The 72,089-nt window shown below is 37.7% G+C and overlaps 1 protein-coding gene and 3 pseudogenes across 1 annotated transcript; 2 read left to right on the top strand and 2 right to left on the bottom strand.

The window, feature by feature from the left end:
* Nucleotides 1-13,210: 13,210 nt before the first annotated feature.
* Nucleotides 13,211-14,817, top strand: LOC129070148 (disks large-associated protein 4-like; annotated as a pseudogene).
* A 14,050-nt stretch (nt 14,818-28,867) lies between these two features.
* Nucleotides 28,868-29,295, bottom strand: LOC129070149 (39S ribosomal protein L42, mitochondrial-like; annotated as a pseudogene).
* Nucleotides 29,296-36,147: 6,852 nt separating this feature from the next.
* Nucleotides 36,148-36,957, bottom strand: LOC129070147 (40S ribosomal protein S3a-like; annotated as a pseudogene).
* Nucleotides 36,958-45,098: 8,141 nt separating this feature from the next.
* NUFIP2 (nuclear FMR1 interacting protein 2) lies at nt 45,099-66,889 on the top strand. Its single transcript, XM_054573240.1, has 4 exons — nt 45,099-45,462; nt 50,164-51,891; nt 63,095-63,127; nt 65,077-66,889. The coding sequence occupies exons 1-4, from the start codon at nt 45,183-45,185 to the stop codon at nt 65,127-65,129; spliced, it is 2,094 nt and encodes a 697-aa protein (XP_054429215.1). The 5' UTR covers nt 45,099-45,182; the 3' UTR covers nt 65,130-66,889.
* The last annotated feature ends 5,200 nt before the right edge of the window (nt 66,890-72,089 follow it).

Below are 72,089 nucleotides of genomic sequence, written 5' to 3'. Positions count from 1 at the left end.
CTGTTTTATATCAGTCTTAGCAAATATCTAGCAAATATTTTTAATGCACCACTCAATACATCTGTTTGTATATATAAATATTTTAAAGATTTTATTTATTTATTTTTAGAGAGAGGGGAAGAAGGGGGAAAGGGAGGGAGAGAAACATCGACATTAGAGATACATAGACTGGTTGCCCCTCACACTCCCCCAACTCAGGACCTGGCCCACAACCCAGGTGTCCTGACCTGGAATCAAACCCGCAACCTTTTGGTTTGTAGTCCAGCACTCAATGCACTGAGCCACACCAGCCAGGGCTATGTTTATACTTAAATTAAATTTGGATGAAAGCAAAAATACAGAAATGGAAAAAATCCGTTACTCTCTGCAACTGTTTAATTGATTTTGAAATAATTTAGTTTGATTTAAGACAAAATGATCTGTATATATGACATGGAAATTTTTAGGGATAGTTTTCCAATTAGTATGGAGTGATGAGATATCAAAAGATTATCAAGCATTCTACGAATTACAAATTGTCTTTCTTTACCTAGATGCAGTACAGACTTTTGTATTAAGAAACATGGTAACTGAAGTTTTGTATTAGAACTTACCTGTATCAGTTAGGATTCTATGTTGCAAATGGTAGAAAATCCAATTAGAACTCGCTAAATAAAAATAACCCTCCCTCCTGCCAGTTTATTGGCTCACATACCAGTTAAACAGTTTCTTCCTTTTGATGGAGCTTGATCCAGGACTCAAAGGATGTCTACTTCCTTGGTAATGACTCCATTTTTAGTCAGACTCTCCTTTTTTGGTGCCAAGCTGCCTGCTGACTAGTCCTGTGGTTACATGCTTCCAACTAGAAAAGGTTTATATGCTTCCAAATAGAAAAATAAAAGCTTTATAAAAAGTTATATGCTTCCAAATAGAAAAGATTTCCCTGATAGCTGGAACAAAGGTCCTAAAACTTGGTCTTACTAACCTTGAGTAACCTTGAGTATCCTTGAGTCATATACCCATTCTTGAACCAATCAAGGTCAGAGGAAGTTAAAGGGGTATAAGAGACAGTAATTGATTTGAGTTGTTATCTAAGAGTTGCATATGCAGAGAAGGAAGAAAGTGAAAGTAAAAGGAAGAAATACTGAATCAGCCATTTTTGTAAAAATATGCTTTCCAAAGTAAAAATGCCATAATCAACTACAGTTTTTATGGAGTTCCTAATTTTAGAAACAGCTTGAAGGTCATTAGACTGATTTTTATTGCCTCTGCTTGCTTACTACAAGGAAATTTATTAAGAAAAGAAGACAATAATTGTCTCGATGTTTCCTGGTAAAGTATAAATTTATTTTGCTTAAAAATTTTTAAATGTTTATGTTTTCCTTCAGTGTTTAAGTTTTCCATTGTTTGGAACCTTCATTTCTACAAGCAGGAATCTTATCTCACACAGGTGGAATACTGGGAGCGCTGTGAGTAGATTTCAGGGCAGCATCTTGAGCTTGGTCAGATTGTAAACTAAAGGTGGCTTCATTAACCTTGGCATGGAGAAACTCAGGATATTTGAGCGTATAAAGAATCTCAGTGTCATCCATCACCAAAAGCATGCCAGAAATTTCTCCAGTCAGATGTGGAACCAGAGGAACCAGTTTTTTAGCCATGATCCTTTCCGAGTAGTAGCTGATACCAACACACATACATTTGACATACCATGCATGATCTTGCATATAAACAGGGACAGGCTTCTGGGTGGTGCTGGTCTTCCTACCTTAAACTTTAGAAGGCTGTGACACCTGCAACACCTGCCACTTTTTTCAATTTTTCATTTGGACATGGTCCTGAGGCAGAAGTTTGAGCGTAAATAGCCAAGGTCTGGGCTGTTGTACTGGTGATTTGATAGGCTGACTTGACTCCTGGAACTTGAAGTGGTTTGTAGGTGCTAAATTATGGCTTAGGTATTGCTACTGTTGAGTGGATAGCACAATGTATATTCTGAGATAGATGAGGCTGGCACTGACCACAGGCTTGTCAAGATGTGCACTTCCATGTTGAAGCTGAGGAAGGACTGGTATAAAGTTACTTACTGATGTTGCTGCCTCTTTTTGAGAGTGGAGTATAGGATTGCCTCCAACTCTCATAGTTGCCATTCTCAACATATAATTCTTGGTGAGAAGAGCCTGACGCTCCACCTTGCTTTATGCAATAACCGCATATGGTGGTTTGCTGACACAATTCTTCCATTAAATGCCATGACCGCTTTATTAGCTTCCTCAGGAGATGTAAGGCAAACAAAGGCAAAGCCTTTGCCATGACCAGCCTGACACTAGTGATTGTGCCAAAGAAGTAGAATTTTCTCCTCAGTCATTTATAATCAATACCATTTTCAAGATGTTTTTACATTAAAATTAGCACCCTTACAGTTTACTCTGTTTTATTTGCTCAAACTTGTGTTTTAATTCAGATTGTCTGTCTACCGTGTTCTGTGCTGTACCAACATAAACTTAATTTCCATTAAGTACTTCCCCATTTATTTCTTCAATAGCTTTCTGGGTATTTTAAAAATTTTCAAAACTCATAAATCCAAAGACTTTGGATTTTCTATTTTCATCAGTTATTTGGTATCAAATTATACCTCAATAGGTCTGTCCAGAAGGTATCCACCCACGTAATATGAAAAAAAATAGAGACATTAATTGAAGGAGATACAAGATATAAGGAACATTGTACATAGGACAATGACACCTCAGTCCCCTTCAAAGTAGGCACCTTGGGACCTCACGCAGTTCTCCCAATCATCATCAGCTGCCCTATTGTATTTTCCTGAATCTCATCGATGGTCTGAAATCTCTTTCCTTTCAAAGGTGATTTTAGTTTTGGGAAAAGCCAGAAGTCGCAGGGCACCAAATCTGGTCTGCAAGGGTGCTTAGTTACCTGGGTGGTTTGATGTTTCACCAAAATACTCTGTATGAGACATGATGCACGAGCAGGTGTATTGTCGTGATGAAGCTACCAATCACCAGCTACCCATAGCTGCAGCCTTCTGAATCATCTGAATAGTTTCTGCCGAGGAATGTTCAAGTTTAAAGAAAATTTGATGCAGATTTGTTGCTCTACTTGCTCAGTCATTTTGAATGCGATGGCTACACAGTACACATGCTCACTCAACAGCGTCTACTGCCCCCTACTGACTAGTACAGTGAAGTCATCATTGTTCAAGGATGTGCATTCCAGTCCACTCTCCTTGGCTGCCTGGTTGCACGGATGTGGCACAAACTGTTCTCATTATATTTACAATGGCTGGACTTTTTCTGGAAAGACCTCTTGTATTATATATAGAAAATCCTAAAGATGCCACCAAAAAATTGTTAGAATGAATAAACCAATTCAGGAAAGTTGCAGAAAACAAAATCAATATATAAAAATCAGTTGCATTTCTATACACTAATAACAGACTATCAAAAAGAGAAATTAAGGAAACAACCCCACTTACAACTTCATCAAAAAGAATGAAATACCTATGAATAAATTTAACCAAGGAGGTTAAAAACCTCTACACTGAAAACTATAAGACATTGTGTAAAACGCAAATAAATGGAAAGATATTCTATGTTCATGGATTAAAAGTTTTAATATCATTAAAATGTCCATACTACCCAAAGCAATCTACAGATTCAATGCAATCTCTATCAAAATAGAAATGGCATTTTTTTCACAGAACTACAACAAATAATCCTAAAATATGTATGGGATCATAAATAGCCAAAGCAATCTTGAAGAAAAAAAAAGGACAAAAGTGGAGACATCACACTTCCTAATTTTAAAACTGTATTTACAGATTTAGTAACAAAAATTGCATGCCACTGGCATAAAAATAGACATATAAATCAATGGAACAGTATAAAGAGCCCAGAAATAAATCCCTGCATATATGGTTAATTAATTAATGACAAAGGAGCCAAGAATACACAATGGGAAAAGGACACTCTGTTCAACAAATGGTGCTTGGAAAACTGGACAACCACATTCAAAAGAATAAAACGGGACCACTATCTCAAACCATGTAAAAAAATTAACTCAAAATAGATTAAAGATTTGTATGTAATACCTAAACCATAAAACTGCTAGAATAAAACTTAGGTGACAAGCCTCTTGACACCAGTCTTGGCAATGAGTTTTGAATTTGACACCAAAAGTAAAGGCAATAAAAGCAAAAATAAATAAGTAGAACTACATCAAACTTAAACCTCTGCACAGCAAAGGCAACCATCAACAGAATCAAAAGGCTACCTAAGGAATAGGAGAGAATAATTGCAAATCATGTATCTGATGAAGTGTTAATATCCAAAATATATAAAGAACTCATATAACTCTTTAGCAAAAAACCAAACAACTTAATTTTAAAATGGGTGGAGGATCTAAACAGGCATTTTCCAAAGAAGATGTACAGATGGCCAACAGGTACATGAAAAAGTTCTCAGCATTACTAATCATCAAGGAAATGAAAATAAAAACAACCATGAGATACCACCTCACTCCTGTTAGAATGGCTATTATCAAAAAGAAAATAAATAATTAACCAATTAATTAATGTTGGTGAGAATATGGAGGAAAGGGAGCCCTTGTGCACTGTTGGTAGGAATTTAAACTGGTGCAGCGACTATGGAAAACAGTATGGAGGATCATTAAAAAAATCAAAAAACAGAACCATATGATCCAGCAACTCCACTTCTGAGTATTTATCAGAAGAAAACAAAAACACTAAATTGAAATATATCTGTACTCTCATGTTTATTACTGCATTATTTACAATGATCAAGACATGGAAGCAAACTAAATATTCATTGATGGATGAATGGATAAAGAAAATGGGGTTATGTACATACGGGGTGGGGCAAAATTAAGTTTACAGTTGTTTGTATGAAAAAATAATACAATTATTAATAAATAATACAAGAATAAACTCTTGTTTCATTTACTCACAACTGTAAATCTACTTTTGCTCCACCCTGTATTACATGTATACAGGGTCCAGCAGAAGTAAGGCTTACTTGAGTGTGGTTGGTAGGGTAAGTGAATATCTCACACAAGATGGACAGCAATTTGAACATTTTACCTAAAATGTCATATGGTGTGCTTGAGTGTGATATTGTTATGTTATAGAATTACATGCTTATGATTTTGTAATAAAAAAGGGGCATTATTTGTGCTGGACCCTGTGTGTTTGTGTGTGCGTGTGTGTGTGTACACATATATACACAAAATAAAATATTATTCAGCTATAAAAAGGAAGGAAATCTTGCCATTTGAAACAACATGAATAGAACTGGGGTGATAAGTGAAATAAGTAAGATAGAGAAAGACAAATACTGTATATCTCACTTACATGTGGACATTTAAAACAAAAACAAAAACAAATTTAAAAAAAAAACCAAGAAGCAACTCATAATTACAAAATGAGTAAGTCCTGGGCATAAAATATGAAACATGGTGACTATAGTTAATAATACTGTTTTGTATATTTGGAAATAGCTACAAGAATAAATTTTAAAAGTTCTCATCACGAGAAAAAAGTGTAACCATGTAGTAATGGATGTTAATTAGACTTATTGTGCTGATTATTTTGCAATATATACAAATATTGAATCATTATGGTGTACACCTGAAACTAATATAATGTTATATGTCAAATATAGCTCAATAAAAAGCAGACAAAATCCTATTCCAAAAATACAACTAAGACCTTCATCATGAATTTAGAAGTCAAAATTCTTTGCCCATTTCCCCTTCTTTCCACTTAGCGGTTACTCCAAGTATTTTATGATTTATGGTCCCATGCTCTAAACTGAACTAACTTCTACTCCTTCTTCTCTTCAAACTTATTTCTAGTTAAAATATGGTTATCAATAGTCTTAATATCCTTCTGGAAATTATCTTTTTACCAATTCTAATAGTTTCTTTAAGATGACTTTAGTTCTCATTTTTTCTGTTTAAATTATTTGCTTGGCTCAGATATCTAAGTCACTGAGACTTTTCTCTCCCTCTGATCTTTTGAAGGACTCCAAACTTCCTTACTAGTGACAGGCTTGTGGCAGCTGGGATTTTCTACCCCCTTACCTAAAAGAAAATATATCAGGAGCCAGGAATTTTGGGGGGGGGCATGTTAGAATTCTGCCTCAATTTTTTTAATAAGCTATGTAGCATAACTACATTTTGAGAAATTATTTTAAACTTTATAATTTCATCTTTCCTGTAATACATAGTTAGTGAAATGTTTTAAAATTTTTATTTGACATCAAGTACTCAGTAATGCAATATGTTATTGTTGTTATGAGAAAATTTAGATTGCTTCATAATAATCTACTAAAAAATAAGAACTGCTAATCAGCCAATAAGCCAATTAACAATTTATTGAGCATTTACTATGTAAAGACTAATGTGCTAGATGCTGAAGAGAATATTGGTTTTAAAGGTATATAGCAGCCTTGGCTGGTATGGTTTAGTGGATTGAGCATCGACCTGCATACTGAAAAGTCGCCAGTTTAATTCCTGGTCCAGCACATGCCTGGGTTGCAGGCCAGGTTCCTGGTTGGGGGCATGCAAGAGGCAACCAGTCAATATTTCTCTCCCTTTCTCTAAAAATAAATAACTAAAATCTTTAAAAAATCGGCAGTGGACTTGAATAGAAAAAAATGTAGATAGCAGTACCTGCCACCAAGAAACTTGCAGACAAATTGACAAAATAATCAGAATAACCCAGTGTAGCCTGTGTTAATAATATGACAGTCTTTTATTTCTAGTCTTACCTTGACTCTCTCATTTATGGCTTCCTGTGCCTTGGTTCCCTGATTCTCAAAGGAGGAAAAGAAAATATCTGGGGTAAATCTGAAACACAGTCAGCTTCTCAGGGAGTTCTCTGGACTAGATATGAACTTGTTCTAGGCCATTCTCACCTTGACCCAGACCACTAGATCAAGCTAGTATAAGACTAGAGCTGATTTGTATGCATTTATTCTATAGCAGTTGCCTTAGCAGGCACTAAATTTAAAAAATTGTTATCTTATCCACAGAATAAGGTATTTGCAAATCATATATCTGATAAGGGAGTAAGTTCTTGAATATATAAAGAACTCCTACAAGTCAACAACAACAAAACCCCAACAACCCAATTAAAAAATGGGCCAAGGATTTATTTTGAAGAAATGTCTATTTCTCCAAAAAAGATGCACCAATATCCCATTTCACACCCAGAATGGCCATGAAAGAAAGAAAGAAAGAAAGAAAGAAAGAAAGAAAGAAAGAAAGAAAGAAAGAAAGAAAGAAAAAACAAGAATTATTGGTGCATTATTTGTGAGAATAAAAGATAGTACAACCACTGTGGAAAACAATTTGGCAGTTCCTCAAAAAGTTAAACTTCAAATTATCATATGATGCAGCAATTCCACTTTTAGGCATGTACCCAAAAGAATTGAAAGCAAGGACTCCAACAGGTATTTGTACATCCATGTTCATAGCAGCATTATTCAAAATAGCCAAAAGTAAAAATAATCCAAACTCAACTAAAAGATTAATGGATAAATAAAATGTAATATGATATACTATGGAACATTTAGCTTTAAAAAAGAATGAAATTCTGATACATGCTACAACGCGAATGAACTTAAGGACATTATATTAAATGAAATAAACCAGACACTAGAGAACAGATATAATGTATGGTTCTATTTATATGAGAAAACTAGGATATGTAATTTCAATGAGACAGAAGGTATAATAAAGGTTACTAGGAGCTGGGGAAAGGGAAGAAAGAGAAATTATCATTTAATGGGTACAGAATTTCACTTTGGGATGATGAAAAAGTTCTGGAAAAGGATATCAGGGATGGTTGTGTGACATTGTGAATATGCTTAATTACAAAGAATTTCATACCTAAAAATGGTTAAATGGCAAACTTTGTGTTATATGTATTCTACCACAATTTAAAAATATCTTTAAAAATTAGCACAGATTTTTTAAAAAACCCTGCCATCTCCAGTAGACGTGTCAATCATTGTCTTCTCATTCGTATTCCTCTTTTAGTGAACTTGTTCTTTCCTTGTCCCCTAGAAAAGAGGGCAACGTGACGCAAACTAGACCAGTGAGATTCCTTCTCCCAGCAATTTGGACTTGAGAAGCTGAGAGAATGAGTAAAAGGTGGGTGCTTGAACAGAAAGGTACCACAGAGGCGAGGACACGGTAAATCAAAACCGTGAGCAAGCTGAAGTTTGGTGGCTGTACAGAAACTCATTTGCATAGAAAATGGAGACAATAGACCGTGCAGATCTATGAGAGGGAGAGAAAGGAGCTTAGTTTACCACTTCATAGGTTGTTCTGTTCTGAGCTGGTAGTGTTTATTTTTGTGTGGTAGCATCTGTCTTATACTTCTTTGGTATCATGAATCTGTTCTCTTATCTCCGTTACCATTGCTATTACCCCAGACTAAAGCCTCATCATCTTTCACCCGGATTGTTCCAACAGCCTGCTCATTGGTCCTCTTGCTTCTAATCTTGTACAAGCTATTTGCCACATTATAGTCAGAGTGATCTTTAGAAACATGAATCAGCACGTTACACCTATGCTTAAAATCTTTAATGGCCTCAATTGCTTTAAAATGAAATCTAAAGCTTCCTTATATGACAACTATGTATTGAGCCCTTGACTTCCTCTCTAATCACATTATATATCATTCCCCTCCTCACTCATTATCTTCAACTACTATAGTTTTGTGGGTTTTGAGGGGTTTTTTTTGTCTGTATTTTTTGTGTGGGTTTTTGTGTTTCTTTTTGGTGCTGTAGTCTACTTTCCCACCTGGAATACACTTCATTAGTTTTGAAGGTTTCTTTCTGTATTGTCTTTCAGGTCTCAGTTCATGTCATAATTCAGAGATGTTGGTTACTTTTACATGGTGGTTCTCAATTGGTAGTACTTTTGCCATGCCCCCCCCCGCAGAGAGTTAATAATGTCTAAAAACATCTTTGATTATCACAACAGGAGGTGTTATATGTAACTGGCATCTAGTGGATAGAGGCCACAGGTGCTACTAAACATCCTACAAGGCACAGGGCCACCTCCTGCAAGAAAAATTATCTAACCCAAAGTGACAATAGTGTAGAGATTGAGAAATCCTACTGATAACACTTTAAATAACACCTACGAGGGGGGACCCAAAAAACCAGAATTATCTTCTGGAGGGTGAGCCCCTTGTAGAACAGGCTTCACCCCCTAGGTGAGTATTCTAGGAACCCGTCTGTATCAGTGTACCAGATGGTGTTGTTGAGAGGCTGCATTTGGCTTCAGTAAATTTTGTTTGGAAGACTCAATGCATTTTCCCATTTCATGATCGGTGATTTACAAGAGCACCTGCCCACACCACGCTGAGTGTTGAGCAGTTTTTGACCAAAAAACAGCATGAATCCTGTGCCCCACCTTCCTCATTCACCTGATCTGGCCCAGAATGACTTTTTTGCTTGTTTGTTTCTCCGACAAAAAAAGTCCTTGAAGGAAAGTGTTTTGCCAATGTGGAAAAGGTGAAACAAAAAGTGGCAGAAGCACTAAAAGGCATCAAAATCGACGACTTCAAAAACTGTTTTGAACAGTGGAAAAAAAGTCTCAATAGGTGTATGCATCAAATGGAGAGTACTTTAAAGGTGACTAAAATTTGAGCATGTAAGAATAGATACACAATATTTTATAAATAAATTCTGGGTTTTTTGGATCCCTCCCCCCTTGTATTTTAAATGGTTCTATTTTTATTGCCTTATTTATGTCCTTTACAACACTTTTCTCAATCTGATTTATTTGTTTGTTAATTCTCTGCATGTCCTACTGAAACATAAGCTCTATGAAGTCAAGATTCCAATTTGCCTGGTTCACTACTGATAAATGAATGAATGAATTCCATGCACCTGTAACTACTCAATACTATACTTTTCCCACTATTTCAAAGTTTCATAATACTAATTAATCTATTTAATTCCCAACAAAGCATCTACTTGTATTCATTACTTCAACCAATGTTTCTTGAGCACTAACTATGTGCCAAGCAATGAGCTAGGTGCTAGGTGTGTAACAGGGACAAGACATGTCCCATGGTATCAAAAAGCTTTTAAGTCATGGATTGGTTGAGGAGGGATATATGTAAGTAAAAAGGCCGCTTATAGTTTGGAATGTTATGGGGATAAAGGAGACTATACAAAGGGCTTAATTTCTTCCATGAGGGTATGGGGGAATGAAAGATGCACACAAAATCTCCAAACACCAGCACACAAATAAGAAAAGCAAGGTCTCTACTAGCTGTGGAAATCAGAGAAGGCTTTCTGGAAGGAGTGCTATTTGATTTGAGGCATATAAGAAGAGAGATGAGAGTTTGATAATATAGGAAGACATGGAGAGAAGGGGAAAGGACATTTTAGGCAGAGAGAATGGTAAGAGCCAAGGCACCAAAGTGTGTGTGCCAGGAACAAGTAGACGTGTTTGGCTATAGCACAGGAGACCAGTGAGAGCGTAGGCTGGAAAGGGACACTGGGTCCAAACTGGGTCAGTTGAATATGAATACAAATGACCCAAATCTTGCCCACACTCCCTATAATTTAGAGCAGCATTTCCGTCATGCACACTAGGAAAAGGAAGCTTAGAGAAATCTAGTGATTCATGAGAACTTTATTGTTTGACTGTCAGGATTTTAGAGTGGTTCCTGGCTTACCATACCTCTCAGGAGCATGGTATGATGATTCACATGAAGGGACAGAGCTCCTGATATATAATAGAGACACTTCCTGTCTCAGTGTACGTACAAACAATGCATTGCTAGATTTTATTTTATTTGGTGGGGTAGATAATATGGCTCAAAGAGGAGTACTTTTCCTTTCCTTCCAGAGTTTGATAGGAATGGGTGTATACTAATGAGGACAAGGAAGAAGAGAGACCAAATAATAGAAAGAATAGGTCAGTTTGTTTGAGAAAAAAGCTATGTTGAAGTATTTATTTGCAAAATTCCAGTTGCCATAGCAATTGGATGCTGCTCTTTCCACTGTCCCCCCTTTTATCCTTTGCATGGTCTTTAAAGAAGTTATTTCCTAGGCAGATGTAGTTCTTGCAGTTTATCTTGAAGATTTTCGAGTATTTCTTCTCACCTGTTTTTCCTTTTCCCTTTTGCAGTCCAAATCCAGCCTCTCATCCTGGAAGTACTGGAGGTACTAGCTATTTCAGGAGCAGGTTCTTATGATCAGAGGATCATTAAGAAGCCAGATCCAAGTTGAAATGCTCAGCTATTGCCTTCTGTAGCATCCTAGCATATAAATAAGTAATAAATATAGGCATTAAGTACAATGTAGAATGGCTTAAAAAGCTGAAGGTTACAGGATAGTCAAAATTCTCTGAAACCCAAGGTGAGACTTACCCCCTAATTGGAGGGAACAAAAATGATCATAAGTATCTCTCTATTTTATTCCATTAGATCCTCACAACAACCTTATGAGCCAATCATAGCTAATATTTACTGAGCACTCACTTTGTGCCAGAGACTTTTTGAACCTTACGTTATCTCATCTAAGCTCTCACAACAACCCTTACTGCAAATAATTTTCTTTATTTCAAAATTGAGACAAGGACATTGAGTTGACAATTATTAAACACATATTATGTGCCAAGGCATTGTGTTAAGTACTTGACATACATTTCCCCACAGTAAGCCTCTTAAGTAGGCCTGTATTTCATTGAGTGTCAAAAGTTAAATAGCTTGCCCAAGTCTATTAGCTAAGAAGAGGAAGAAGCAAAATTCAAACTTAAGCATTCTTATTCCAAAGCTCATGAGCTTAAGCACTCCAGAAATTGAAGTGGAAATTTAGAGAGTTTAAGAGATTTCCCCAAGTTTACACAGCCAGCAAATCATAGACTGATACCTTAATCAAGGTCTCCCTGATTTAAGAACTGACATGTTGACAGTTGGCAGTAAGAAAAATAATGGGAAATTAATTTAGTTCTCTCCTTTGAAGCTAATTCTCAAAGCACAGGAATCTAACTGGGTTTTGCTTCAGTGTACTCTCTAAATATAGTTCTCTCAGAAGTTAGTTTGTAAATCACTAGCCAGACTTTTTAGTACCTGGCAACTAAACTAAACTTACAGGGCAAATAGTTCCTATTCTAAAGGTGTTTACCACCTACTTTAGGAAACTAGATGTTTAAAAATGAAAGGAGACAGGGAGGAGGGGAGAGAGGCAGATAAGAAGGGAAGAAGGAAGTGAATGAATATTAATAATATTATATGAGGTAAGACAGAGGTAGTATTTACTTTTATCTCCAACTTCTGGGGCTAGATAGAGGAAGTGGACTTTTATTACCTACATTTCATAGTATAGACCAAGATGAATTTTGCTACTAATTGATGATGTAGGAACTCAGTGCTTTTCAAACATTAAAGTGCAGATGAATCACCTGGGGGATCTTGTTAAATGCAGGTTTTGATTCTGTTTGGCTACGGTGGGGGTTGAGACTCTGTATTTCTGTTGTTATCCCAGAAGATGCTGGTGGATCACACCTTGAATAGCAAGGCTCTAGTTTAAGTAGTATGATTTACTTTAATTTAAAAATTATGGACACAAATATTTAGAAGGAAAATACCTAACACATTAAACTATAAGTATTTCTATTTTCCTTATTATTTAAAAATTGTCATGAGGCTTTGCTTCCTCCAAACCATAATCTCCCGTGGCTTGTCATAGCAGCCAACATTTTTCATTCTTATAGTTCTCTTTTGGGTTAAAATACCCTTACCTGAAAGTTTTATTCAAAGGTAAACATGTGGGCCTGCCTGACTACCTGGCTGCCTCCTTGCTTCCCTCTCTGTCCTCCTGACTCCCTCTTTTCCTGAATAATTCAGTCCAAAAACCATTAGGTGGGACTGAGAGAGGTAGGTATGCACAGGGAAGGGGTGGTGAAGAGCAGTGTCAACTGGGTGTAGGTTGTCGCACTGTGAGTGGGGCGAGGAGAGTGTTTGCCTGGGGTCTGGTCTATAGCATGGATACAGGCAATTAGTCACTTTGGAGAATATGGAGGAATTGATTCAATAAGTAAATATTGAGGATATTTTCACTGTGGGAGTTACAAATAGGGAAAAGGAGAAAACTAGAATGGCCCTTTAATATTATACTAAAATTGGAATTATCAGTGTGAACTCATGGTTTAAAATATATAACTCTTCCCACCACCCAGCACCAGTAGCCTCAGCAGCAGTCACATGTGTCCACAGTCATCGTGCCCAATGGCGTATAAGGATGCCTCACCACCATCCCCTCCAAACATCTCATCTCAGTCACCATCCAGAACAGTACCAGGTGTGCCCAGCACACCTCCTTGGACAGCCAGGACCACAAGAGCAAGGTGGTAAGCCAGATGGGCCTGAGCTACTTGTGGAACACCCTGGACAGCACTACCTGACCACTCACTGTGACATGGAGCAGAGTTACCCCAGCCTTCAAGGCCACAGAATCACCCCCAAAACCTGTAGCTCTGAAGAGTGGACAAGGGATGCTCACCAGCTCTGAAGTCCACCCTGAGGCCATTCCCAAAAGGATACTGTCATCTATAGTAGTGATTTTCAACCTTTTTCATCTCGCGGCTCATGTAAACTAATTACTAAAATTCTGCAGCCCACCAAAAAATATAATTTTTGCCAATCTGACAAAAAATAGGTATAATTTTGATTCATTCACGCCAGATAGCTATTGTTGTGTTGGTTTTTGTTAATTTTTTATTTGACAATCAAAGGGAAAAGAGGTCAGTGCCCTTGACTAAATAGTCAGGTATTGCATGTTTTAAAAATTCTTGCCACACACCCGTTGAAAATCACTGATCTCGAGGGATACAAGTTGACTGCATTCAGCCAGTGCCAAAAGAGGAGCCCAGACCTGCTATCAAATTCCAGTCCATTGGGGTTCAGGTAGAGAAACACTGGTGAAATAGCACTCCCTCTCACATCTTGTCCTCCCGACAGGACGGCACCTCAGATACCCAGGATGACTATGAGCTGAGTTGTAAGTCATCCAAGAGGAGCCTCTCAGACAGCACCCTTTACCCCAACTCCATCAGCATGGTTGCCCCCAGGATTGCTCAGATCAAGTACTACCTCTCCTATGGAGACAACAGCAATCATGGAATAGAGGCATTGTTGCTGTCCCCACCTGACCCCTGGCTCAAGACCTTCTCCAGCTTCCTAGAGAGCCAGCACAGCCTGGGGCCTGCGGGGAGATGGCTGCTTGTTCTTGGAGCTACTGCAGGCAGAAACAGAGTGGCTGGAAGACTGGTCCTGCCAGGTGGACAAGGAGACCAAAGAGAACGCCCTCTCTGGAGAAGTCTTAGGAAAGGTCCTTAGCACTGTGGGCAGTGTCCCAGAAATTACAGCAGTTCCAGAACCTCTGTGAGCAAAATTTGAACCCTGATGCCAACCCATGTCCAACAACGTAGGACCTGGCAGGGTTCTGGAACTTGCTATAGCTGTCCCATCAAGGACATCAGCATGAAGTTTGATGAACTCTACCACCTCAAGCCCAAAACCTGGCAGCTGGTGGAGACTGCTGAGAAGAGGAAGGAAGAAAAGAAACCACCCCTTCTGGTCCTAAAGAAACCAACCAAATCCAAGCCATCAGTGAGACACTCTACCATCCTCTGACACCAGGGACAAGCAGCGTCAGGAAGTCTGCAAGACACTCCTTGCAGCCAGGCAGGCAGCTTCTTGTGAGACAGAATTCAGTCACACGGAGTGTGGACAGCATTGAGGTTTATGTCCCCCAGTCCCAAACCCAGCTCTGAGACCAGGAAGCAGGAAGCAAACTATTTGAAGTCATCAAACACACACACACACACACACACACACACACACACACACACACACACACACACAATTCAAAAGGAACAAAAACTTTCTCAGCCTTTAGTATGGTTATTCTATCTATAGACCCTGAACCAACTTTCAAATTAACAACATACAAGGGCTCACAGTTTGGCTTTTAGGGGGTCCCTGCCAGTTTTAGGTTATGTAGACTTCACACAAAAAAGTCAACAATAATGCAAAACTATAAAACTTGCTGGCCATGGTGGACCTGATAGACAGACTTTGGCAACTCCCTGGCCCAATCCCCAAACTGCAGTCTTCTACTTGTTCTATCAAATGAGAACTTAAACTAGGCTGTTTACGAGACGATGACAGTGCAAGGGCCTATCAGGGGACCTTGGGCACCTGCCATGTCCTCTCTTCTTTTCCCAGCTAGTCCCCCTCTGACCTCAGAGTTTTTATTCTTCCATTTCTCTTTTCCCTCCAGAGCTTACAGAGGGGTCACCATCCTGTTTAGCAGTTGTCTGGTTCCCAGCTGCCTTTGTAGTTGAGAGCTCAGAGAACAGAGAGATGGACACACATCCCTACCCTGGCAAGTGCTCAAACACAGTCACACAGGTGCACACACAGATGTAGGTTCCTCTCAGCAGAAGCAGCTCTCACCCTGTGATCCGCCAGCGCTAGGCACCATCGCAGGAGACGCACCTCCCTGAGAAGATGGGGAGGGTTTAAGTTTCTGGGGACAAAATGAGATAAAAGCCACAAGACTCCTGCCTTTTTCTTTTCTCCAGCCCCTTCTTTCTTCAGCAAAAAGTATGACTCAGAGTGTCTTGGAGGGGACACTCTAGGAAGGGTTCTCTCTAAGGAGGGACTCCTTTTGCCAGTTCCTGTCTGAGCCTGTGTACAGTACCTGAGGGGGGTGTTGTGTCTGTAGTATGTGTAGATATGCACATAGACCTTAGAATGCATATTTAACAAAGTCCCATCTGCTCACTCATGCCCACCAGTGCCACTGCTGGCTCTTGAGGCAGTTGGCAGGAGGTGGGTGTATGAAAAGCGTATATTTTTATATGTATTAATACCACATCTAGGTGTGCGTACAAGTATGTAAGCTTCTCTCTCTTTTTTTTTTTTTTTTGCCTCCCATCCCCTGCTGTGCCCCCCTGCAACCCTGGCCATGGACCTATCTGCCCAGCCTCTGAGTTTTCTGTTCTGTTCTATTTTTTAAATTATTATTTTTAATTCTCACCCCAGGATATGTTTATTGATTTTAGAGAGAGAGAAAGGGAAAGAAAGAGAGGTGGGGGGGGAGAGAGAAACATTCATGTGAGAGAGAAACATCAATTCATTGCCTCCTGGATGCGCCCAACCAGGGACTGAGCTGGAAACCTAGGTATGTGCCCTGATGAGGAATCGAATCCACAACCTTTTGGGGTAATGGACGATCTTCCAACTGAGCCAACCTGTTTTATTTTTTTACCTCAACTATTCTTCTCTCTCCCTTGCCCCGCCCCCCAGCCCACTCTCAGGGTGTCAGGAGCCCTGAACTGCCATGTCCCAGGCCTACAGGGCAAGGTGAGGAGGCAGCAGGAGGGCACGGCCCAGCCTACAGCGAGCTCAGTGCAGGATGGCTGCTCTCTACTGTGTATAAACTACAGCACTGGGGGCATCCTGGTGTCTGAAACTTACTGCAGGGGGCCCTGGGTGAACCAAGGGCCAGCTGTGGGGTCTCATTTCAGCTTGGCCGCTGTCTGTGACCTTGGGCCAATCACTCGACCACTGCATGCCTCAACTTCCTCCTCAGTAGGACAGGGAGAGTCCCTGCCCTTCCCTAACTCACAGATATGTTGTAAGAATAAATGAGGTAATGCATAAAATAAATAAACAAATAAATAAAATAGAGATAGAAATATAAATGTAAATGTATATGTAAATATAAATGTAAATGTAAATGCACACACACATATACACAATATTATATATTGTACACAACATACTCATATATATGTATAGAATTTATATGTATGTATATATAAAAAATATATAAATTAGCTCTCTTGGCTCTTGGTCTCTTGGTCTCTTGTCCTCTTGGCTGCTTGGCCTTTTGGCTTCTTGGGCTCTCTTGCTTTGCCTCTCATGGGTGGGAGTGGCAGATGCCGGACCACTTGGGGCTTAGGCCTGGCATGGTGGGAAGCCAGCTCCCCGGAGGCAGGGTCCCACACTGGGATGCATGCCAGGCTCCAACCCTCTGGATACTGCGACTTAGGGCAGCCTGGCACATGAGTACTGGACTGCTTCCACTCTCTTGTACTGAGAGCAGTACATGGAGGCATGAGCTGGGAAGTTCCTCACAGATGGAGTTTCCTCTGCGTGACTGCCTGGAGTGATCTGGCAACGCACCTCAGATCCTGAGAGAGCGCTGCTGTGAGGTGATCGCGGCTCTGGAACCACCAGAGAGAGAGCCTGCAGCTGGAGAGACAAAGGCCTGTTCGAGTAACAACATTGGACTACAAGTCAACATACTTTTAACACCACATAAAATAAAGAGCTCTGTGAAATTAAAAAAAAACACACAAAACTTTCCCAGTCTTCCAGTCAAGATGGTGGCATAGGTAAGCATGGTTCACCTCCTTGCACAACAACCTCAAAATTACAACTAAAATATAGAACAACCACCACTCAGAACCACAGGAAATCAAGTTGAATGGAAGTCTGACAACTATGGAATTAAAGAAACCACATACATTCCGACTGGTAGGAGGGGCACAGATGTGGAATGGGTTGGTCCTACAATCACATGTGCTGGATAAAAATTCAGGAGGGATATCTTGGGAGCAAGGAGTCCCAGATCACACCAGGCCCCCAGCCCAGGGTTCCAGTGTCAGGAAGATAAGTCCCCATAACTTCTGGCTGCCGAAACCAACAGGGATTGAGTTGGTGGAAGAAACTTTTTGGAGTCCCAAGCAGTTCCTCTTAAAGAACCCTCTGAGCTCCAGCACTGAGGTAGCGACTTGAAAGGCACCAGCAGCAAACAGGGATAAACTGAAGTATCTGGCATCAAGATGAGAGCTAGGGGACAGAAAGGCAGATATACAGATACACACACACACACCCCCCCCACGCACACGTATCCTTTATATGTAAATATATATTCTTTATATATCTCCTTCACCTTTAGCCTGGAAACAGTACCCAGGTGCCCATATCTTGGTTTCTGAATTTTACTTTCTGTCATAAGGTATCAGGGATGCTAGGAAAAATAGCTTATTCCAAGGCTGGGCTATGGATAGTACAAAATAAGCTTGAAATGTATTTTTAAATTAAATTTATTGAGATAGAAAATTAATAAATTATATAATTTCAGGTGTTTAAATTAATAATATAATATCTGTATACTCCATTATATGCTTACCACCCAAAGTCTAGTCTTCTTCGGTCACCATATATTTCACCTCTTTTGCCCTTTTTTATGTTCTTTTTCCTTTTTTTAATTTTTATTTATATATATTTTATTGATAATGTTATTATAGTTGTCCCATTTTTTTCTCCCCTTTATTCTCCTCTGCCCTGCATCCCCCACCACCAGCACTTCCCCACCCCCACCTTAGTTCATGTCCATGGGTCGTACATATAAGTTCTTTGGCTTCTCCATTTCCTACGTTGTTCTTAACCGCCCCCTGTCTGTTTTGTACCTCCTGCTTATGCTTCTTATACACTGTACCTTTCCCCCATTCTTCCCCCTCCCCATGCCCTCTGATCTCCATTTCTGCAATTCTGTTTCTGTTCTAATTGTTTGATCAGTTTGTTTTTGTTTTTGTTCTTTTAAAGTTCAGTTATTATAATTGTTTGTTGTCATTTTACTGTTCATAGTTTTTGATCTTCTTCTTGTTCTTAGATAAGTCCCTTTAACTTTTCATATAATAAGGGGCTTGGTGATGATAAACTCCTTTAACTTTACCTTATCTGGGAAGCACGTTGTCTGCCCTTCCATTCTAAATAATAGCTTTGCTGGATCTAGAGTAATCTTGGGTGTAGGTCCTTGTCGTCCATGACTTTGAATACTTCTCGCCAGCCTCCTCTTGCCTGCAAGGTTTCTTTGGAGAAATCAGCTGACAGTCTTCTGGGAGCTCCTTTGTAGGTAACTGTCTCCTTTCCTCTTGCTGCTTTTAAGATTCTCTCCTTATCTTTAATCTTGGGTAGTGAAATTATGATGTGCCTTGGTGTGTGTTTCCGTGGGTCCAGCTTCTTTGGGACTCTCTGAGCTTCCTGAATCTCCTGAAAGCCTATTTCCTTGGCCTCGTTGGGGAAGCTCTCCTGCATTATTTGTTCAAATAAGTTTTCAATTTCTTGCTCTTCCTCTTTTCCTTCTGGCACCCATACGATTTGGATGTTGGAACGTTTAAAGTTGTCCCAGGTGTTCCTAAGCCTCTCCTCACTTTTTTGAATTCTTGTTTCTTCATTCTGTTCTGGCTGAACGTTTATCTCTTCCTTCTGCTCCGAATGATTGATTTGAATCCCGGTTTCCTTCCCTTCACTGCTGGTTCCCTCTATCTTTTTCTTTATTTCACTTTGCATAGCCTTCACGTTTTCCTGTATTTTGTGACCATACTCAACCATTTCTGTGAGCATCCAGATTACCAGTGTTTTGGACTGCGCATCTCATAGCTTGGCTATCTCTTCATCACTTAGTTCTATTTTGGAGCTTTGATTTGTCCTTTCATTTGGGCCATATTTCTTTGTCTCAGCATGCCTGCTCCATTGGAAAGGACGGAGGCTTAGGTATTTGCCAGGGCAGGGCAACCCAGGTCACTGCGTTGTGACGCTGTGTGTGTGGGAGGGGTCAGAGAGGGAACAATGACATTTGCTCCACTCTCACCGGCTTTCAGTCACTTCCCCTGCTACTCACAAGCAAATCAGGCCCTTCTGGTGCTGATTCCTGGGTGGGTGGGTTTGTGTACATTGGTCTCTATGGTCTCTCCAATGGACTCTCCTGTGAGGCTGGAAATTTCTCCAACTCCCACTACCCCCACAGTTTTTTACAGTCAGAGATTTTGAGGCTTTCTTTTCCCACCCTGGAACCCTAGATTGTGTGGTCTGGCTCACTCCCCAGCTGTTTCTCCTGGTTTATCTGCATGCAAATATGGGACTGCCAGGCCCTCTAGCTGCCACCTTGCCACACATCCTCTCCCCTGGCTGCCTGTCTCCTCCTCTCCTACCAGTCTGGATGAATATTTCTTCTGTAACTCCATGGTTATCAGTCTTCCATACAGTTTGACTTTTCTGGAAGTTCTTGTTATTTTTTGTTTTTGTATTTGTTGTTGAGGAAAACCAAGATGGTGGAGAAGTAAATGGAAGTCACACTGACCACCCCCCCAGGACCAATCTGGAATTAAAACTAAATTGTGGAGAAATCACTTGGAACAAACAACTGAAGAATAGTGAGAGAGGAGCCTTATAACATCAGACAGACAGAAGAATCAGCCTTAGGACAACCTAACTGGTAGGAATGTAGTAGAGACTCAAGAAGGCAGGTGGGCTCCTCACAGGTGGCAGCACCAGAAGTATATTGAAATCGCCAGTTGGATCCCCCTGAAAAGAGTGGGATCTAAACTTTAAGTGGGGATCTCCAGCCTAGAGCCCCAAAAGTGCACAGATAACAGCCAGCTGAGAAAACTGCAGGGTTGTTCTCTGCTAGAGACAGGCAGCTGGAGATGCAAAGAGCCTTTTAAATAGCCAATGCATAAATTTTTATTTGCAGCCACTTACCCTGGGCTCTGGTGAGGGAGGGGCAGAGTGGGCTAGAGAAGCCAAATGAGAGATTGGGGAAGGAGGCTTTGAGGAGAGAATGGAAAGAGTAGCTGGCGGGATCCCAGTGCTGACTCCTTCCCTATACAGCAGCAGCCATCTGGCTCAGGCAGACACTCCACTGAGTGGCAGCAGCTGAGAGAGGACCCAAAACCCCACCCTTAGGAGGGACTCTGCCCCGCCTTGTGGTGTCTAAGCCTGACTGCTCAGTGCACAGTGACTAGATTAATAGCTGATGGAGACAGCCGCAGACAGTAGATTCCTGGAAGTCTTGAACAGACTGCCTAAAGTCAGACAGGGTCAACATCTGACATCATCAGAGGCACATTCAGAAAGAATAAAACAGTGGTATCCTACCATAGAAGTTCACACCACAAAGTCAGGATATCAAGACAGATCAATTTGAGAAGCAGAAGACAAAAAGAAGAGTCTCACAAATAATGGGAAGACAAAGAATCACCTCCCAGTCAAAGGGAAAGGAGGAATCCCCAGAAAGAGAAATAAAGGAAATAGAGACAAGAAAACTATCAGATACTGAGTTCAAAACAACAGTTCTAAGGAAGCTCAATGAGGTCAGTGAGCTCAGAGAGAATTACAAAAAACTATAAGGAAACTACGAGGAACTTACTGCAAATGATATCAGCATGAAAAAGGACATAGAAACTATCAATAAGAGACAAGAGGAAATGAAGAATACAATTTCTGAATTGAAGAACACAGTAGAAGGAATCAAAAGCAGGCTAGATGAAGCTGAGGATCAAATCAGCGAGCTGGATAATAAGGTAGGAAAAAGCTCCCAGAAAGAGGAAGGAAATGAAAAAAGACTAAAAAAGAATGACGAGGCATTTAGGGAAGTGGAGGACAACCTGAAATGGAATACTATCTGTATAATAGGGATCCCAGAAGGAGAAGAAGAGGAGGAAGGGATAGAGAACCTGTTTGAAAAAGTAACGATGGAAAACTTCCCTAATTTGAAGAGGGAAAAAGCCACACAAATCCAGGAAGCACAGAGGGTCCCATTCAAGGGGAACTCAATGAGGCCTACTCCAAGACAAGTCATCATTAAAATGGCAAATATCAAAGACAAACAGAGAATTCTAAAGGAAGCAAGGGGGAAAGAGGTAGTAACATATAAGGGAGCCCCAATACGGCTAACAGCCGACTTCTCAACAGAAACACTACAAGCCAGAAGGGAATGGCAAGAAATATTCCAAATTATGAAAAGCAAAGGCCTGCAATGAAGACTGCTCTACCCAGCAAGCCTCTCAATTAGAATGGAATGCAAAATAAGGACCTTCTCAAACAAAAGAAGGCTAAAAGAATACACCTCCACTAAACCAGCATTGCAAGATATGCTAAAGGGACTGCTTTAAGAAGATGGAGAAAAAGAGTTTATGAATACCCAGTTTCTTTCACAGTCACCAATACTTGATAATACCAATATTTTTAATACTTATTCATCTGATTGCAACAATGATGTGTTATTTTAATTGTTACTTTATTATTTGTTGAAACAAAACCTGTTTTTGTACATTTTTTGCCTATTTCTTTTTTAAAAAAGCTTTAAATGACTTTTGGTATTCTTTATCCATTTTTTGATTAAATGTTTGTAGAATTTTTTCCATAAAAAAACCCTATTAACCCTTTTATAGATGTGTTGCAAATACTTTCCTATTCCATTACTTGTCCTTTCACATTTTTTACATGAATATTACTGTATAATCTTAAATGTTTAATATGGTCATATTGTCAATATTTTACTTTATAGCTTCTGGGTTTTAATATGTTACTTCAGGGTAAGAAAAATATTAGTTTGTATTTTCTACTAAAACTCCTTAGATTCTACATATTGATTTTTAACTCACCTGAATATTTTTTGTATAATGTGTGAAGTAGGGCTCTATATTTCAACTATTAGTGGTCCATGCACCTTATACGTTTAATAAGCCTTATTTTCCCCATTGATTTAAAATATCAATTTAATCATATATTACATTGTTAGACAGGTATATACATTTGTTTCTAGAGTACTCATTTTATTTCATTGATCTACTTGATTATTTCTGTGCTGGTGTCATGTTGTTTTAATTGCTGAGACTTTATAATGGGTTTAAATTTTTAATATTTTATAATGGATCCTAACATTTAAAAAAATAAATAAATAAAATCAATCTGCATTTTAAAAAGAAAAGAAAGAAAGAAAAAACTCCTACCTTTTGCAACAACACGAATGGAACTGGAGAATACTATGCTAAGTGAAATAAGCCAGCCAGTGAAAGACAAATGCTATATGATCTAACCTATACGTGGAATCTATTCAACAAAATAAACTAACGAACAAAATAAACCACAGGCATGGAAACATGGAGCAGACTGAAAGTGACCAGAGGGGATGGGGAAGGCAGACAATGGTGGAAAGAAGGGGAAGGGACTAGACAAAGAACATGTATGAATGACCCATGGACATGGACAACAGAGTGGGAATTGACTGTGGGAGTGGGGGGCAGGGTGGGATGGGTGGAGGAGGACAAAAGGGGGAAAATTGAGACAACTGTAATAGAATAAACATGATTTAAACATAAAAAAAGTTAAAAAATTTGTTGCTGCCCTCCTTTTGGTTGTGTGAGGAGACAATGTGTACCTACCTATGCCTCCATTTTGGCCGGAAGTCCCCTTTTACCTTTTCGTCTCCTCCCCCACAACCCTTCTTCCCCTCTTTGAACATCTTATTGTGCCAAAAATAAAAGTTAAAATTAAAATTAGGTAGTACTAAAAAAATGATAAGGAGTTGCCAAAAAGACAGAGAAGCCACCTCAAAGAAGCTAAGTCTGAGATAATTTTAGAGCTCAATATAAATAACAGTAATAAAGGATTATATAACATAGGAATCCATGAGTCCATATTGATATTAATAAATTAATTAATAAACAAAAGAGAAGACTAGAAAGATTTCCTTTATACTTGAATGCTAACTAATAAATGCAGAAAGAATACTGGATAGAAAATCACCATTTGGCAACCATTGCAGTAATAGTTAATTCAGCCATGAAACATCATGGATACTAAAATTAGTGGGTGAAAATTTGATGAGGAACAGGATATTTACATAGTCTCAAAATATGTCCCCACAAAATATTTAATTACAAAGTGAAAAAGAGTAACTTTTAAGTGGAAAAATCTGGCAAATACCACATTATTCAATAGAAGTTACCAGCTAGTAATGGAAAAATTTAAATTGTTTAGCACTTGATAGGATGCAATAAGAAAAAAACAGCATCACTTCTGTGATATCTCTGCCAAAAATGCATTACCTGAATCTAGCCTGAAGATGACAGAGCAAAAACAATAGAAAGAAAAAAAAAAACACCCTACATCCCTGACAACATCATCTGCTGCTAAATTAATCAACTAGTAATCACCCTATTGCCTGCCTTTTACCTAATAAAATACATTTTCCTTTTATAAATAATTTAAGCTGGAGTTTTCTGTTACTTGCACCCAAAGGAGCCTAATTGAGAGAAAAAAAACTATAAGAAATTTTTAGTCCACAGATTTTTCTAAGATAGATCTAATTCCCCTAAGAGAAATAGTCCTCTGACTAGACACATTGACATATATCCTATTTTCAAGAATTCAGATGGATTTTTGCCCTCATAGAAGAAGACAGTGAGCTGGACACTTATTTAGCTAACATGTGAAGCCTGACATGATATTTCTAAAAACTCGATGGTGTTGAGCTGGCTGGGATATAAGCCTTTGACATGATACTTCCCACAATCTGGACTGCTCTATTTGATAGATTACAGAATTTTCCTCAAGGATTTATATAGTACATCTCATTCTTTAGCATAGTATCAGTCATATATGTCATTGTTGTCTATTTTTTCTCATACTTTTGTTTAGTAGCAAAATTTAACCTAAGGGTCAGAGATAAAAATTTTGTGAAAATCTCTGTTAACCGCATACTAAACAGATTCTCATTGAATAAACACGTCACTTCCTTACCCTCCCTTTTTAGTCATGTATTAGAAGTGCTTCAAAAGAATTAGTATTCTGCCTTATTTTGAATAATCTTCCCATGTTTTATCATATTTCCCCAATGTTCAGTTTCTGTCTTTTGCTCCTCTTTTGGTCACATACCCATTTTTGGATTTAGGATAATGTGGTGGTTAAAAGCTGGAGATCAGGATTTTCTTACAAACAAGTTACATAACTTCTGTGAGCCTCAATTTTCTGATCAATCACATGGGGTTTTGGACAGCACCTTCCTCATTGGGTAATTGTGAGAATTAAATGAGAAAATGAATAGAAGGATCTTTGAATAGCACCCAAGACCTCATTTGGTAGCTCTTGTTAAATAATAGGAATGTAATACAATACTAAAGTATCACTTTTTGGAACTTTCTTTAGAATTTCACTATTTTAACTCATTTAACTAGTTTCCTGTTAATGAACATCAGGAGATAATAGTGATTAGTGTATTTGACTGTGGAGTTGAGCAGAACAGTGTCTGATCCCACCTCTACCACTTTTTATGAGAATGGCCTTGGGGAAGTGACTTAACCTCTCTGATCTTCAATTTCTTCATCTAAATAATGAAAACCATAAAAATCATAAACCAACAATTGATCTTCATTATTTACAGATTCTGTTTTAATGAATTTGCTTACTTGCTAATTTTACTTGCTAAAATTTCTTTGTAATCCCTGATACTCATGGTGTTTTTGTGCTTGTTCACAGACACGCGCAGAGCAGTGAAAAGTTTGAATTACCCAGCTTGTACTTTCAGTTGAGGTTGAATAAAGCGACACTTAGCCTTTTTGTTTCAGTTCTGGTACTATAAACATGACTTCTTTTTGTGGTCTATTTAGAACCACTTTGTTGGGGGAGTGTGTGTGTGTGTGTGTGTGCGTGCGTGCGTGTGTGTGTGTGTGCGCGCGCGCGCGCGCGCTTTCTGTTGGTGATTTCACTATTTAAAATAGCTCCCAAGCATATTGCTAAAATTCTGTCTACTGTTCCTGAGTGCAAGAAGGCTGCCATGGAGAAAAGAGGGAGAAAACACATATGTTAAATAAGCTTCATTCAGGCACGAGTTAGTGTTGTCGACCATGAGTTCAATGTTAAGGAATCAGCGATATATATTATATCTTTAAACAGGAAACAAAAAAATACACCCTGGCTGGTGTGGCTCAGTGGATTGAGTGCCAGCCTGTGAACTTTAAGGTTGCTGGTTTGATTCCCAGTTAGGGGACATGCCTGGGTTGTGGGCTGGGTCCCCACTTGCAGGCTTGCAAGAGGCAACCCATCAATGTATCTCTCACACATTAATGTTTCTTTCCCTTTCTTTCTCCCTCCCTTCCCCTCTCTCTAAAAATAAATAGTCTTCTTAAAAAAACATAAAAGAAAGTTATGTATTGGTCAGTTGATTGAAGTATCATGACCAGAAGTTTTCAGGAACTTAACCCTGTATTTTGCTTAGGAACACTGGTTTGTGATTCACTAATTCAGTGTTTGGTGCCACGTTATGGAATACCACTATGTAAACAATGAGATTGACTGTATTTCATAAGGTTGTTATAGTGGGGCTTAAATGGACTGTTGAATGCAAGTGTTCAGCATTGTGCTTTGCACCTGGTGGTTAGGGCAGTGCAGGGTGGGGCTGGGGGTGAGACTCTAGATATAGTCTAGTCTGTTTGATACTGACACTTAACTAAGTACCATATGGTTCAAAGCAGGAGTATATTTTAGTGAAAACTATGAAGATCTAGAAACCTCACAAAAAAAATTCTCAGGCTAAGCCACAGGATTCTCCTTGAGAAAGCTTCAAATAGACGATTTTCTTGCAAATAACCGTTTACTTTCACAAAAAAAGATGACCTAGCTCATAATCATAATTAACCTTCTGGAACAAAATGACAAATGCAGATGAGTGATATAGTTTTCTTCTGTCACTTTCCTAAACTGGGGGGGAACTCCTACTCCTGCTCCTCCGGATGGGCATTTTAATAGTAAAAATGTCACAGTTTTTATTATTACAGTACACATATTTCCTTATGTAACATCATAAAAAGGGCAAGTATTTTACAGATTAAATATAATGAATTTTCTCAAGAAGTTAAAAAATCCATAGTTTTCATTTAAAAGAGGCTGAAACAAGGCCCAGGAATAATATTAAACAGCTAAGGCAGCGGTCTCCAACATCTTTGGCACCCCCCAACCACAACCCTCACTATTTTTGGCACCAGAGACTGGTTTCATGGAAGACAATTTTCCATGGATGTGATCAGGGCGGGGGTGGTGGAGGCCAGGAATGGTTTTGGGATGGCTCAAGCACTTTACATTCAAGCTCAGCTCCTGCTGTGTGGCTGGGTTCTTAACAGGTGATGATGGGTACTAGTCCATACCCTGGAGACTGGGGACCTCTGTGCTAAGGGATAGACCTGTGACTGCTACCACCTGTGCATTGTATCATTGCACTGTTCTCTGTTCTGACTGGAATGAGAAACAGTGGAGCCTAGACATACTTTTCCATAAAAGATTGCACTGGTCTTCTTTTAGTTACCCCAAGGCTCCACGTTTTTTCTCTCTTCCTGGAATACTCTTCTACATCCCTGCCCTAATTCTTACTCATCTTTTGGGTCCTAGCTAAAATGTCACCTATTCAGAGCCCTGACAGGTGTGGCTCAGTTGGTTGGGCATTGCCCTGCAGAGTAAAAGGTCACCGGTTCTATTCCCACGCCAGGGTACATGCCTGGGTTACAGATCCCTTCCCTGGTCACAGTGAGTGCAGGAGACAACCAATCGATGTTCTTCTCTCACATTGATTTTTCTCTCCCTCTCTTCTTATTTTCTCTCTCTAAAAATAAATAAATATAAAATAAAATAAAATATCACTCAGAGATGTCATGTCTGACCACTCCATTCTCCTTCCCTAAAACACCCCCTCCCCCAATTCTTTCCTAACTTTCTTTACTTCCTCCACAGCACTCATCACAATTTGGAATTAAATGTCTCTTTGTATATGTACCTGTCTTCGTCATTAGGCTCTCAGCCCTGTGCAGGCAGGGACCCCACCTGTTTTGTTCTCTACTATAAATCCAGTGCCTAGCACAGTGCTGTTCAGTGGGCCCTTAAATAAATGTCACTTGCAAGAATAAATTAATGAATGATATGTTATCACACACTACTCTGGTGAAGGATAGCTTAGGATGAAAATGGATGTTACTGACAATATTTTAATGATTGGTGTTTGGTTTCATCATCCTGTTCTCCCCCCAGCCACAGCCCTCACTATCAAGCAGCATTTGTCTAGTACATTGAATCTCCTAGTGCCAGACCTAGTCTCTATGAATTTGGAGACGGGTTTTTTGGAATTGATACACCTACCAGGACTCATTCAATTTTGTAGGATTTTAGGCTTAAAAGTTCTTACTGAAATAAACTTTGATTTTGTATCATATTGGAATAACTCCAGCCATTCACCATTCAATGTGAATAATTGAATATTATTCTGGAATAAGTCCAAGGCATTCACCATTCAGAGGAAAAGACATTGGTCTTGCTAAAACTGAACTCCAGTTTTATGAAAGACACTGCTGTATTTATAGATCATTTTGTGCATTTTAGGTATCTGAGAATGGATATTGCTTTTGTATGGTTATAATGTATTTTTTCTATTTGTATCAATATCTTAAAAAATTTTACTATATATTTTAACTTTAATTAATAACTTTTTTCCTAATTGTAAAAACAAGAATATTCTTTGTAAAAATTTTAGGAAATAAAGGAAAACATAAAAGAGAAGCAAAAAGTATAGAGAAAACAAACAAAAAAATCACTCAAACTATCACTTTTTGGATATAACCATTGTTAACACTTTGGCATAATTTCTCTTGGCCCTATTTCTGTGTGTATGTGTACAGAGGCACACGCACTCATGTAAATATTACATATATAATACATATATTTATATGTATACAATATATGTACATACATGTATAATATACACATACAATATGTAAATAATACACATATATATATAATAGTTATTTACTAGGTATGCCAGATACCTTGATTTTCTTTTTTTCTTTTTTTAACAGATGAGAAAACATTTTATTATTATTTTACTATATAGCATAGTAGTGAATATACTTGATTGCATTTTCTCAAATGGCAAATGAGACACAGGAAAACATTCTTCTTTGATTACCGAAAATCTCAGCATCATCTGTCTTTTGTAGGATTCAATTTCTTATGACGTCTATGATACTGTCCATGAGGATACCACCGGTGCTTGGTAGTAAAGAACATTTTGCTAAGTTGTTCTATCATAGGTCCTTGCTCCAAGTACTCATCTTTTTCTTCTAATCTGAGTTTCAGTACTTGATCCAGTGTTTCTTCATGATTATGCACAGGATCGGGCCCAGGGATAGTTTTGTGTGTTCATACGGAATGTCCACAGAAGGATGGTAGCAAACTATCGTCCTGCCATCAGATGTCAAAGCAAGCTCTACTTTGCAATTATAGTCATCTGGAAGAGCAGAATACGTGGATTTATGACAAACACAATATCAAGGTCCATTTTGAAATGGAAATAAATGTTTCAAGATAGTTCTGTTTGATATCACCCATTTCATTGCTGCTACTGCCATGGTGAATCAAGATGCTTATCAGGTGGTATGGAAAAAGATGACTTGAAGAGAAAAAGCTTTTAAAATTTGCTTCTTAAACATACCTATTTTCATCCTTTGACAGCTGCTCACCACGATCCCGCCATCTTGCCTCCTTGACTTTCTTTTTATATGTGTACTGTCTCTTACAATCTCTCAAAAGTTTTGTGAGAAAATATTATCATTCTCATTTTACAGGTGAGTGAATGAGGCCTGGGGTATTATTTTGTTTGCCTCGGGTCATTAGTAAATGGTAGATGTGAGATACAAATCTAGATCCAATTCTAAAATCTACAATCTCAACCATTATGCTACAGGACTGCCTGTTCATTTCTATGTCTGAAATCAAATTGGAATTACCATAAAAGTAATTTTGATCTAGCTTTTTATTATATTTTCTATAACAGTCTATATCTTTACTGACATAATTTAAATGGCTTAATGATATTTCTTAAGATTATTGAAATAATAAATGAATGAATAAAATATTATTTATCACATACCTCTCTGGTAGAGGATAGACTTAGAAGAAGCTCTGATGTTATGACTCTTTCTGTCATTTTATTTTCTTAATCTTTTTTTTCATGTTCTGTATAATTTTCTCTTTTTCTTGTCTCTTATTATATGAACTATGTATTCTTTGCTTTTCAAATCCTGCTTAATGCTTTAGAAGTTATATATTTTGTTTTTATTCTGAAAGTGCTTACTTTAAATAATAACATTTCATTTGCAATATCACAATAAAAGAATAGCTCTTGATTTCTCCTGCGCAAGATAGGGTATTTAGCACAATTTTATTTCCTCTCATTCTTTATCTCCCATTCCCCATCCCTCCCAGCTTGGTTTTTCTTTATGCAGTCTGGCCTTTTTAGCCTTGATTATTCCTCTTGGGGAAAAAAATTCTTTCTTTTTTTCATGTTATATATTTTCTCTTAGAAGAGTTATTTTTGATATTTAAATAAAGTTCTTTTATGCATAAGTCTTTTTATGTCATGGCTTTCTTCTTTCTTATTCTTGAGTTCTTATTAGCAATTCAGGTATGAGCATTTATTTCAGAACAGGTAACCTGGGTGGTGTTATTTTTGCCTCCTTTACATCTGAGTACTTATTTCTGAGGCTTTCACACTGCATGACAACTTGGCTGAGTGCAGAATTCCTAAGCTATAAACATCCTCAGAATTTTGTAGGATATGCTTTATTGACGAGTGTTTTATAGGGTAGCAAAATTCTGAGGCCAGCTTGAGTTTAGTTCCTTTGGAGAAATCTGTTTTGTCTTCATTTAGTTACTTTTCTGTCTGAATCTTTGAAGGCTTTTTTCTTTATCCTTGAAGTATTAAAAAATGTCTCCTGGCTAGTCTAGATGGTAGTTTCTTTTCATTTGTTTTGCCAGCAGGCTTAAGTCTTGGGAGAATTATTTAATAATTGTTTCTATTCCTACTTTGTTTCCTCCTTCTGAAAGTCTACTGTATTCAGTCAATTAATTCAACAGATATTTATTGAGCAACTATTGTGTGCTAGGCACTATTTTTGATATCAGGGATATTTTATTAGAGAACATAATCAGGGGTGTCCAAACTTTTGGTGTATCTAGGCCACACTGGAGGAAGAAAAGTTGTCTTGGGACATATATTAAATATATTGCAATATGTAATCACACACAAAAAAATCTCATAATGTTTTAAGTAAATTTACAATTTTGTGTTGGGCTGCATTCATAGCCATCCTGGGATGCATGTGGCCTGTGGGCCACAGGTTGGACACCCCTGGAGCCTTATGTTTTTGTTACTTGGATCTTCTAAATCTGCTCTATATATCATCCATTTCTATTCTGATTTTTCAAGGGGACCTCATCTTTTGAGCTGCAGCATCTTTTCATAGTTCCATTGCTTTTCTTCCTTTGTTCATCATAACATGGAGAGATATATGTGTGTCTCACTTTCATACTTAAGTACGAATTGCAGTTGGTTCTATTGGAGATTGAAAAGGATAAAAGTGTATGTCCCGACTATCTCTCCATCTGCCCTAGCTTAGCCTTCAACCTCAAGTGAGGAGATGTTTATGGAATTCCCTCAGGGTGATAATACATTTCCTAGAAGTGTAATCTTGAACTGGCCTTTCCTTCTAACTGGATCTCTCTACATTCTAACCAGCAGAAACTCCTCAGAGTTTCTGGCATGTGGAAAGTTTTTCTCTTTGTTTATTCCTCTGATCTCTTTTATGTGAATTTAGAATAAGGTGATTTAGAAGCCTGTTCTCACAAAGCTATTTTATTTAAAAACCACAAAATAATATATTTTTCTCTATGTTAGGGGGATTAGAAAATGCTCAAGACTTGTAATTATGTGTAGTTTTGAAATTTTTCATAAAGGGTCTCAAATCCCTTGAGAATCTACATGGTCTGGTGGGAGCCAGGAGAATGAAGATTGATTTTGATACGTAATTTCACTGAGGCTTTGAGCAAACTATTTGAACTTCAGGCTCTCTAATCTCAGATCTTCTTGCATCATAGCATGACAAGGAAGACACCAGAAAAAAAAATGTGGAAGCTCTTTGAACTGTTCAAAGACAGACACTAAGGAAATCTGAAGACGTTTTGTTATTGTTTGAATGCTGTTATAGCTATGAGACCTTTCAAGCCAGCCCAAACTACGCCTGCTTGAGGCACATAGCTAATGAGGCCTGGTTGCTGGGAAGCCCAGATATGCAAAGCAGACCTGAAGTGTAGCTATGAAAGGACATGGTTTTGGACTGTGCCATAAGGTCCAAGAGAGTGACTGGTAATATGGACTGACTTTTCTGTTAGGTCAAATTACTAAGCCAGGCTTATCTGGAATTGGTTGGCCTCTCTTCTTCATACAAGTGAAAGCCTCTGGGTGGGCAAATCATGCATTAATAAATAATTTTTGTACTTTTGGTCAGCATAGGCAACAGATGTCATCTAAGTTTGTGAGCTGTTTTTAAAGTGTGCAAAAAGAAAAAAAATCTGCGTGCTTATCTTGGAAGCTTATAGAAAATATCTTGCTACTCCAGGGAAAACTTTCCAGGTCCTACCCCTTCATACTATTCATCTGTCCTATATTTTACAATTCAATTTCTTTATGAAATTCCTGTAAGATTCATTATAAAATTTTTCTAATAATGGGGAAAACTATTGTCTTTACTAAGATCCATGACACTGCAGCTGTTTCTGTGCTGTGGAGATAAATAGCTCTCTCTGTCATTAGTCTCATACAAGTGACTTTTTAAAATCATGGGCATGAAATGGAGGAATAAGAATTCCTTTCTTCTGCACAATGTTGTGCAAATGCATCACACTTGTAACACATAAGCCAAAACAGAATAGGGCACCTTAATTTGTTCTACAACTAGTTAATCACCTGCTGTGCACCAGACATTGCTTTAGGAGCTAGGCATATATCAGTAAACAAGACACAATTCCTGCTTTCAAGTAGCTTCAGATCTAATGGGGAAGAGCAATCAAATATATGAATTGGGATAAGGTCTTATGAAGGAAACATATAGGATATAATAAATGCAAATAAGAGTAGAAGAGGAGAGATATATAGAGCAGGGAGGAAAAATATTCTTTGAAGTGACATTTACCTTAAGTTTTAGGATGAGAAGGAACCAGCTATGGGAAGAGCCAGAGGAGAATAATTACAGCAGAAGCAGCAAAATGTGCTAAGGAACTAGCCAGGTGAATAGCTGTGCTACTAAAAGAAATGCTGAAGAAAATTAAGAGGATCATGTATGTGGTTTGAAGAGGAACTTGTTAAGTTTGGGGTACTGACTAGATTCTTGTCATTTCTAGTGGTGGCTGGGCAGAATGTGTAGGTCCCCCTTCATAATGTTAATGCCCTATTTCTATTTTATTGTATGACTCAGTTTTATATTTTTGAATTTTCAGAATAAAACATTCCTAATCATGCCTGAGTTGGAGTTTGGGAGTTTGGAATAAAAGAAAACTCTACTAAAATCCATGACACTGCAGCTGTTTCTGAATTATGGAGATAAATGGTTCTCTGTGTTGCCAGTCTTATACACGTGGCTATCTCTTTTTGTAATGGACATGAGATGAAGAAAGAAGAATTTGTCCAATGTTGAGCAAACATTATTTTTAATTAATTAACGTATTTATTTATTTAAAGAGAGGGTAAGGGAAGGAAAAAGAGGGGGATCAGGTGCCTCTCATAGGCATCCTCTCTGGGGACCAAACCCACAACCTAGGCATATGCCCTGACCAGGGATCAAAACGTGACCTTTCACTTTGTAGAGAATGCTCAACCAACTGAGCCAAACTGGTCAGGGCAAGCAAGGAATCTTACTGGTAGCACTCAAGCTAGGAGTATGCCAGTATCTACCATGTACTGAGTATCTACCATGTGGCAGGCACTGTGCTAAGCCCTGGGAATAATTAGAGAAGAAGACAGAGTTAGACTAAAAAGGGAGGTGGAAAGATTTAACCTACAAATAAAGTAACTGCAAAGTGTGGCAAGTGCTATGAAAGAAACAAATGAAATACAGAATATAAATTGGGGGTGACACTTTGTCTAGTTAAGGTATTTAGGGAAATCTTCCTTGAGGAGGTGACATTTACTTAAGCTGATTCGTGAAGGATGAGGAGTCAGTCATACTGCGACTAGGGGGTGTGGCTGATCATTGATGAACCACCAAATTGTTTTATGCAGTATTCGTACCTGGAAAGTTAAGGCAGGCTGAATAGCTCATGTTGGAATGTTCAGAAGTCGCACACTGAGGGGAGGGGAGGTGTTGGGAGTGGTCTGCTCCATGGGGAGTTTTTTTTTTAATCACTGGTATTGCTTAAAATTGGTGGCACATGGTGATAATAAAAAGTACAGTGACATTTAGTCAGTTTTACTATATCTTTAAACTTCTTTACAGACAATACCCCATCATGGACTAAATGGTACCCTCCCCCAAATATATGTCCCTATCCTAATCCCAGAAACCTCATATGGTAAAAGAGTAGACATTACCTTATGTGAAAAGATGTGATTAAGGATTTTGAGAGTATGTATCAGATTATCTTTAAGTAAGCTGAATGCAGATATTAGACTGATAAAATACTAGTTGTTAAGGTAAGTATGTATATATTTTAATAGAATTATTACTGTAGAATTTGATGTTGTGTTGGGAAAGTTTGCTGACAAGTTACCTGTCTGGCCCATGTAGGCATTTTATAGAGCCATTCCTATTGTGCACGGAGGCCTCCTGGCAGCTCAGGTGGGCCCTTTTAAGATGAGACTACAGCCCTGGACCTGGTCACAAGTTTAGGTTCAGTCACTGAGCAGCATTACAGACATTGAATCTCACTAACCAAACTCACAAGTTTGGCAAATGACAAAATTCAAGTGTTTAAAAATACTTAACAATTTAATAAATGATGAGAAACTTGTGTGTGCTGATTAGTGTACTTTCCTTATAAATAAGTCATATATAATGTGAAATTATATTCAGAATATAGCCAGGTGATGACATCAGAGCAAGCAGAATAAGTCTGATGACTATTTTTATACTAGGCAGCCTCTGAGATGACCTTTAACAATCCCTTCCGTGAGTGTATAGTATTCATACTCTGCTGTGATCCCCTCCCATTGTTTGTAGGTCAGACTTACTTCTAACAAATAGAACGTAGCAGAAGTGGTTGGGCGTCACTTCTGAGATTAGGTTACAAAAGGACTGTGGCTTCATCTCAAGTGTTCCCTTAATGTTCTGTTGCTCACACTGAGGAAAGGTAACTGCTATGTTGTGGACTGCTCTGTGGAGAGGCCTCTAGTGAACAGCCAGTGAGGAACTGAGGTCCTCAGCCCAACACCTCACAAGGAACTGAATCCTACCCACAACCATGAGTAAGCTTGAAAACAGATGCCCCCAGAAACCTCCTGAGATACCATGAGCCAGAGGCAACCAGTTATGCAGCACCCAGAACACCCAGATTCCTGACCCTCAGAAACTGTGAAATAATGTTTGTTTTTGTACACTTGAAACTAATATAAAATAATATTTAATGTCAACTGCAATTAAAATAAAAAAGATTGTTGTTTTAAGGCACTAAGTTTTGGACGTAAAATGTTACACAGCAATCATTAACACAATGCCAATCACATAACTTTTGAAATACTGTACTAATTTAAAAACAAAAGAGAATAGGAAGGGAAATATAATATTAATATGTTGTAGTTTTTATGGTTACACTATTTATTTTCCTATCATGTCTTAGATATTCTAATTATACTAACTAGATTTTCTCTTAGTGGTTAATTTTATCCCACTTATGTTGAGTTTTACCAGTTTGATTCTCAGGGAGTAATCTTTTATCCAACTTCTGAATGCATCTAACTATGGACTCCAACAAACTGCATGTATATACTGAAAACTAAATATTTGTTGATTCATTCATACACAAATTCGTTTTGTCTACTGAAGACTCAGAAATGAATCCAGCCCTGGCCTGGTAGCTCAGTTGATACCTATGTCCTGATAATCAAGCAGGTTCCATCTCTGGTCACAGCACATTCAAGAAGCAACCAATTAATGCACAAATCAGCGGAACAACAGATCGATGTTTTCCTCTCCCCCTTTCCTTCTCTCTCTAAAAATCAATAAAATTTTTAAAGGAATAAATGTTCAATGTACAACATTTAGAAAAAATAGAGAAGTAAAAAAGAAGAAAGTGAAAGTCAGTTTTGAACTTGCTACTCAGAGAGGACTGCTATTGAGAGAATGTACTATTGATTTTAGTTGACAGCATTTGCCTATTGTTTTTATTTTTTAAACATTACAAATAAGACTTTTTATTTGAAAATCTGAATTTTAAACAGATTCTTGAACTCATGGCTCATATTTATCAGCTCATTCAAATTTAGTGCCTGTCTCATCCCCAGTAGCTTTTCCAGAATTACTACCTTCACTGTAAAGCTCCTTCTCAGTGTTCCCAATGCAAACTTAGCCTTTCTCAGCATTTTTTTCCGAACAAAGACACAGGGGAGTAGATAAATAGAGTGGCAAGCTTTTTCTATGTATTTTCAAATGCTTCCTGCAATCAATTTATTTGCAATCAACTTAATGACAACTTTTTTCAAGTCATTTTTCTGTACCTCTCAGGTCATGATTTCTATTATTTCTTCAGAATTTGGTGGACCTGTTGGTGCTTAGCATTAGAGGTCTTCCAAATCAGATTATTGTGGGGGGTTTTTTTTTTTTGGTAAAACCAACACAGAGAAAGCAAATAGCCAACGCTAGTCTTTACAACATCATGAGCTTCAATGATGGTCTGCCATTTTTTTGACCATGGAGCATATTTTGTCATGGGTAAGATCCATGCTGTGAAAGTTAGTCAGGCAGTTTTTGCACTGAACATTCTCAGTAATTAACATGAATTTTCTAAATGCAACTTTATTCTGTAGGTCAACCAGGCTTACTTCAAAAACAAATCTTGAGGTCATCATATGCAATTTTGATTTCTTGAGTTCTAGTGACTAGTGTTTTTCCGGTATTTCTTATATTGAACATAGCTGATGTTTTCACATTATGTCAATCTTTCATAGAAAATAGATTGACCACTTTCTTGTTGGCAACCTTTTTGCTGCCTTTCATAAGGTGCTTGTTTTTGCCCACTGCCATGGTGCTGCTCAGAGAGCCAAAGGCTATTTGCCTATCCTTTTAAAAATTGGGAAAACACTCTATTCTTGGTTAACTTGATAACTGGTTTCTCTAAAACTCAGCTTTTTTAAATGAAATATCATATCTTAAAGTTTGATTTTATATATCTAATATTTAATAATTTAGTATCACTAATATTTAATATTTAGTACCACTCACTGACTTATAAACACTATAGTCAACAACTTTATTATCTTATTTAAATTTCACTATACCTGTGAGTTAGGCACTAATATTACTTCCCTTTTTCAGATGAGTAAACTAAGGCTTAGAGAGATTAAATAATTTGCCCAAATAAGGTCATGCAGCTAAGAAGTTTCAGAATAGATTCCACCCCAGTTCTGACTGAAACTTATACCACTCAGCTATAGTTTCTGCCTTAAATTTTTCCCATAATACTTTTCATAAAGCAAAATGTTATCTTTGAAAACTTTTACATTTAGAAAATCATAATATTCCAGTTATTAAAAGACTAACCAAAGTACCCATACTTCTATTCAATTCCTTTGAAAGTTTTTTTGAAGTTAGTGTCTCTAGGCAAAAATATTAAGTTCTAAAGGAAATATACACAAATAAACTTCTTTCCCTGCTGAAATGAAACAGTGGATGTTACCAGTGATTTGCCTCACTTTCAAACTGAAATTGTCATCAGAGAGCCAATTTCTACCTATATAAAACTACATAATGCTGTTTCTGATTATAATTTCTGTAAAGTTATAGTTAATTGCTATAGTTAAAAAGCAAGACTTTTAGCCATATTTCTTGGGATTGTATAGTTTTATTGTAATAAAATAAATGAGTGCTCTGGGAATAAAGAGCAGAAATATGTTCATGGAATGTTAGAGTAGGAAGTCACATGTAGGTGACTTCCAGCCAAGATGGAGGCATAGGTAGATACATTTTGCCTCCTCACACAACCAAAAGATGGAGAACAAATTTAAAAACAAAAAATGACCAGAACTGCCTGAAAATCAAACTGTATGGAAGTCCAACAACCAAGGACCTAAAGAAGAAACATTCATCCAAACCAGTAGGTGGGGCAGAGGCAGGCAGCTGGGGCAGAGAGGACGTGTGGCAAGGCAGCAGCTAGAGGACCGGGCTGGTGAGGTGGCGGCGGGCGGACCAGGCAGTCCCACATTCACTCGTGGTTACGCTGGGAAGAACAGGTAGGGAGCAAGACAGACTGCAGAATCCATGGTTCCAGTGTGGGAAAAGAAAGCCTCAGAACCCCTAGCTGTAAAAACCCGTGGCAGTTGCGGCAGTGGGAGAAACTCCCAGCCTCACAGGAGAGTCCATTGGAGAGACCCACAGGGTCCTAGAACATACACAAACCCACCCGCCTGGGAATCAGCACAGAAGGATCCAATTTGCCTACTGAGAGCCAAACTAACAGCATTGTTCCCTCTTGGACCCCTCCCACACACACAGCGTCACAACGCAGTGACCTGGGTTGCCCTGCCCTGGCAAATACCTAAGGCTCCATCCTTTCCAACGGAGCAGGCATGCTGAGACAAAGAAATATGGCCCAAATGAAAGGACAAATCAAAGCTCCAAAATAGAACTAAGTGATGAAGAGATAGCCAAGCTATGAGATGCGCAGTCCAAAACACTGGTAATCTGGATGCTCACAGAAATGGTTGAGTATGGTCACAAAATACAGGAAAACGTGAAGGCTATGCAAAGTGAAATAAAGAAAAAGATAGAGGGAACCAGCAGTGAAGGGAAGGAAACCGGGATTCAAATCAATCATTCGGAGCAGAAGGAAGAGATAAACGTTCAGCCAGAACAGAATGAAGAAACAAGAATTCAAAAAAGTGAGGAGAGGCTTAGGAACACCTGGGACAACTTTAAACGTTCCAACATCCAAATCGTATGGGTGCCAGAAGGAAAAGAGGAAGAGCAAGAAATTGAAAACTTATTTGAACAAATAATGCAGGAGAGCTTCCCCAACGAGGCCAAGGAAATAGGCTTTCAGGAGATTCAGGAAGCTCAGAGAGTCCCAAAGAAGCTGGACCCACGGAAACACACACCAAGGCACATCATAATTTCACTACCCAAGATTAAAGATGAGGAGAGAATCTTAAAAGCAGCAAGAGGAAAGGAGACAGTTACCTACAAAGGAGCTCCCAGAAGACTGTCAGCTGATTTCTCCAAAGAAACCTTGCAGGCAAGAGGAGGCTGGCGAGAAGTATTCAAAGTCATGGACGACAAGGACCTACACCCAAGATTACTCTAGATCCAGCAAAGCTATTATTTAGAATGGAAGGGCAGACAACGTGCTTCCCAGATAAGGTAAAGTTAAAGGAGTTTATCATTACCAAGCCCTTATTATATGAAAAGTTAAAGGGACTTATCTAAGAACAAGAAGAAGATCAAAAACTATGAACAGTAAAATGACGACAAACAATTATAATAACTGAACTTTAAAAGAACAAAAACAAAAACAAACTGATCAAACAATTAGAACAGAAACAGAATTGCAGAAATGGAGATCAGAGGGCATGGGGAGGGGGGAAGAATGGGGGAAAGGTACAGTGTATAAGAAGCATAAGCAGGAGGTACAAAATAGACAGGGGGCGGTTAAGAAAAATGTAGGAAATGGAGAAGCCAAAGAACTTATATGTATGACCCATGGACATGAACTAAGGGGGGTGGGTTGCTGGGGGGAGGGTCAGTGCAGGGTAGAGGGGAATAAAAGGGGAAAAAAATGGGACAAATGTAATAACATATCAATAAAATATATATTTAAAAAAAGAATATTAGAGTAGGAAGAGATTTGGAGGTCGTTTTGCCCATTCTCTGTATTTTGGAGAAGAGAAAACTGAGGTCCAAGCAGTTAAATATTTCCGTATCTCTTAACATGTCATAGTACACAAGTATAAGATTAAAAGTGTGTGGAAAGTGATTTTCATTTGATAATTAAGATAGTCTTGAAGATACACATATTTAACCAAGTTCTAAAACTATATCAATAAAAGAAATGAATTTTTAAAACTCGAGTAAAAATTAGTATGTACTACATAAAAAGTGCCTGATAAATATTTGTGAATGAACAAATTAATAAAGATATTTTATTGCTTTCATTCTTCAAGTTCTCTCACAGTCCTTGAATTCATATTTTATAAGCAATCATAACATATACATTATGATTTACTTTTGGCACTTGAGTTGTGGTGACAACATTTTTCCATGTTATACCCTGGCTGATGTGGCTCAGTGGATTGAGCACTGACCTGTGAACCAAAGGTCACCAGTTCAATTGCCTGTCAGGGCACATGCCTGGGTTGCGGGTTTGGTCTCTGCCCCAAATGATTGATGTTTCTCTCTCACATCGATGTTTCTCTCCCTCTCTTTCTCCCTCCCTTCTCTCTCTGAAAATAAATAAAATCTTTTTAAAAATAAAAAACCCAACTATAACCTTGTAAAGTACCCATTGAAGTTAACACTTCTGAGTCGGATTCCAAATGACTGTCAATAGGAGTAAATCTAGGTTTCGAGGGACCCTCATTGAAGAAAAAATTACAAAAATGTTACTTTAAAACATTTTACACAATAATGATAAAATATCTGGGTCTTTTAAATGACCATTTCCAGGGACCCTCAGGGCCTTGAAGGAACCTGTGCACTTAGGAGCCCTGAATCTTCAATAGTTTCACAGTACATCTGCTTCTGTTAATAACCAGATACCATATTCATGGTGGTTATCATATAGTTTGAATGGTTTTTAGAGGTTTACTGGAATTTTTAAAAAGTACATCACTCTTGAACAGTGTTACAAATTCTTTCTATCCAGCTAACCTGGAGTCTTTTTCAGGCTCCACTATTATAAACTTGGGGCTTTTAAATTATAAGCAAGCCTCTTAACTTCTCCAGTCCTCAAATTCCTCATCTGCGGAATGGGCTTAATATCCATCTCAGAGAATTACAAATGAAGACAAATATAAAATGCTTGGTACAGTTCTGGACAAATAGTAAATGCTCAATAAATATTAGCTAGTATGGTTACAGCAACAGTTAAAACATTAACCTACCATATATGGGAACCTTCTATTTCTCCATTATACAGTTAATTTCCCACATTGACTGTAGATAAAATGTGGTGTAAAATGATTTTCAAAGGGTTGTACAGATTCAATTTTTTATTTTAAATTTTAAAAATATTATGAAGAGTAATAGCTAACAACAGAACATTTGGAAAACAGAGAAAATTTTAAAAAGCACCCATAATTTCACCAGACTTATTTTATTTATTTTTTTCCTTTATGCAGTTGGTTGGAGTGTCGTCCCTTAACTGAAAGGTTGTGGGTTCGATTCCTGGTTAGAGCACATACCTAGGTTACAGCTTCAACCGGGGCATGTATTGCTCCCCTATATGAGAGGCAGTCAATCAATGCTTCTTTCTTGCATCAATGTTTCTCTCTCCCTCTTCCTCTCTGAAAGTAATGAAAGAAAAAAATTTCTTCCTCGGAGAATACAAATGTATATCTATTGAGATGGCCAAAAAGTTCATTTGGTTTTTTCCATAGGATGGCTCTAGTAGGGCTTGTTGTCTTGAACTTCATTCGAAACAATTTTGTTAGATTGTATTGTGACAGCTGTTATATCAGTTGCATTTTTAAAAAAGCTTGTCAAAATTGGTGAATTTTTGTGTAGCCATTTTAATACTGAAGATGGAAGAAAATAAGCAGCATGTTCAGCATATTATGCTTTATTACTTCAAGAAAGGTAAAAATGCCCTGGCTGGTGTAGTTCAGTGGATTGAGCAACCAGCCTGCGAACAGAGATGGGGCAGGGGAAGTGAGAGTAGGGGATGGAAGGATGGTGTTGCCCATTTGGTTCCAGTCAGGGCACATGCTGGGGTTTCAGCGGGCCAGGTCCCTGGCTGGGGACAGGCGGGAGGCAACTGGTCAATGTATCTCACACATCTATGTTTCTCTCCCTCTCTCCCTCCTTTCCCATCTCTCTAAAAATAAATAAAATCTGTAAAAAAAAGAAAGGTAAATACCCAACAGAAATGCAAAAAAAAAATTTTGTGCAGTATATGGAAGGTTCTGTGACTGATTGAAGTGTCAAAAGTGGTTTGTGAAGTTTCATGCTGGAGATTTCTTGTTGGACAATGCTCCATGGTTGGGTAGACCCACGGAAGTTGACAGCAATCAAATTGAGACATTAATTGAGGATAGTCTACGTTATACCGCGTGGGAGATTGCCTACATACTCAAAATATCCAAATCAATAAAGCTATTGGTGAAAATGAAAAATGTGTCTTTTATTTTATAGAGAAAACCATATGGACTTTTTGGTCAACCCAGTACATACGCTTAAAATTAGCAGACCCAATTATTCTCTTTTCACAGAGTTTTGATATTATAGCATTATTTTCAAATGCATGACAAATCTCAAATGTTTATGTTTTACATAAAATTATTTTTAAAAAATTAGGTGAAATAAAGGTACAAATTCTACTGTCGTATTTCCATACTTATTAAAAATTTATATTTTTACAATGTTATGATCCTAGTGTACAAAGAATTTAGTAGCATTTTTTTCTTACATCATATCAAAAGCCTTTCTCCATACTACTACATATACAACATTTATACTATCTAGAGCATCAGAGAGCAAGGCTTAGTTTCCTAAACCTCATACAACTGTATGTGAAAAAACTAAGGCAGGCTACGGTGTGACAAGTCAGAAACTCAGAACGAGTGCTTTCATTTTGCCTAAATCCATAATGTAGAAAATGTAGAAGAGAAGTTAGAACTCAGGAATTCTTGACTTCCGATTAAATGTCTAAATCAGCAAAAGAATATAAAGCATTATCAGTATAATACTAAATGCTGTATACACTTCTATTTCTTCTTTAATAAACGGAAAGTGGTGGGATACTATTCAAGGGCAAGGACTTATTTGTTGCAATATATTATTATTGGGGTTTCAGCTCTCAAAATTGGGTAAAACATACTCTCACCACAAAGGGATGTTTCTTTAAAAATTAGCAAGGCAATACAAAACGTCAACATACAGAAAAGGTCACAATCTGGTCATTGTTCTCTGGATTCAGTGACATTCGCTGTTGGAAATAAGCTTTTACCTTTTAATTATGCTATTGTGTTTACCTCCATTGATTTCAGAATGCAGACTCTTCCTTTTAAGTGTCTTTGTTTCTTTAACGTCCTGTTTTAAGAATTCAAGCCGCACTTAAAAAATTATAAAATATACATTGAGGAAAAAATCCATATGTCCATTCCAAATGCATGAACAAAATGTGGCTTATACCTGCGATGAAATATTATTCAGCCTTAAAAAGAAGGAAATTCTGATACAACATGGATGAACCATGAAGACATTATGCTATGTGAAATAAGTCAGACACAAAAGAACAAATAATGTGTGATTCTACAATAGGGAGTATCACAGAGACAGAAAAGAGAATAGAGGATACTGAGGGACCATGGGGAGGTGGGCAAGGGGAGTTAATATTTAATGGGCACAGAGCTTCCGTTTGAATGATGAGAAGCTTCTGGAGATGGACAGTGGTGATGGTAGCACAACAATATGAATGTATTTACAGCTACTGAGCTGTACAGTTAAATATGGTTAAAATGGTACATTTTACATATTTTTCATAAATTAAAGAAAATCCCCCAAATAAAACATGTACTAAGAAAAGGTATCATACATACATACTTAGACAGTTTAAGAAATAATTATAAAGCACCCTGGCTGGTGTTGCTCAGTGGGTTGAGGGCTGGCCTGCGAACGAAGGGGTCACCAGTTTGACTCCTAGTAGGGACACATGCCTGGGCTGTGGGTCAGGTCCTGGGTAGGGGGTGGGTGGGGGAGAGGCAACCACACATTGATGTTTCTTTCCCTCTTTCTCCCTTCCTTCTCCTCTCTCTTTAAAAAAATAAATAAGTAAAAAAATTTTTCTTAAAAAAGAAATAATTATAAAGCAAATATATACAGGGGTGGGTAAAAGTAGATTAATAATGAATAAATAATATAAAAATAAACTCAACCATACCCACAACTGTAAAGCTGCTTTTGCTCACCCCTGTATAACTACCATCTAGATCAAAAAATAAACTATTATCAGAGGGTACCCCCATGTCCCTCCCCACCACAATTCTTTCTGTCCTTACTAAGTAACTACTATCCTGACTCTAACATTTGCTTTTTAAAATAAGGCTGTGATGTGATAATACAGGATAAGTTAAATCGACACTACAAAATGCAAGAGTATTTAAATTCCACTATTTTCCATAAGTGCAATTTTTTCCAAAATTTAGTAACTTTTAAAGTGCTCTTTTCCTTCTTCTTTCACTCTTGAAACTCTTCATATTCTAAAATCTATCTTGGTTCCACATTTGACCTCACCTGCAGAATTAAAAAAACACAATATTTTGTGTAGCCTTTAGATTTTCATTCCTCCCTCTCTTACTGCCTCCAACTACAAAGAAACAGTGATTTAAACCCTTTGTGCCCTTTTAGAAAATTACACAGATACCCCATTGTGGAACCTTATAATCCCTTCGTGGAAGAGATTAGCATATGAATACAAAGCAAAATTAATCCAGAATACAAAACGATCTACTGATTGTGAAACCCTTGTAATCTTAAAAATGTATTTATTTCCTCTTTTTGTGTTGCCCCTTTAGTGGTCCCAGGGTAAAGGGAACTGATCTTCCCCTATGGTTACCCGGAAAAGGACTTAAAAAAAAAAAAAAGCCAAAAGATTCTAGGAGGTGCAAAACCAACAGATGGCTCCCAGAGCCAGTGGAATCGCCCGTGGAATCTGCTACATTCGACACGAGCCTGCTCGCCGGCAAGGAGTGTAGAAAGTGCTGTTCGCAGACTGCGCGATGCACGACAGAAAGCGACAGAAGAGAGAGCCATAGTGCTGACGTTGAAGGCCCGGCCCTGTGAGGTTGCACAGGGTAAGTGGCGTTGGCCAGAAGGCTGTGGCTAAGGGGAAGGAAAGAGGATTTGGGCTAGGGGCGGGGCCTGCGGCGCAGCGTGGCTTCTGATTGCTGGAGCAAGGCTGCCAATCTCGCAAAATCACTCGGTTAACCAGTGCGCTGGCGAGACGCGCTCAGATATACTGAGTTAGCCCAGAGAAGCAGTCTCAGATCCTGACGGTGCAGCAGCCCGCAGCCTCAGCTAGGGAGTCCCAGTCGCTTTCAATGGAGGAGAAGCCCGGCCAGTCACAGCCTCAGCACCATCACAGCCACCACCATCCGCACCATCACCCCCAGCAGCAGCAGCAGCAGCAGCCGCACCACCACCACCATTATTATTACTACAACCACAGCCACAACCACCATCACCATCACCATCACCAGCAGCCTCATCAATACCTGCAGCATGGAGCCGAGGGCAGCCCTAAGGCCCAGCCTAAGCCGCTGAAACATGAGCAGAAACACGCCCTCCAGCAGCACCAGGAAACGCCGAAGAAGAAAACAGGTCTGTGAGGGAGGACGAGTGGGGGAAGGGGGATGGGGGTGGGGGATAGGAGAGATGGGGGTGGGGCTGGATCTGGAAAGCGCGGACCCTGTAGGGGTGTGGGGGTGTGTGTGCCTATCTGTCCTGAGACTCTGAGGGAACCTCCTTTCATTCTCTCAAAGCTTGGGCTGGGCTGCGGGGTTTGCAGCGCCTTCTCCTTCCAGTAAGCATGGGAGAGGCCCAACTAGGCCAGTGTGACCTTCCCGGCCCCCGCCCGGGCTGGAGGAAGACCCGGAGGGTTGGCCCTGCAAGTCTGGCATTATTATTTTTTTCCCGTTTACCTTCCTGCGGCCCTGGGGAGACCTTAATTTGGGATCCCTGAGTTGGGGTGAACCTAGCCCCCACAAAATCCTTCGGGGTGTAACTCGGGAAGGCCTGGCGAATCCTGGCTCTGGTGGTGTCGCGAGACCCTATTGCAGGCAGCAAGGACAGGGTAGGTGGGCTGAGTTGAGGAAGTGCCCTCCCTTACCCTCTACCCTAAGCCCACCTGTGGCCTTGGGGTTTCCCGTCGCGGGGGGGGGCGATTGGGGCCCCGCGTGTCTCCGGTCATTTCCAAGCCTAGACCCCGCTTTTGGGCACCGGACCCTGCAGTCAGTCCCCGCGGTTCCTCCCGCGGCCGTCGCCCCGAGCCCGCTCCCCCCCAGAGCCGGCGCGGCTGGAATGTTCTCTCCTCCTCGCGGGGCCGCTTCCTGTCCGCCATGTTGGAAGCCGATTCCTGTCACCGACTCCGGCCCACAGAGGAGCTGAAGGGGGGGAGGGTGTCGAGGGGCACCTGGTGCGGCAGAGCGGGCGGCTTGGGATTCCCACCCGCGATCGCTCTGCCCTTTGCACTACCGGGGCGCGGCCGCCCCCGGCCCGCCGTCGCCCCTCCCCCAGTCGCCGGCCGGGTTGTGTAACCCGGTGGCGGCCGCGCGGCCCCGGGCGGGTCCTTGGGGTGAGAGGTGGGGGAGGGAAACGGCCACGAGGGGAGCGGCCTGCGCCGGGCGCCGCGTTTCCGGCTCCCCGGTGCGGCGTGAGGAGCAGGCGGTCGGGGCGGAAAACCGGTCTCGAAGCGGGGCCAAGGGAGGAGGAGGCCGCAGACGACGGGCGGCGTCCGCTACGCTCCTCGGGGCTGGAGGGGTGGAGGGGGCATACATTTTGGGTAGAGGCGGTGCCTTTAGGCCGGGTGGGGTATCCAGCGCGAACCGGGCTCCCCGGTCACGAGTTTCTCTGCCACAGGAACCTCGTCTCCTGCCAGGTTCGCTCACGACTCCTCCTCTCAGGCTTTCACTTGGGCCCTTTTCTTTTAGCAGCTCATTTTTACAAGAAAAGCTTGTTCTATCTCCCTTCAACGTTTCCCGCCCCCGCTTCCCGCAGTTTACCTCCGTGGCTTGGATAGTGTTTTTGAAGAGGGAGAATTGAAAAAGATTGGATGGGGGTAGAGAGCAAGTTTTTTTGACCCCTATTTCTTGTCCTTAAGGGTGAACCTGGGTGGCTCATCTGTGAGGTTTACTACCATCTTGCCTTGGATGAGACCTTTTTTCCATGTTTTAAGGAGAGGTATTTCCCCACTGTCAAACCGATAGTGATCCCAAACTCTTATTTTTAACAAACGTTAAATTGCGGGTAAAAGTCATTTTAAAAAACATTTGAGAAGAAATAAACATTTATGACCACAAAGATTTTTTTGAAAATAATGGTTATCCATCGAAGAGAAATGAATGGTAAGAAAATGAATGTTAAACCCAGCATGTCAGATGTGATACCTGCAGTTACCTGAGAGCAGGAAACAAGCTACTTTTCTATTGCAGACTTAATGTGACTTGAAGACTGAAATTGAAATGTCACTTTCCATTTTGGGGGGTGGTAGGGACGGCTGATGGTGTACAATAGAAGTGAACATATAAATGTGTTGTGTTTAATCTTAAAGGATTTGAAACTGTAAAAACTGTAAGACAAACTGTAAAACTGTACTGTATCTTTTTTCACGTTTATTTTTCAACTTAAAGATGAGAAAATCTCACCTAATTATGGTTGCTTGGAATATAAGACAGTGTTACTGAACAGTATTTTATCAGTCAGATATTGCTATATCCCTGCAGGACTTCTCTCTAAACATAAACAGTCTATGAACCATTCAAAGTGGTATCCTTCAAATTAGTATGTCTTACTCCAGGAGGGAATAAAGAGGGGAAACTGGGCTTAGCAGTTTTGAGGGAACATAAACAATTTGGGATGAGCAATTTTTCATGTGTGGCCTGGTCACAGTACTGTTGCTTCCACGTGCATACTACTAATTTACTAAGAAAACTTAGGAGGATTTTTAAATGCATCTGCAGTATGTTGAGGTGGGCCTTTATGAAGACTCACAAACCTATGAAGAGGAACAGCTTTTCTATATCCAGAAGAGGGCGCAAGAGAGCCAAATGTGCTCAGTAATTTGTTTCTAATCCAAAAACTAGATTTATCAGGACTAGAGTTTTGCTGAGTCCATTTGAAATAGGATTAGATTCTTTAACATGGCAATCCTAAATAATAAGAACACTGGCAGGAGAGGGGGAGTGTCTCAGTAATCTTAGTGTTTACATTTTTCTTGAAGCACCTACATTTTAAAAAGAAAATGTCTCTGGTAGACTTAGGCACACCGACAAGGTTACTGTGGGAAAAATTTTATTAGTTAAATGAGAAATTTTTTTGTCATTAAAACTTGGAAGTGGAAGCATACTGGCTTCTGAGCTGGTTTTTAACTGGTTATTTCTGATATCAGAGCCACTAAATATTAGTATTCTTAGAATAAAATTATTCTAGTTCCCTTAAAAGTTTTGGCTTCGGTCCAGCTTAGTTTGGACATTCGATTTTTTTGATGTTTTCAACGGCTTACCTTTGAGATATGTAAAGCGATGATTAATGAGCCCAAGAGTACAAGCCTTTGTTAGCCTGTTAGCATGGTAAATGCTATATGTAGGTTCTCTTTGTTCTAGAGTTGTGCACAGGTAAACTTAATCTGTTAAAAGTGTTGAGAGCCTCAATATTAGGACTTTTTGCTTTTCTAAAGAAGAAAAAAAGATCACTTTAGAAAGCATCCTAAGCAATGATCTCTACTGTTTCGTAGTTAGAATTTTTCCACCAAGATTTTTCAGCAGCCAAAAAAATGAAATATAACTACAGAAGTTAAGAACTTCTACAGAATTTATTGTCATGGTACAAGTTTTGTGCCTCTCTTAGGAAATAATTATGTGTTTAAGTATGTTTTCTTGGGCTAATTCCTGAAAGTTAATACAGAAGAAAATGCCTTTATTTGCTCATTTTAGTGTTCCCACCTTTTTCTTTGTAGAATGAGTAATTAAGTAAACCCTGTTGTGAATTTTCCCAGAACGTTCTGTTTCACATGAAGCTCTTTTAAAAACAATGGTTCCCAAACATTTTTTAATGTTAGAATTTCTTATACTCTTAAAATATGCAAAGAGCTTTTATATGTGTTTTATATCTATTGATATCATATTGGAAATAAAAACAATTTCAAAACAAAAATATACACGCTGTGTGCCTTTTAACTTTAACAGACTAAAGGCACAAGAGAATGAATGAAAGTGATAGAGGCAAATTACTTGGTATACCTGTCAGAGGCCTGCTCCCTGAAAAGCTGCCTTAAGTAAATGTGTGTGTATATCACTCTGTTGTCTGTTTATTTCTGATGACTTCAAGATGCTTTGGGAAATTTCATAGGAAGGTAGATGAACTAATAGTCATGTTAATAGAACTAACATGACTATTTTACTAGTTAGGAAATGGGAGGTGTTGTTAACTCAGTTGAAACATTTATAGTAATAAGTTGTTTATGGCAGTTGACTATCTTAAGTTAAACTTGAATACCATAACACTTTTTAAAATCAGTTACCCCTTTCATTGTAGTTTTGTTTGTAAACATTTCTTTACTGCATCATTTAGATAGTGTGACATAATGATAGGAAACAGTGTTCCATGCAGACTGTAGTTCAGATTTCTAGTTCTTCTACTTTGATTTGGCCAAATAACTTAATTTCTCTTAGAGTCTGTTTACCCAAATGTAATAAGAAGAAAACATATAAGAGTTAGAAATATTGGTATGTGTTTTGGTTTTATACTAAAAGTATGATCTAATGTCTGGGAAATGTCAAAATGAATTTTAACTGCCTTGGAAAAAGTTCACAGGTTTTATATTTTTGTTTAACAGAATGCAATAGAAGCTGTTTATGGTACTGCCAGTCATTTATCATTTCATAGAAGGGGAGTTTTTAATTTCCCTATAATACTTAACATTACTCTCATCAATATAATGATTTTGCCCAGAGGGTAGCTCTGCTCTTAATTGTAAAGGAAATTTTATAACAGTCTTGTGAGAATGATGGGGGAGTTGATTCTGTTAGATGAGAGGCATGGCATACTGCTTAAGAAGCCATGTTCTTTCTGAACTCAGACTTTGGTTTGAATCCCTGCTTAGTCCTGTCTCTTGCTTAGTTGATTTCCTAATCTGTAAATGGGGTCGACAAGAGTCTTTTCAAAGAACTGTGAAGTAATAAATATATAAAACTGAAGCTCATAGCATAGTGTCTAGCACACATTAAACATTCCTTCAATGTTAAGTACTACTGTAACTTGCATATTGTAATTTTTAAAAAACTTTTTTTTTCTTTCCCTCCCTAGGCTATGGTGAACTAAATGGTAATGCTGGAGAAAGGGAAATACCTTTAAAGAACCTGGGTTCTGATGAAGCTACCAGCCCTATTTCCAGGGTTCTCAATGGCAACCAACAAGTTTTAGACACTAATCTGAAGCAGACTGTAAAGTCCAGCACCTTTGGGAAAGCAGGAATTAAAACCAGGAATTTTATTCAGAAAAACAGTATGGACAAAAAGAATGGAAAGTCTTATGAAAATAAATCTGGAGAGAACCAGTCTGTAGATAAGAGTGATACTGTAGCAATTCCAAATGGTGTTGTAACAAATAATTCTGGCTATATTACTAATGGTTACATGGGCAAAGGAGCAGATAATGATGGTAGTGGATCTGAGAGCGGATATACCACTCCTAAAAAAAGGAAAGCTAGGCGCAATAGTGCCAAGGGATGTGAAAACCTTAATTTAGTGCAGGACAAAATAATGCAACAAGAGACCAGTGTCCCAACCTTAAAACAGGGACTTGAAACTTTCAAGCCTGACTACAGTGAACAAAAGGGAAATCGAGTAGATGGTTCAAAGCCCATTTGGAAGTATGAAACTGGGCCTGGAGGAACAAGCCGAGGAAAACTTGCTGTGGGTGATATGCTGCGGAAAAGCTCTGATATTAAACCTGGCATGAGCAGCAAGAAGTTTGATGATCGGCCCAAAGGAAAGCATGCTTCTGCTGTTGCCTCCAAAGAGGACTCGTGGACCCTATTTAAACCACCCCCAGTTTTTCCAGTGGACAATAGCAGTGCTAAAATAGTTCCTAAAATAAGTTATGCAAGCAAAGTTAAGGAAAACCTCAACAAAACTGTACAGAACTCTTCTGTGTCGCCATCTTCATCTTCATCCTCTTCGTCGTCATCTACTGGGGAAACTCAGACCCAGTCTTCAAGTCGATTATCCCAGGTCCCTATGTCAGCGCTGAAATCTGTTACTTCGGCCTCCTTTTCTAATGGGCCTGTTTTAGCAGGGACTGATGCAAGCGTGTATTCTCCAGGGGGTCAGCCACTGCTAACTACTGCTGCTAATACTCTAACACCTATCTCGTCTGGAACTGATTCAGTTCTCCAGGACAAGAGTCTCACTTCAGCAGCTGTTGAACAAATTAAGTCTAGCCTTTTTATCTACCCTTCAAATATGCAAACTGTGCTGTTGAGCACAGCACAAGTGGATCTACCCTCTCAGACAGATCAGCAAAACCTGGGGGATATCTTCCAGAATCAGTGGGGTTTATCATTTATAAATGAGCCCAGTGCTGGCCCTGAGACTGTTATTGGGAAGTCATCAGATCATAAAGTGATGGAGGTGACATTTCAAGGGGAATATCCTGCCACTTTGGTTTCACAGGGTGCTGAAATAATCCCCTCAGGAACTGAGCATCCTGTGTTTCCCAAGGCTTATGAGCTGGAAAAACGGACTAGTCCTCAAGTTCTGGGTAGCATTCTAAAATCTGGGACTACTAGTGAGAGTGGAGCCTTATCCTTGGAACCCAGTCATATAGGTGACCTGCAAAAAGCAGACACCAGTAGTCAAGGTGCTTTAGTATTTCTCTCAAAGGACTACGAGATAGAAAATCAAAATCCTCTGGCGTCTCCTACGAACACTTTGTTGGGCTCCGCCAAAGAACAGAGATACCAGAGAGGCCTAGAAAGGAATGATAGCTGGGGTTCTTTTGACCTGAGGGCTGCTATTGTATATCACACTAAAGGTAAATCATTTATTTCCTATACAAAGATTCTTACTGGTCAATTTAATACGTATTTATTAGCTGTTGTATTATGGGTGAATTTGGGAAATTATGAGTTCTTTTAAGAATTTTAGAACTTAGTTGAGAATGATAATGTGGATAGGCAGGTGATAACAAACTACTTCAGGGTCTTTGGAGATAGTACGGTTAAAATTTAGAAGGAATGCTCACTTTCCAACTTAAAAGAATTTATTTATATAGACAAGTATAATTGACCTCCTTCCTGGTACAAAGAATAAAGAGGAATGCCTAAAGGGATGATGTTATATTTTCTCTTGAACACTCTTAAAAGTTGATTTAAACTTTTAAAGAAGCATCATATGCTTCTTTATTAGTGAGCTCACTTGATAGTTGTAATTTGCTTAACGAGTAGGAATAGTATGTACTGAATGGCAACTAGAAAATAATTTAAATGAAGGATAATGGTAATCACTGTTAAACATTGTAGGAAGGGACCAGGCTCTTAGGCGGCTGTACTTTCATAGCCCCGAAGTCCGTGTTATAAAGGAACCAGATATCTTTCAAGTTTCCTGCTAATATCTTTCTTAGAATATAGTTATTTATGTCTTACAGGAAAATCTGCGGTGTGGCGTAAATGGGTTCATTTAAATCCACAAAGCTAATAATGAGCTTTGATGAAGTTTACAACCTCAGTGCTTTTAAACTGTGGTTTTCCAGTCTTGCCCTCCTCCTCCAGCAAATGCATACCCCATGCATGCACACACACATCTAATATATACTGAGACTCCCATTAAAATTTATTTTTTAAAAGTTGATTTATTTTCCAGTTATTGTTGGCATACAATGTTAGTTTCGTGCACATTTCCATTTTTAACAGTGACTCATTTAGGTAGTCACTTGCCAACTGCAGGGCAGGGGCAGCATATCATATAGTGGGGGTGCGGTAATTACCATATTCTCCCTGGAAGAAATCACTGCCTCAGAGATGAATAACAAAGTTATTTATGTGACTTTTAAGCAGATTACCTAGTCTGCATATCTCTCCTTATCTGCCAACTGGAAGACAATTACTGAAATAAACAGATGCCCTTTTTCTATTTTTCTTTTTTAAAAATGGAAGTAAAATTGCCTTATAGGGGTTGAGAAGTAGAAATCTTGGCAGGTAAAATTATGTCTTCACTTTTATCCAGCACTACTCTTTGGAAGTAAATACAAGTTAACCAGGATCTGTATGTTTTTAGGAAAGTTGGAGGGGGGAAATAAATGCTTAGTTTCTTAAGACATGTGGTTAATTTTAAGTTAAATTCTGCCAGGGAGTTGGGTGTTTCTGGTGTTATTTTCTGTGCCATCTGCCTTTTGGAGATCATTGCTTGGAAAATCTACCAAAGTATTTTGTCCTGGTGGTCTTGTGTAAGCCTGAGGGTATCTGGTTGGGTAGTCTCCCACAACTTGCAAAAAATTCTGGGATAAGTTGTCTCTAATGGTTGATGGTATTGTATGATTTTTATTATAGAAAACTGCAGGCCTTTTAAAAATGGGAGGATTAACTCACTTTTATTTACAGGTATTCTAACTAAATATGAAATCAGTGGTATTTATATATAAACAAGATGCCCCTACATGGATGCAGTTATATTTAGTTTGTCTGGTGTTACTGAAAGATTTGCTTTAGTAAAGTGTGTCGTTTTGAGTTTTGTAGTCGGGCATCATTGAGATTAAATTGGTATAAATTGTTTTTTTCCCTTGAATGATATGCAGTATTCTGTCCAATTAGGTCCCCAAGTGGCAGGTTCTTTGAATTCTTGCCAAATGTAGATTAGGCTGTCTGTTAGGTCACTACTAATTTCCTTTTTTTGTTTTGTTTTGTTTTGTTTTGAATCACAAATTTTTGAAGATCTGAGGATCTTCATAAGTGAAGGCTTGCCTTTTTTTTTTTTTTTAAGTTTTCTTAAACCCTAAAAGAAGTAATAATCAGTTGGGCTTATTGGAATAGCCTTTAAAAAAGCACCTGTATTTTCCTTTGTCCTTTAATGTAGTTTTCAAATGTTCAAAAGTAATCTCTTACTAAGTGTTTTGAAGTTAGAATTGGAAATTCTAGGTATACCTCCTAACTTCAAAAATAAGCCCTTCAACAACTGTGTTCGGAAGTAATAGGTAGGGTGTGTTATGTCAGTTGGTGGGAGTGGTGCATGTTTTAGATTAAACCTTAATTACTGCAGACTTAGAAGTACTCCATATTTAAATTTTTTATTTATTTTTACATTTTAAAAAATCTTCACCAGAGGATATTTTTTTTACTGATTTTAGAGAGAGACACATTGATGGGTTGCCTGCCAATATGTGCCCTGACCAGGGATTGAACCTGCAACCTTTTGGGACAACACTCCCATCAAACAAGCCACCTGGCCAGGGTAGTACTTCAGATTTTTAAAAATCTGAGTGCTCAGTACAATTGAGGATGGGAAATGAAGATGCATTTGAGGAGATTTTTTGTTAAAAAAAAGAGAGATTGATGAGAATTCTGGTTTAGGGGATATTTTCCTTTTAGTTTTTTGTATATATTATGCTACTAACATTTCTTAAGAAGTAAGACTACTAATCTTTCTCTTATCTGGGGACATATAGTACCATTACATAGCAGTATGTATCAATATTTAAGATGAGAGGTAGGTCCTCTTTTCCTGTTTATCTAAAGTGATGCTAAAGAAGCAGAACTTTAATAAAGTGTTATCTTTTTAAATTGATTATGAAAAAGTTTAAGTATACATAAAAATGGAGCCAATACTATAATGAACTCCAAAATTGATTATGAAAAAGTTTAAGTATACATAAAAATGGAGCCAATACTATAATGAACTCCAAAGTATACAGCATCTAGCTTGGATATTGTCATTCTTGTTTCACCTATCCACCTTTACTTTTTTTTTTTTCTGGTAGAGAATTTTAAAAGTAAATTTTAGGTTTAACATCGTACTAGTCGATACTTTGAGTTAGAGTGATGATTTTTTGATGTACGTACCTAGGACATAACTGTTGTCTCCTTCAGAGTAGTTACTCAGAATTCTTAGTTTAGTAGAATTCTTTGATTTGTTGTCAAAGACTTAAAACATTGGATCCTAACTTTGTAAGGTGACTCTTTGGTTTTGAAATGGTCTGAGTCATTTGAAGCCAAGTCTGTTGAAATGTGGTACCTTGGTATGAGTTGTGTGTCTAGTCAGTGTTGATTTATCTTGCCTGGCTAATATTGAACTCAAGGATATCAAGCATTTAAAATGCTGACTTCTGGAATATTTATTAAAAAATAATTTGATAAGGTAAATTTTACCCAGCACATGGAGATTCAGAGGAGATGAATAGAATAAGATTTAATCCTTTATGTTTGGTATGAGTCATTATGAATGCTATCCAGGATAAAATATCCCTGAGACAACCCTAAGCTGTTACATGAAATTTTAAAAATTTCTCTATTGCCTGCACAGGTGGCAGGTTATTGGCATAAGTGATATGATTTACTAGATCTGGGCTAAGCCCTGGAATAAAAATTTTAATTCAGAGGTGGTTTCTAATTGTCAGCTAGGATTGGGAACTATGGGTCTAGAGAACTTTCCTCACATTAATTCTTTTTTTTCTCCTGTCACAGTTTTCTGTACTATTTGCCAGTTTTTTCTGTACTACTCAGGAGCTGAACAATAATTTGTGTATGTTTTTCTTTCTCTTATGATGTACCGTACCTACCATAGACGAAGTACTTTGCTTAGTTATGGAAGACTTTGATAGGGTATTTTCCTTTAAAGAACTTAATCAAGTAGAGGAGGAAACAAAAACAAGTTGTTACGGTAAGATTTTAAATGTCAGAAGACAGATACAAATGATTAGGAGATTTCAATGAAGAGAGAATTTAATGGAATAAAGGTAGAAAGAGTAAATGTACAGTATGTTTTCATGGTGTCAGCAGCCTTTAAACGGGGTTTTGATAGAGGGAACATTTTTGACATGGAAATACAGGGAAGAGGAAGATAGTACGGAAGTTGGACAATCATGAGGAAATGTAAATATTGAAAGGGATCCACTTTGGATGGGCTGATGGGTAATAAAAGAGAAGGAAGGTAAGTTTCTGCCAGATCATGGAGGTTTCTGATTTCAGTCTGGAGATGGGGGTGTCACTGAATCAGGGAAATAAGCTGGTGGGATGGAAGTAATTTAAGTGATAGAAGACAGGTTTTAATGCAGCTCTTTCCAGTGCCTGTGTACTTGGGCAAATCGCTTGTCATTTTTAAGCCTGAGTTTCCTGATTTTATAAAATATATCAGGTTTTTTTAATACTGTCAGATTATACTCAAGATTTAAAAATTGAGTTGGTATTTAGCAGTTGACTTGTAGCTCTGTGTTCAGATAAATGAATGTTGACACCAGTTTTGTAGTGTAGGTTGGAAGCTTGTTTTCTGGTGACTAGGAGTAGGTCAGTTAGTATCTTGGAATAGTCCGGGCAGAGAAATAATAGTTTTCCCTTTGTATTTATAGTCAGGTGAATGTATTATTTATCACCGAATAAGTGATAAATATTTATTTATTTTATTTATTTTAAAAAAGTTTTTAGGTTGGCCTTGGCTGGTGTAATTTATTGGATTGAGCGCTGACCTGTGAACTGAAAGGTCACCTGTTTGATTCCTGGTCACAGGGCATATGCCTGAGTTTTGGGCCAGGTCCCCATTTGGGGGCTTGCGAGAGGCAACCAATTGATGTTTCTCTCCTTCCCTTTCTCCCCTCCTTCTTCACTTCTCTCTTAAAAATAAAAATAAAGAGAATCTTTAAAAAAAAAAAATAGTTTAGGTTGGATAAGGCCGTGAGGGAACTGGTAAATATTTTTACATCTGCAGGAGTTGGTCAACAGGATATGAAGAGACAAAGTATGGTTAATTGATCCATAAAACTGATGGGGACTGGGCATACAGTTTAGACATTTGTTCACTGGAGGATCTTTATGTTAAATTTTCTCCTTTTAACGCAATGCTTAATAAGTATTTTCACCTTTATTTCATTTTATAAAAATTGTTCCATGAATCCCTCCAGCTGTCTAATAATCTTATTAGAAAATACATTTAATATTTGTAAACATTAAAGATTGTTTAATATTAGAGATTGTTAATATTTTCCTAATAACCTTCTTACATGCAGGTTTGACTTTGGTCTCAGTCCTGGTTATATTTCCTAGATTTGGGGAGGTCCTTTTTTTCTTCTCTCTCTGTGAGACACATTTGTATATAACAAGTAATTTTTATGATGGTATAAAATCCCTTTTTCCCCCACAATGAATGCCATTTTAGCATCCATACTGGGTGTTTGATTTCTCATTAAGTCTGCTTTATGAGTGCAGTGATGAATTTACTTTGGTATTGGTCTGAAAGGTAGCTTGTAAGGAATTTGTAGAAGCTAAAATTTAACTCCCCGATTTCATTAGCTTAAGTTCTGAGGCTGAGAGAAGTAACCATCTACTTATGCTATAAAAACAAATTGTCTATTACTATCATTGTAGTAGCAGTTTCATTTCAAGTAACTTGAATTTGATATTTTGCTTTTAAAAATAAACCAGGTTAGAATATGTGTAACAGTAGAAATTAGCAAAAAACAAAACCAAATAAACCCTTGAGCTCTAAGTGTATATAGAGGTGGACCAGACAATTCTGTTTAGTTTGGTTTGATGTAGCTCCAAATTGGGAATACAGGATTGAAACCAATACACTGAAGAGTTTAAACATCTACTGAAAAGATGGTGACTTCTAACTATATTAATCAAATTTGCTTGAAAACATGCTGCATTTCTCTGTGGGTGTAGTCAAAATGGAAAAAAGGTGGGGAGAAATTTCTGACAGACTTTGCAAAAGAATAGGCAGGTACTGTGGGCTTGTTCAGAAAGAGGAAATAGAATAGCAAAACATGATGTTGGGAGAGCCCCAGTAATCATCAAAAGATGGGCAAAACTGAATTAGGAGGGGGGAAAAAGCAGAATTTAAGTTTTATGTCTCCATCTTGCTGAATTTTACAGAATGTGATGTACAAATGGCTTAATAAAAGGTTGAAAGGCGTGATTAGTGATAAATTGGTCTAGGGACTCTCAATTGTGGGAATCAGCTTGTTTGGCCTTATATTTGATGTATTTTCTTTATAGGGGTGGGGGAAGCCATTATCGGTTGTTGTTTTTTAAGTGTTTAAACTTTTTAAATGTATTTAATTTTAAAGGCCAAAAAAAAAAAAAAAAGTCTGGTTGGCTTTAATCCTCTTAGATTCACAGGTTTTTTCTTTGAAGAACTGAACCTATTTGGTTGTACCATGTGAAATTGCTGGTTTTGTAGGTAGAGAAGGTTGAATATCAGCAGTTTCAAATGGGTCTACCTAATACCACTTTGTTATGTTCCTGACTGATTTATTAGTAGTATTTCATTCAAATAATTTTTTGCACCAAGCACTGTGCAAAGCAATGGTGGAAAGCAGATGAAAAGAAAGGGTTCACGTCATTAAGGACCTCTTATAGGGAAGCACATGGAAACAAATATTACTGGTGTGATAGCTTTGTAGAATAAAATGTAAAATGCAGTTGGAACATAGAAAAATCTCTAAGGTGGGTAGTGGGGTTGAGATCTAGGGAATGATTCAAAAAACAAGTGGAAGTTGGCTTATTGTACATGGTGAGTCAGACTATTTCAGGTAGAGGAAATGGAATAGAGTTTGAAGATTGCTGGTTATTCAGTTTGTTTCAAGGAAGGTGAATGGTGCAAGGTTAAAAATCTTACTCAAGTAGTTTATAAATGTACCAGCCACTTTGTCAAATGCTAGGAATAAATTTTACAGAAGACACAGATCCAATCTTCCTGTTGATAGTAAGAATCCACTGAAATGTTTTGAGCATTGTGCTCACTTTCAGATTTATATTTTTAAAGGAAGAGAGTGATAGCTGTGGTATAGAAGAGAGAAAGTGAGGCTCAATTACTAGCAAAAGAGGCCATTTTAAAGACAAGTTCAGAAATGTTCATAAGATACCACTCCTTGAGCCAGGGCAGTGGCATTGGGCTAGAGAAAAAGGAATAAGTGACTAAAAAGTTCAAAGTGTCTTATCTTTGCTTAAGAATTGTGGTAGTTTAATGCTCCCTAAAGTTTGCATTTCCTTAATTGTACCCATTCTCCTACTTTCTATATCCTCAGTATAACCTTTCTGGTATCATTTTCTTTTCCATCTCTAATACGACTGTCCTATTTCTTTATTTTTTACAGTAACATTTACGGAGCCCTTTGTGCCGTTATCCATTCTCTTCAGCTCCCTTGGAATCATTACTAATATTTAGTACAATAAACATCGATTTCTTCAGTGGCTTCCCTTCACCTATATGATTAAATAATAAACTTAACTTCATATTTGCCTCTCTGCTCTATCCCCTGAATAGCAGAAAAGCATTTTTCTTTCTCTAAAATCTTAGTGACAGTCAGCCCTGTTCCCTGAATACTGTTCTTTGTCTAAGTCTTTTTATCACTTTGTCTAAACATTTTCCTATTAGTAGTGACTCTTCAACCTTAATAAGTTATTTGTGACCACTAAAGCATGGGTCAGCAAACTATATGTGTATGTATAAACTATATGTATAAAGCATCAGATAGTAAATATTTTAGGCTTGTGAGCCATAGGGTCTTTGTTGCAGTTACTGGATTCTTGATTCTGCTTGGTGCACAAAAGCAGCCATAGATAATATATACAATGGGTGTGACTCTGTTCCAATAAAACTTTTTTTTTAAAACAGGTGGTGGTTAGCACCCACTTTGCAGACCCCTGCTTAAGCACATTTTTAATACCACCAAGCTTTATTCATGCTATTGCATCTACCTAGAAAAGCTACCTACTCTGTTATGCTTACAAAGACAGAGCCTTTCTGTTTTTGAATCTGTATCCTCAGTCCCTAAATAATATTTTTTAACCCATTTGGAATTAAGAATTTACAGTTAATTAGACATTTACTACAGGAAGCATTGTGATGTGTATGTGCAAAGTAGTCTGCTTTTGAAAATTGAATGCTAAATTTTCTTTATTTGAGACGGGCATAACAAGTGTTGGAAAATTTTGATATAGTAAAATTTCAAATTTGGATGGTAGTCTAAATTACAGAATTTTAACACAGTTGCCTATCTTGGTGTATTTTAAGAGCAGAACCCTTTACCTAGGTTAGCAGATTTAGCCCTGTGGCCATTTCTCAGTAACTATTTGCATAATTAGGTGTTATGATCAGTCTTTAAAAAGAACTGGAAGGTTAAAGACTCTGTGTGTGTGTGTGTGTGTGTGTGTGTGTGTGTGTGTGTGTGTGTGTGTGTGTGTGTGTGAGAGAGAGAGAGAGAGAGAGAGAGAGAGGTATTAACAGTAAAAAAAATTTATTACTGTTATGATTTTGTATACTTTAATGTGCTGTCTGTAGCCTTTATACTATTCATCTGTTTAGCTTCTCCTGATAGTGAGATAAAATTACACAAAGTAACTCATTTCATATTTAGAATCTGAATCAAGATTTTTGTAGCTTCTAAAAGAGGGCAAAATAGAATTCACTACTTTCTATGTGTTCCATAGCCTGGCTTGTTGGTTTTAATAGGGTTGTTTAAGCATGACATATAATCATGCAAATGATACTGATTTTCATTTCTTTTTGACCTTAACTTTGTTAGGGTTTCATGGAAACTTTACAGTTCTAATCAAGGTAACCCAGTTGCTACTAGTTATAGAAGTAAATATTAAATAACAAGAAGGGGACTTGCTGATTTATTTCTTGGGTAGAAGCTAGGCTGGCCCATGGCTAATTTTTTCTTGGTCATACTTCCCGTTTTCCTCAAAAGTCATGATTACATTTACTACTCCAGAGTCCATAGTTAAGGATATAAAAATTTCTTACCAGAAATCATTTAAAATCAATCTATAATATTAATGTTCTAGTTAAGCTAAGGAAATGTCTTTAATCCATTAAAGAAATTGGGTTTTTGGCAAAACAGTTGATATTGAATGACATGGGTTTGAATGCAGAGGGCTAACTATATGTATAGATACATGCCATTTTTATATAGGGGTCTTGAGCATCCATGGATTTTGGTATCTGGTGGGGTCCTGGAACTAATCACCTGTGGATACTAAAGAACAACCTAAGTTTTGGGGGAGTCAAACGGTATACTTAGATTTTTGACTGCATAGGGGGTTGGTGTCCCTAATACCCATGTTCCAAGGGCCAACTGTAGTTACTCATTTTTATTCTAAAATTAGTATGTTTGCTTTGCTTTAAAGTAGTACAGTTGCTTCTATGACTCTTGAGTGAAGTCCATCCCCTCCCCTACTGCCCCGAAATGAGGCAGGGGAAGGTTGAGGTTTGTAGTGGTAGGGTTAAATGAAAAGTTTATTATTTTTTCCCCCTCAGTATATGACTAAATGTAGATTTGTCTTTGCATTAAGCAAACTTAAAATAATGAGCATTACAGAACTCAGGAATTTACTTGTTGCAATATGTGAAGCTTTTGTACTTTTCACCAAAGAAAAGTTCATTGTGTTGGGTTAATTTTTTTGTAGTCAGGTCAATCAAGGAAGTGTTTCTTTGGGTTTCTTAAAATAGGCTACTCTGAAACGCAGTAATTTGTAGGGTAACATATCTAATAACTACTTCAGCTATTCCTGATTGTTTGAAACTAATGGAATTAGAAATTATTTTGGAGTGATGAATATAAGCACCATGACTAGAATTCCCTTCATGATGTATCTTCCCTTTTTCCAGTTTAGATTGGTTACAATTCTCTCTCCTTCTTAGGCCTCCTAGAATATGGAGATTTTCCTGTCAATCTATGGATGGACATCTGCCTGGCAGTTCTATTTCATAGATTTTGTTTAATGAGAGAATTGCTGTGTTTAATGGTACTTTAATGGTATTTTATCTGGACTTTGATCATTTGGATAATTAACCTCTTTCTCCAAATATTCAATTATGACAAATTTTCCAAAAAATCTAGCAGTTTTTTAGAAGTAAGTTTGATTGGGCAGGGAGAGTGTGATTCCCCAGCCCCTGCCTATTCCTTGACCCCATCCATACTCATAAAACAAAAAATAATTTTAGATCTATTAATCTATTTTAACCCTGGGAAAGGATTATGTTGTATCTTAACTGTAACCCATGTCCAGGTATATCCTATCTTAGTGAACTCCAGTTTTGTTTTTGTTTAACAGTAATTGGTTGCTGATAAATATAGGAAGCAATTACACAGAATCCAGTTACACAGCATAAAATCACCATTTTGTTTTTTCTTAAATGGTAGTTATATGGCCACATGGAGAGCACTTATTCCCTGTGTTAGTTATGGCTCATTTCTGTTTCTAAGTAGTTTTTGTTTACATTAATCTCCTAGTAGAGTATTTCCTTTCAAGGTCCTATTCTTAGGACCTTAGGTTTTTGTGATGCAATAATCATCTACTGTCTTATTCATCAAGACTTCAGATATCCCTTCTGTGAAGATTTCTAGTATGCTTACATGTGGAGCTTTTGCCTTCTTTCTGTATGTCACTATACTTTGGTCATTTACATATTTCCCTTACTGTAAGATATCAAAGTGAACACATTGTAGGTTTATCACATTTCGATGGCATTGGAGCAAATAAGGATTGTGCATTATTAATAAACAGGTATGGATAGGCATTTTGGCCATATGGTAGGTGTGGTTTAAAGAATAGAACTATTTGCCTATAGCAAGAGTAAAGTTTTAATACTGCATTTTAAGTATCAAGCTTAATTAATCAGATTTTATGAATGCTTCATTCAGAAGACTTTGGCAACGAGAGGTGATGGGTTGCCAAAAAATACTTGTTTTTTTAAATAACTATGACCTATTACAAGAAATATCATTTTATCTGAAGTTTGATATCTTTGCTACTTATACAGACAGATTTCTCTTGTCAGTTTGATTTCAGACAAGAATTGACTTACTGTGATCAACACTTAAGGCTATCTGAATGACATGCTTCACAATTACAGAAAAATGAGTCGTTTTGTCTGAGCTTTATAGAGCTATGCTATTTCTACTCTACTTCCAGTCCAGCAATAATCAGTCTAGTTATTTTAGACTCAAAGTGAAAAGCATAACTTTAAACTGTGCTATACAAAACTTAGTGTGTAAAATAATCCTTTTCTTTTCCCCTTTGCAGAAATGGAATCTGTTTGGAATTTGCAGAAGCAAGGTAAGAATGTTTAGCTTACCAGAAATGTTAGTATCAATCACTAACTACCATATTTTGGGGTGGGAATGGCATGAAGAGTGGCCTACCAAATAAATAAACTTTGTATTTTGAGTTATTTAATAACTACAGTCAAAAGGCATAAGCTATCACACCAGGACTACTAAGAATTGGGCAACACTTGACTTACCTGCTAGGTGAAGAACATGAATATTTTCTTTTGCCCTTGATTATGGAAGTAAGGCAGACCATAAATATTTTTAATCTAGGAAACAAACATGAATAAGTGTTTCCACTTACAGTCAGTCTTTATCTTGTGTGATAGACAAGGGGGGTAGCCTAAGAACCAAAATTTATAGTTCAAAAAAACATTTTCTGTTTTAGAAACCTTACTTGGGCTGTGTATTTTCTGAAAATGGTTAGAAGTCTAAAGGATAGCAAATAACCTTCTTTCATCCCCATAAACAAGATGTGAATAGCAGGAGGGCAGAGGGACGGGCTAATCCATATCTGGGTTATTTAAATGTTCATAAAATTGAAATTGGTTATCCTAATTATTATGTGCTTTCTTTCCAAATGTATGAAAATACAGTAGTTGTGGAATAACTGAAATAAAGTGAGAGTTTTGATTTAGATAACTAGTCACTAATAGGTTTGGGTTTCAGAACCCTGTAACTGAATTGTATCTCACTTTCAGATGAATGTAAAATTCCTAGAATTTCAGAACTTGAAGAATGTTACAAATTCTCTTTTGTCTTACTTTATGAATTAGGAAACTGAGACCCAGAGAGGTTACTATATAAGCTAGAAAGTGGCAGGGCTAGAATGTAAGTTTCCCTGAATTACAAACACTGCTCCTTCTTCCACCTCACTCTTGTACTTAGGCCCGATCTTTTTTGTCTCACGCAGGTAGCCTAAAGACAACTAGCAAGCTTTTAAACTATTTTGAGTTGCTTTCTGTGTATCTTTTTCCATAAAGGGTAGGCTAACAATATGCCCTGCAAAAGTAGACCTCTGTTTTCACTGTAAACTATTTTTAACTGTTAAGAATGAGCGTTATTTTCATGGCAGGTTGCTGGTGGATGGCCTTTGGAGTCCTAGAAAGAATATTATACTAACTCTGGGCTAAATTAGAATGACTTAAGCTGAGGTGATCTTGAGTTTTTCAGTATTATTTTCAGGCCTTTTCCATTAGGTGACAGGTTTTATTGGTTTTCTGTTTTTTATTAAAGCACATATACTTTAAAAAGTTACTGTGGTAGGTAGAAATAGTATATAATAAAATCATTGCCTCTTAGAAGAGGGGAGCATACAGCTAAATAATAGGAATTCAGAGTAACACTGGCGTCTTTGCCCAGACACATTCTGTTTTATACTTTGAACCCAGCAGATCCATAGATTTAGGCCATGAGTAGAACTCAGCAAGCAGTTTTGCCAAACTCACAACTTGAAGTTTTTTGTGCTAGGTGTTACTTGAACAATTTCTTACTATAGACAGTCCATGCTGGTTAAAATAAAATTTGACTTCATTTTTCTGAGAAAAACAGAAGAAAACAAATCCAAGTGTTTATGTTAGTAGTGGATTATTGACAGTTTAAGCCTTTTTCTGTCTGTTTTTTCCCAAATGTACTACTTTTATAATCAGGAACAACACATAAAGCCCTTGTTAATTGAATTTAACTCTAATCTGTAGGCGTTCAGGTGCTCATTGGTTAGAGGACCCTGTTGCTGGGAATCCATTGGGATGCTGAACTGTTGAGTTGAGAAAAAGTGGATCATGCATGTGTTAATAACAAGAGGAACTGGCTTTTAAATTGTAATTTCATTAAAATGAGGGGCAGTTTAAATGATGGTTATTTTGGATTTATTATTGGAACATTGGCATTTGAAAATCCATACCATATTTTTATGTATATATGTATGTATTTATTTATTTTTAACCTTCCTTCCAGATCCCAAAAGGATAATCACTTACAATGAAGCCATGGATAGTCCAGATCAATGAAGGACCAGACTGCCTCTTTGTAACCTTTCTGCAGCATTAGAGCCACCGTTCATGGGGGACACAAGGCTTTTATGCTCCTAGATCTTCAGCGCAGCAGAGGAACCATAAGTAGAATCACAGGATAATATATACAAATATATATATATACATATATATATATATATATAGTTATTTAAAAAAAGGCAACTGAAAGTAATTAGACTTCTTAAGGAATCAAATTTATTTCAAGAGACTATACATGGTTATTTAATCTCCGGTACTGAATAGTTTTTTTTCTTTTTTCTTATGTTAGTTTTTGTTTTTAAGTGTGAATGCAAGTGATTAATGAATACAGACTTGTTAACAAGCGTGGTTCTAAAGTTCCTGCTGTCATCAACTTGGGCAACGAATGACCCACTGGAAAGGCCAATCCACTTAAGAGATCTCTGTATCTTGTTCTGTGACTAAAGTGATACACTAATCACAGGGAACCCAGAATGATTCAACATTTTCCCCCACTCCTCCCTTAATCTTTTGGTTATACTTTGAGCCCTGCAAGAATGCTGGATAAATGCCTTGAAGTTTGCAGGGGTGTATTTTTTTAGCGAATATGATTTGCATGTCTTGCCACGAGTTAAGCAACCTCTGTGGGGTGTTGGGGAAATATTTTCTTTCTTTTATTTTTTTTGTGGGATAGGGATAGGGGAGGGCATTGAAGTTCTACAGTTCTGGAATAGCTGGTGGTACATAGTTCACTTGGCTTCGGTTACATATTGGACTTTAACAAGTGAAGAATCCATGAGTGTCAGTTAAAGAAAAGTTACAGAACAAACAATTGGCTTTAGATATTTAATATGGAAAAATACTCCTGTGCCCATCTTTTAATGTAATTGTGTAAGTGGGAGCAAAAATATATTCTGCTTTTCAACTGTAGGTGCTCCAGACTTGCTCTCTGTCACTAACACTAAATGTGCTGTTTTCCTTGTTTTCCATCCAACATCTAAAGAGAAACTTCTGTAATTTTTGTAAATTCTAATTTCTCAGAAATATCTAAAAGGGGAAGAAAAAATTCCATGAAAACTATAAAACTTTTTATGTTTTTAGCCAGTGAGAAGGTAATAAACCTTGCCAATAGAAATGTGTTTTCATGCAAACTATACTTTGAGCTTATTAGCTTCTAATTATATCTTAATAAATATATTTTATTACTAGAGCAAAATGGGTTTTTAAAGGAAAATAATGTGAAATTCTGGAAATTTTCTTATGGGCAGAGAAGAGCATTAGCCCTGTCTTACCATCACATTGCCATCCTGTTGCACTGCAGCTTGTATATAGCATGCTAAAATAAGTTTTGTGTGTGTGTGCAGAAACAAAGGGTCCAATTTAAGATTGGGTGATGTTAGTGGCATAAAAACAAGTTCTCTGGCCTGACATAGCATCACATTACACACACAGAAATTAGTATATCCATGTATGTCAAATACAGGTTAAAATAGCAGGGCATTTCTATAGAGAGGTATAGTCTTCTAATAAAAGTAGACTGGATCCCCTTTGCTTAAGGGATGACCAGTTTTTAGCAACTATAATATGGATGAATTTCCTTGTTTTGTTGACTGAGGCTTTTAACAAGTAGTTTCTGAAAGAAGCTGTTGGACTCAACAGAATAAATATCTTTATAGTCTGGATTTCTGCCCTGCTTAAATTTTAAAAGTATAAGCATGGATTGCCAATTCCACTTGATGTAAACGAAACTTTTTATACATTATATATATATATGTGTGTGTGTGTGTATGTGTGTATGTGTGTGTATATATATATATATATGTATGTATATATATATATATATATATATATATATATATATATATATATATATAAAATAACTTATTGTATCAGTCCAGGTTCAGAAACTTGTGGTAGGCCAGTTCCAGATAGTTTCATTTCACCTGTAAACTGTATCACTTTTACTGATATTGTAATTTTCAAATGTATAATATGTTTACAGATGTGCCCTGCATTTAGTCTGCCTTGTTCCTGTTTTGATTTTTGTTGAGTCTCCTGCCTGCTTGCCAAAAGCTAGGATGCTTCAGGCCCATGTACAATTGAAAGCGGAAGCATCCTTGAGCTTTAAAGCATTGAACAAACTGGAAAATGCAACATACCACATACTGAAGTGAAAGAAGTCTGTGTTTTGTGTTTTTTTTTAATAAAAAGTTTCAAAAAGATTTTTTAAAAAAAGATATAAGGTTGATTAAAGGAAAAAAAAAAGCTCCAGTTTGTTTTATAGGTTTTAAAGTTCTGCTGTGTGTTCAATTGCCTTGTGTAACCACTTACCGCCTTAGGGCCAGATTCCACCCCCACCCCCTACTCCCATGCTCCCTTCCTTTTTATTTTAAAATGTCCATTTTGCTTGCCTAGAATTTTAAAGCTCTTCTGTCTCACAACTCACAAGAAACTTTCTGGGTTTGTGACATAGAGAGGTTGAATGACTATCCATTTAAAAAGGAAAAAAATAAAAACAGCCTCCATCTGAATTGGGCTTTTAAATTTAGAAGCAACACTTACAAATGTCTAGAAAGCTGTTGTTGCTTTCCTCTTTCCCTTTCCTATCCCTCAGGCCTCCATGTTTAGAGAAGCCAAAAAGAGAATGTATCCCTTCTGTTTGTCCAAAGGTTTTTGAGAGTCTCACTTCTAAATGAAACAATGCAACATTTCACTTGATTTCTCCACTGAAATTTCCTTGATTATATGGTTAGAGGTATATAGTTAGAAATGTCTCTTAACCTTCTGGGAACCCTAGTGCCCCATCATATTAACTGTCAGTATTTTTTGGGCATTGGGTTAGTGGACTTAATTGCCTAGGTACAAGCAGGACTTTGGGACAAATATCCTTTGTGCTGTTTGGTAACATCTAACTCTCTACTTGTTGCAATCTTTCTCCTTAGGTCCTCACACAATTCCTTACAGAGCACTTATTAAAAAAAAAAAAATCTTAAGAACTGATCTGTTTTCTCATTATTTTTGTGTAAGCTTCTAAACAAACTTCAGCTGTGATTAATTTAGCACATTTAAATAACATTAATGTGTTATTGTTTGGTATAAAGAATTTTCCTTCAACTCAGAGTATTAGTACTGTAGCATAAACCAAATACAGTCTAGAGGGGATTTTTAACATCCCTCCATTATAAAGACTGAAAAAGAGATGTGCGTGCGTGCGTGCGTGTGTGTGTGTGTGTGGAGTGCTTGTGTGTGTGAGGGAAAGAGGGAGATATTAAAATTAGTAAATGAATGTGTGTAAGACATTAGTATTCAGAGATTGAACTTGTATTTATTTTGTGCCATTTGTTTTCATTACACAGAATAAAGTCAGGTGGTTTTAATCCTTAAAGGGGTAGTATTTGAAAAATGGCACTAAGAATGAAATCATGACCTATTTTTTTAATAGCTATGAAGATACTAAGTATGGGTGAAGATTTCTTTTAAAATTTGTCTTGATTGTAGACTTCTGTGTCACATACCACTTTCTTGTAGATGTCTTGAATAATTCCCCCTTCCCCACAGAAGACAGGGTGTATTTATCTTTCTCTTTATTCACCCCCACTTTGCTGAACTGAAGTTAATGCATAGCCTTTCCTCTTACCTCCTAGTAATGAACTTTCACATAAAGTGTATTTTATAGCATCTGTAGTTAGCCCTTCCTCCTCTACCTTCTGGGAGGATATAGAAAATAACTAGGAACTTGTTAATGCCAGTTAGTTTTTTTCTTGAAATAAATGGCTGGAAAGGTTCTCTCCATTTTAGAATTTTGTTCTTAATCATCTGCTTACCTAGTCATCACTCAGAATCTGCAAAAACCTTATAAAGAAAAAAAAAGTGCTGCATTATTGTTTTTTCAAATAATGGTTTCTAGGGGAAATACGACAAACCTCAATTGTGAGTGTTGTCAACAATACAAAATATATTCAAAAAACATTACAAAAGCAGCAGTGGTTTCATACTTAGTCATTAGATTTATTGCTAACTTAATTGGAAGCATCTAATGGTTTATCTTTGGTGGTAAACTTTTTTAAACAATGAAAAAGCCATTTAGTGTGAAGTTGTATGTCTTGTACCAAATGCCCACAGGCAAAGAAATCTGTAAGAGGACTGCACTTGATTTTACATTGCGCTAAATAAGGAGTCATTCTTTCAAGGCTTTCTTCTTTAGAGAAATAGATTAAAAGTCTCATTTCCAAGGATTATGAGTACAGTTATGCCACTGGACCATATTCTCAACTAATACATGATCCCTCTTGTACATCTATGCTAGCTGCAAAACAGACACTATAGTGGGACAAATGAATATTTTGGACAATAGTTTCTATGATAGATCTGTTGATACTGCACCAGGTGAGGTAGAATTTGATCAGGCAATGTCTTTTAGTAAGTCCTAGGTAGTCCTGCTGAATTTTAAAAGAAAGGGTAGAATTTGCTCATCTTCCCAAAGTGTTCATATTTAAAGGGGAGGAGCAAAGGACAAAACTAGAAGTGTAATAGCTGCTCTAAGTTTGCAGAGACACATAAATTATCATTAGTTCTTAATATTGATGTTCTTTTTTGTTAATTAATAGAGCGCCAGGATTCTTTTATGGTGAGAAAGATGGGCTTCTGCTCTGAGTATCAACATTTTTTAAATGTACTTAAGTCTGTTCAGATGTGAGAACCAGGACCATCCTGGTTTGGTTTAAAAAATGATGAATCATTGGCTCTACTCAAATTTCAAAGTTTTGCTTCTCAAGGGTCTTAAGAATAAATAGTGTTTTAAGCTGTGTGCATAATAAAAACACCCAGTGAAGCATGAGTGGTATGTTGATTTTGCTTAACTGGGAGTGTCAAATAGCAGTTATGGGTTAGAAACTTATGGAACAGCCACCCTCACAGGTGATGGGATTGCTGATTCAGACTTCCCCGTACAATTTTGTTCAGAGTAATAAAGCCATTTTATAATACTGCAGTATCCCTTTTCTACAGCCTTATTTAAATAGCTACAAACATTTTTTTCTAGTGCAGTATCCCTTTCATTGTGTATGAAAGTTTTACTCTACAGACCAACAAACCAACTTGAGGTAAATTATATAGCTTTCCATATATCCTTTTTTCCTCAGGTGCTAAACAAAGGCTCTAAAAAATGGATACTGCTTTAGTAATGTCTGCTTTATTCTTAAAATATTTCTTTTGCTAGATGTAAAGATTTGATGTTAACAAAAATGGTTTTAATATGTAAATATGAATGCCTTTAGTTTGCCCCTGTTTGTCTATTAGTCTGTTTCATTTATCCTCTCTGGAGGAGGATCCTTTCATGATCTTGAATACATTTCATTAGGTATGTTGCATTTTTAGAATAAAAATACAACAGTTTTGTGTCTTGGATTAATCCTGCTGCTGCTCTGAGAAACTGAAAATCAAGAATGTGATGCACTTTTTACATTACGATATACCATACCTTTATAGGTTGCTTTGATACCTTTCCTGTAGCACAGCCACTAACAAAAGTGAATGAATTTTAAAATTCTCTTTGGGAGGGAATCAGTACAAATAACTTTGTGGTATTGGCCTATGAAGGACAATAACTTAGGAAAATAAAAATTCTGTTAGTATTACACTTTTTGGCCTTAAAATGTCTTCTACTACTGAAACTCGTTTAATTCTAGTTTTGTTTCTATTATTTCCTCTCTCTGCCTCAAAAAGAGGAGCTGGGAAGAATGGCTTAAAGGCAGTAATATTATTGGTTTGTTGTTGATCTCTCTTGGAAAGAAAACAATTGTCTACTATATAAGCTAAGGACTTATTTTTTTGTTCATATACAGAAGAGAAATAATGCTGCCCCAAGCAAATCATATTTACCTTAATCAGATCAATCAGAACTCCAACTATTCTGCTTCTCTAGTATATTTTTACTTAGCAAAGATAAACAAGTATAGTAGGAATGTTACTTGACAAGAAAAAAGTCATTTTTCAAGCACATATCCAAACTTGAAGGATATTAAACCCAAAATAGGAGGAAAAAACACCAAATGGGGTGGAGGAATATGAGAAAGATGTGGTCCAAAGCTATCTGGTTATATTTTGATGTTGCCAATATTGCAAAGCCAAAATTTTAAGTTGCTTATTTAATATATTTCTTGGCCAGAGATCTATTTTTATATCAATGTGCCTTGCATGTATATTAAAAAAAAAAAAATTTGGAAAGGCCATGTAGTAATGCCTGAGATGGTTGATGGTTCTTGCCACCTCACTAATTTTTATGCAGTATGAAATGCTCATTCTATCACCCAACTGGTGCTCTCTGTTTAAAGTTATAGATCTTGTCACAAACTGGAACTATTTTATAAACTGGGGAAGTGATTTAATTTACTTTTTTTGTTCTTAGTCTGTTAGTGGCTGTTCTGTAGTGGGAAATAGTAAAGGATTCTTCACTCCCTTTCCCTCCCCCCTTAGCACCTTCTTCAGATAATGTGATGACACCATATCTTGTGTGTTTTGAAAAAAGTTTCAGCTTGCTGTTTCCTTTAGTGTTATAAAAAAAAGTGTTATTAAAAGCATTGTTTGCAAAATCTAGGGAGATAACAGTCCGCTTTAATTTGGAATTCTTTGTGAGCTATGATCCAGGTTATTGGCTCTTTCCAACGTTAAATTTTTTTATTGTTAAAGCACCTTGCTTAGAAAATTTTAAATACTTACGTGTGCAACAATTGTCTCAAAGTAACGAACTGTGCAATTCTTGTCATTAAAAGAAAAAAAAAAAACTCTCCCTGATGTGACTTGTTAGTTTCTCTGTATTTCCTGCCAGTGTAAATGTGAAAAGCTTTGCTTGCATTACGTTTTAGAAATGCATTTTGCACACTCGAATTTTGCCGAAGCTCCATGAAAAGGTTAGATCAAAGTAGATGAATAAAGCTATGCACATGTTTTGAAAGTTAATTTGTGTGTCATTACCAAAGT

The sequence above is a fragment of the Pteronotus mesoamericanus genome, unplaced genomic scaffold, assembly GCF_021234165.1.
Source record: "Pteronotus mesoamericanus isolate MK-2021 breed Mesoamerican mustached bat unplaced genomic scaffold, CSHL_Meso_final contig_246, whole genome shotgun sequence".
NCBI lineage: Eukaryota > Metazoa > Chordata > Mammalia > Chiroptera > Mormoopidae > Pteronotus > Pteronotus mesoamericanus.
The sequence above is the reverse complement of the archived record's forward strand: the minus strand, read 5'-3'. Positions and strand labels throughout refer to the sequence as shown.

Bases quoted from the DNA above. Each gene is read 5' to 3' on its own strand.
- NUFIP2 (XM_054573240.1), top strand. From the start codon at position 45,183: ATGGAGGAGAAGCCCGGCCAGTCACAGCCTCAGCACCATCACAGCCAC. The intron at 51,892-63,094 runs GTAAATCATTTA...TCCCCTTTGCAG, and splicing joins TATTGTATATCACACTAAAG to AAATGGAATCTGTTTGGAAT. The intron at 63,128-65,076 runs GTAAGAATGTTT...CCTTCCTTCCAG, and splicing joins TTGGAATTTGCAGAAGCAAG to ATCCCAAAAGGATAATCACT.